The 72,089-nt window shown below is 36.6% G+C and overlaps 1 protein-coding gene across 2 annotated transcripts; it reads right to left on the bottom strand.

Annotated features, from left to right (window-relative positions):
• Window positions 1–32,864: 32,864 nt before the first annotated feature.
• On the bottom strand, window positions 32,865–67,595 carry LOC132158210 (ankyrin repeat and IBR domain-containing protein 1-like). Of its 2 annotated transcripts, XM_059567535.1 has the most exons (21): window positions 67,412–67,595; window positions 60,169–60,429; window positions 58,130–58,430; window positions 55,206–55,388; window positions 54,897–55,014; window positions 52,809–53,017; window positions 51,450–51,538; window positions 51,198–51,342; window positions 49,483–49,649; window positions 48,528–48,616; window positions 48,275–48,405; window positions 47,122–47,256; window positions 46,886–46,972; window positions 46,524–46,590; window positions 46,133–46,278; window positions 45,866–46,044; window positions 42,144–42,195; window positions 41,875–41,949; window positions 38,334–38,445; window positions 35,203–35,246; window positions 32,865–35,112 (listed from the first exon to the last, which is right to left on the bottom strand). In XM_059567535.1, exons 2-21 carry the CDS (start codon window positions 60,354–60,356, stop codon window positions 34,342–34,344), a joined length of 3,288 nt encoding a protein of 1,095 aa, XP_059423518.1. In that variant the 5' UTR covers window positions 60,357–60,429; window positions 67,412–67,595; the 3' UTR covers window positions 32,865–34,341. The 2 variants fall into 2 exon arrangements, with proteins under 2 accessions (XP_059423518.1, XP_059423519.1); XM_059567536.1 differs by lacking the exon at window positions 41,875–41,949 and having other exon boundaries at window positions 67,412–67,593.
• Between the last annotated feature and the right edge of the window lie 4,494 nt (window positions 67,596–72,089).

Below are 72,089 nucleotides of genomic sequence, written 5' to 3'. Positions count from 1 at the left end.
GTCTGCCATTTATTCGTAACGGTCAGTTTCGCAATTGTTTTTTGCATTGGTCTGAACTGGAAAATAAAATAAAAATCATATGTGAAAATAATACTTTGTGTGAAAAATTTATTTTCCTGCTGAACATTTGTTTTGCTGTGAACAGACCATTAAAGTAGCCTACAGTATGTGATCTTTTGAAGCCATTTGATTGCAAAAGTCATTAACCACTTAAAATCTTCTATTCATTTACTGCTCTCAAATAAACATAGCACTTTTTATGTGGACATTTAAGGAACTGTTGGAAAAGAACTGTGTGATAATCCTTTTGTGTGACAATCTCCTTTTGTACTGCATAGATAAAGTTACAATACATGGGGTTGGGACAACATGATGACAGATTTGTTATTTTTCTATAAAGTATTTTGAAAAACTGGAAAACAATGGATGTGTAAGAGAATAGCTTGAGCAATGCACAAGTGTAAAAAATATAAGAGAAAGGGAGAGTAACAAAGAAGTAGAAACAAAGTCACAGAGGGTTGGGTTAATGAGAGCCGCAGCGCAGACTGGCTCTGAGTCAGAGAGACCCATCAGAGCTGCCAGGAGAGCTGAGCTCATATGAGCACAGAAACACTGGAGGAGGACACACAGAAATCTGCACTCTGCATGCTGGACTGCTTGTGACAGTCTATGCAATGTCGGTGCTCTTTTGTGGCACAAAATGGTATACATTTCTTTCGAGATATGCTTAGAGTGTGCATGTTTAAATATAGAAGCTTCAAAAAAGCAAAATAAAAGTATCATAAAAGTAGTCAATATAACTTGTGCACTGTATTTCAGTCTTCTGAATTCGAATGATAGCTTTTTATTAAAATAGATTTAAATTTAAGTCATTATTCACTGATATTCCTCTTCATTAAGTCAGTGAACTGAAATGAGAACCAGATCAGTCCAGTGTGTGAATAGATCATTCAGAGTAACTTCCCAACTGGATCAAATGATTTACTGAAAAACTTCAGCTCATTCAATGATTTATTTACATATCAGACATAGATCCTTCTCTTATGAATCCACCAACCTTTTTGAGCTCAAAAGCTTTGTAACTATTTTTACTTTATTGAAAAGAATAACAATTTTGTGTAATTGTGTACCAGTTTGGAATTAAATGATGGTGAGTAAATGATGACAGAATTTTATTTTGAATTTTGGACTGTGTACACTTTAATTTAAGTTAAATGGATAGCTGAAAATCGAAAATTAACATTCTGTTATCATTTACTGCACATCATTTATTTACATCATGCTGTACATCATTTACATTTCTGTCACCATCAAGTTGTTACCAAATTTTTATGAGTGTCTTTCTTCTGAACATACAAGAAGATATTTTGAACCACTGTTTGGTTGGTCCCTGCTGACTTCGATGGGGGGAGGGGGGAGGGGTGAATTGGAATCAATGGGGACCAGAAACTGTTCGGTTGGCCACATTCTTCAAAATATCTCCTTATGTGTTCAGCAGATTTAACAACTTTGGAACAACTTGAAGGTGGGTAATTCATGAAAATGTTCATTTTGGGGTGAACCATCCCTTTAATGCAACACATTTGTACCATATGATCCTTTCTGAGAATTTGCAGTAATTTTGAAAGCTTGTCCATGAATCTGTCATGTGGTTTGGTTCTTCATAGTTTGGTAAAACTAACATCCTGTTTCATTCACATGGGAGAATTAACCAGATTTTGGTGCATTCCATAACAGCCGATCTTTCCCAAAAAGCCACCCACCCCAGACTGTCTTTGGAGCAGAATGAAATGGCCATTGTAAACACATCTGTCTTGCCACTCAATGTTCTCCCCAGAGAATTGAAATTAACAGAGAGTTTGAGGGAACCTCCGCACAGAAGAGCTCGATGCTTGAGTAATTTAGCTGGGAAGGAGGAGTCTGCTGACCCAGGTGGCAGAAGTGTGTCTAAGCTGTGATAAACGTGTGTGTGTGTGTTGTGTCTCAAAGCAATATGGTCCTACAGTCTTTTCAAATGACAGAACTGAAATTTGAGTAATATATTAACTTGTACAATTTCATTATGTTGGATTTATAAAAACATCAAGACACTGCAAAACCTCCAATAAATTATGAACGCATTATGTGTAATGACTATGTGCTTTCAACAAATCAGGGTAAATAGCCATAATGTGTATAGGGTCAGAAAAAGACCTGCATCCCCCAATCAACAGCTGCACATGTTTATTGTTTTGGTCTAATTGCTTGTAAATGTTACATATTAATACCTACGTATAAACAGTGAGTCCAGAGCACTTTTTTATCATAGATGGATACTTCAAAATCTTGACCACCAATCACTGTCATTATAAAGCTTGCATTATATATATATATATATATATATATATATATATATATATATATATATATATTACTAAGATGAAAGTCATTTTCTGAAAAAAGAAAGTCATGTTCACCTCAGATGGATTGAGGATAAAAAAAGAAAAAAAAGGGTAATATTCCTTTTTTTAGAGAGCTATCCCTTAAACTTTGGGTTTAAATAGATGCATCCAAAACTAAAAATTCTCTCATTAATTATCCAATTACCATGTCACGCAACACTCCTATGACCTTTTGTCCCTATGGAACACTAAAGAAGTTATCACAGAAATATCAAAGATACCAAAGTTCAGCTGCAATTTATGAACATATGTTAGAGTTTGTACAGTTTTTTAATCTTATCATGTACAGTATCTCATCTAGTGAAAAAGGCCCCTTTTCACCATCAAAACAAAGCTAGATTAGTCCAATTACAATCAGCAAACATAACTCCTGATGGAGTAATCCACATTTTTAAAATGCAATTGCACAGTGGATTTCATTCCATTTGAAATATAATAATAACAAATATCACAATTTATAGCTAATAATTAGCATGTAAACTTCTGACAGTTTTAGCATTATAATATATATATACAATATAAATGAATTTAGTATATTTTGTTAAAAACACTCAAAGACTACGCAGTGTGCTGGTTTTTTGTGGACAGGTTTTGTATAGAATAGCATAAGGACTGCCAAGACTGACAAATTGGTGCCCTCTCAAAAGACAAACAGGTCGGTCCAAGACCCCCCTGAATGACTGTACCTTGTTCCTTCGTCCCTTTCTAAATATTCAGTAGTAAAGATTTTGGCTTTCCCTATGAATCTCACATGGTGCCACATAAGGTCACAATGACCTTCTCACAAACCAGCCAACTAGTACTTTACCTTCAACAACCAGCTGTTTCTACACTGTTTCTAGATGCAATTCTGATGTTGCAACATTTAACTGCATAATGAAATACAGACTTTTCTATTGCCATTTTGAGCTGTGTGCAGAGCTCAAGTTTATACTGAATTCCCCATAGTTGTGTTGGCCACACGGAATAGTGCAGGAAAATTGCAAGGTTTAAGGTTGCTTGACAATTACTTTACAACACTGACCACTTAAGTAACCATCATTTCCTCAGTGATTCAGCCCCGGCCTTTGAGCCTGAATATTAATGCACTATATTTGTGCAACAGGGATCTCTTATTCTCACAGAAAGCCCTCAGGGTCTGGATTGGACCCAGCTCACATTAAATGCCAATAAAGCCTGCTTTGACACAGTGTATGTTTGCAGTATGCTGTTGCTCCTTGGTGAGTGATTGTGCATGTTATTACATGCATAGATCACCACATTTAGCAATAGAAAAACAGGCCTACAGTGTTCTGGAGAGCACATGAAACCCTATTCTCATTCTTTGAGTGATTCTAGGGGGGTTGTATTATTAGATCAACTCTATGTGGAAAGTGTGACCCACTGATGCAGCCTAAAATTATAACTGATACTCTTGATGTTGTGTGATGGCAGCAGCAAAAAGTATGACATTTAGAAGTTTACATGCATGAACCTGATTCTTTATATGCATTTGTATATGCATAATGATATTTAAAATATTTTTTAATTTGATTTTATATATATCACTATTAAAAAATTATAAAAAATATGATTGTATTATTATAATTGATTGAATAATTGAATAATTACTTTTTTTTTTTATCTTGGTTTTTATTAGATTTAGATTTTTTTATTTTTAATTATTATATAATTTTCATTCTACTGTCTACTGTTCTAGAAACCATATTAATGTCACATAAAAATATTACTTTAGCAATTCTATCTGATGTCTTCGAAGGTTTCCCAGCTTTACAGCCAGATTATTCATCATTATCAGTCATGCTTTAATTTTGTATAAATTATATATTTCGTAGTCGTACAGTTGTGGCCAAAAGTTTTGAGAATTACATAAATATTCGTTTTCAAAAAGTTTGCTGCTAAACTGCTTTTAGATCTTTGTTTCAGTTGTTTCTGTGATGTACTGAAATATAATTACAAGCACTTCATATGTTTCAAATTACATCGTCGACAATTACATGACATTTATGCAAAGAGTGAGTATTTGCAGTGTTGGCCCTTCTTTTTCAGGACCTCTGCAATTCGACTGATAGCAACCCATTCTTTCATAATCACTTCTTGGAGTTTGTCAGAATTAGTGGGTTTTTGTTTGTCCACCCGCCTCTTGAGGATTGACCACAAGTTCTCAATGGGATTAAGATCTGGGGAATTTCAAGGCCATGGACCCAAAATTTCAACATTTTGGTCCCCGAGCCACTTAGTTATCACTTTTGCCTTATGGCACGGTGCTCCATCGTGCTGGAAAATGCATTGTTCTTCACCAAACTGTTGTTGGATTGTTGGAAGAAGTTGCTGTTGGAGGGTGTTTTGGTACCATTCTTTATTCATGGTTGTGTTTTTGGGCAGAATTGTGAGTGAGCCCACTCCCTTGGATGAGAAGCAACCCCACACATGAATGGTGTCAGGATGCTTTACTGTTGGCATGACACAGGACTGATGGTAGCGCTCACCTTTTCTTCTACGGACAAGCCTTTTTCCAGATGCCCCAAACAATCGGAAAGGGGCTTCATCGGAGAATATGACTTTGCCCCAGTCCTCAGCAGTCCATTCACTATACTTTCTGCAGAAGATCAATCTGTCCCTGATGTTTTTTTTTGGAGAGAAGTGGCTTCTTTGCTGCCCTTCTTGACACCAGGCCATCTTCCAAAAGTCTTGGCCTCACTGTGCTCGCAGATGCGCTCACACCTGCCTGCTGCCATTCCTGAGCAAGCTCTGCACTGGTGGCACTCCGATCCCGCAGCTGAATCCTCTTTAGGAGACGATCCGGTCGCTTGCTGGACTTTCTTGGATGCCTTGAAGCCTTCTTTACAAGAATTGAACCTCTTTCCTTGAAGTTCTTGATGATCCTATAAATTGTTGATTTAGGTGCAATCTTAGTAGCCACAATATCCTTGCCTGTGAAGCCATTTTCATGCAACGCAATGATGGCTGCACGCGTTTCTTTGAAGGTCACCATGGTTAACAATGGAAGAACAATGATTTCAAGCATCACCCTCCTTTTAACATGTCGAGTCTGCCATTCTAACCCAATCACCCTGACATAATGATCTCCAGCCTTGTGCTCGTCAACATTCTCACCTGAGTTAACAAGACGATTACTGAAATGATCTCAGCAGGTCCTTTAATGACAGCAATGAAGGTTTTTTGGGGATTAAGTTAATTTTCATGGCAAAGAAGGACTATGCAATTCATCTGATCACTCTTCATAACATTCTGGAGTATATGCAAATTGCTATTATAAAAACTTAAGCAGCAACTTTTCCAATTTCCAATATTTATGTAATTCTCAAAACCTTTGGCCACGACTGTACATGAAAATGATACTACAAACTTCATCTGTGTGGCTTTGTAGATTTAAAGTCACATGGGCTTCAGTCCAAGTCTATGTGCCAAAATCCAGACCTAGCTTTATAACACATGCTTCCAATGAAAAAGGTTGCTATGTTCACGCCTCTCAGGCAGTAGCAGCTTCTCATCTTTTACCAACAAAGAATGACATAAATATGTTGAAACTGAAGTTCTAGTATATACATGAACTGAAACTCCCAGGCTTTGATTCATACTTCAGAGGAGGTATGACACAAGCATATATTATTAAGAAAAGCTAAATTTTATCAGTACATGATGTGATTGTGGTAACTATATTCCTCACGGGCCTGGTGTCTGCATTTACATGACTGGTATCAATTAAAATGAGTCATTTCACTACTAGGATCAATGAACGTACACAAAAGGTGGCAGCTTTGAAGAATCCAAAACTGGTTCTCAACCAGAGGCCTCAGCAAACTTCCAAAGTTTGGGTTACACTTTATTTTAAGGTGTCCTTGTTACAGTGTAATTATACATTGAAGTACTAAGCAATATTAATGAATACATGCACTTAATATGTTTAAGGTTAGGATTAGGGTTTGGCTTAGGGTTACTTGCATTACTATATATATATATATATATATATATATATATATATATGGAAAATGTTAAAGATGAAAGAAGAATTGGAGAGAATCAAATTATGAATAATGTTCTGTTATTGTGTGAATAAAATGCAATGATGTAATGATTGGGGTGTTCAGATGACACAATTTCAACTTAAGATGGAAACATTTATATGTGCTTTTAGCACTTCAGCATTTTAGAGGCCTGAAAATGCAGACTTTTGAAAATGCATTGGAAAGTACAAGTTTTAAAAAAATCTTGCATAATGCGATAATGCGACCTATAATACAAAATTTTAACTCATCTTCATGGATCAATTTAAAATATATGGAAATCTGTTATTGCCTGTATGCAAAAACTTTACAAAAATGCACATCTCTGTCAAGTAAACATACCCTAAATATATCAGTACTCTCAGTTTATGCTTATGAAGATAGTAAAGATAGTCATATCAACAGCAGAAATGCAAGAGAAAATATCTTCATCAAAAAGCGGGCCTTTCAATATTGTGTTGAACAATTGGGAGTCAAAGGGCCCGAGAGCGACTGATCTGATATATTCTGTAAGATATATAATTAAGATTATAGATTATAATATATAGATTTGTGTACATATTTTGGTCACTACATAAATCCCACACCTCCACTTATTTCATATTCTGTTGACTTTATTGTTACTTTAAAAAGTGACTAAAAAGTGTCTAAAATGTGTATAGTGAATACTATGTGGGGAAATAATGAAAATCATCATTAGTCAGTCCCATACATATGAAATTTCCCAATCAGTACTGTAGCTGTCCGTCATATTCAGCATGTTAGCACCAGCTCGACTGACTGGAAATGAACTCAAACAACCAAAACAGCACAGCATTGGAGGAAAAGAAAGGAAAATCATGTGTGACTCTTTATTACAGTTTCTTTACGCTTGGCTGAGTTTGACAGGCTCAGAGGCAACAGTTAGAGACCTGGAGATGAATCAGACGCCCCTCCTCAAACCGGTTTGATGGATCTGACAAATCTCGCAGGCTGGGGTTAAATGCTGGCATGTACTCACTGCCCTGTTGCCCACCTTAAAGCCAATTAAACCCCAGATGATGTTTGGCGCACTATTACTGTTTACTGGAAGGAACATCCCCTGCTGTCACTCCCTTTCACACAGAGCTGGGATTGATTTTGGGTCATGTTATCCTATTAACATTACGATCTCTGAACAGCAGTCACACGGCCTGCACCGGGGGAGATGACGATCTTTGAGAGCAGACCTTGGTTGTTGAGCATTTGATTAGAGGCAAGGTTTTTTTGGGTCAATTTGTCCATAAGTCTGGATTTATTTATTTTTTTCAATGTTTGTTGTCTTGGAACTTGCGGTCAAATTAGAAGCACCACCCACAGGCAGATTGAGCTTGATCGTGGGTCTTTTTCTTGTTTACGTCTTCAAATCCTCCTGTGAGTGTGACCAGGAGTAGAACTGCTCTCCGTGAAGTCGAGGGGTCGGGTGTGTCCCTCTGGAACACATGGAGGACGTGAAGCCAGAAGAGTGCATTGTAATAGAACCGTAATTGCAATGTTGACTTTATTTCTAAGTTACACTCTGCACCCTTTCGCTCTTGGCCCGGGATTTAAAGATCTTGCTCAGGGCTGGACTTCCTTGTCACTTAATGAGATCTGCCACAAATCAATCAATGTAATTTGTTCAATTTTGCTCTGCTTGCTTCCTTCTTCTCCCTAAAGAGGGAGATACATGGAGAGGGGAGAGTTATTTTAACATCATTACCACTAAGTGTTGGATTTGTGGTACACTGATTGTTATTTTGAAGTAAAGCAACCACACACAGCTGACTGAAGAGAGCATTAATCTTGCTAACACAAAGCCTACAACATAGAGATAAAGGAATAGTATGAAGGTCTTTATTACGTGGAAATTAGTATCTTACAAAAATTAGGAATTCGTGCAATAATCAAGATGCACACTTGTCGATTCATTTTAGTTACTTGAAATGATTAACATGTTTAAAAACTGCTTTGTTGTTTTTGTTGTTTTATTGTTTGTTTGTTTGTTTTTTGTCTTGCTTTGTTGTTGTTTTTTATTTGTTTGTGTTTGTTTTTTCTTCTATTTTTGTTAGATTGTCTTTTTTGTTTTGTATTGTTTTCTTTTATCTTGATCATTCCTTTTTGTTTGTTTTGTGATCTTATTTATTGTTTCATTTTCTTTTATCTTGCTTTTTATTTGTCTTGTAAAAAATTTATTATCCTTATTTTTTACATTTATCTTACATTTTTTTGTTTAGTTTTTTGTTATTTATTTATTTTTATTTTTTATTTTTGCTCAAATTAAGCTTTCATTTAACACAAGAGCCAGCACTACAGCTATTCTTGTTTTCTTTGATCTTCCGCTGTTATGCTTTATTTTTTCTCAGTTTAGGCTTTAGGTTAGCCCAAGAGCTACCCGGCAGCTGTTCTTGTATTTCCTTATTATCTCTACATCCCAGAGGACAGCACACATTAACCATTTTCTGTGCATCCGTAGCTCTGTCAAGCTCATGATTATGCTTACCCTGTGTTGTATGACCTTTACGCATTTTATTTGAACCTGATTGTTTGTGAGTACAGCTGTGTAAATCCTACTGAAGTAGTTTACATGACTGTATACTGTAATAAAATGAAGATACATTTTGGGGATGTGATATTATATGGGACAATCTTCTGTAGTCATACATTTTATACAGTGTGGACATGGTTTAAAAACATTTGTTTTTATCTTGCATGACAATTATTAGAATGATGATGCAACCAAATAATTGATATTCTTTCCACATGTGAGCTGGAGATCCAACCCTCTTGAGAATGCATATATTAGAAAGATGTAGAAGATATCCTGATTTGCCATATGAAACTAAGATTCTTAGAAAAGTTTTGTGGTGTCTTTCACATAAAAATCCTCTCGGGCTCCACCAAACTATTGAAAAACAACATCATCCCCTCATAAATGCAAATGAACTGAAAGATTTTTGTTATTTAACTTGGTGTTCCCTTGTCCCTATTTTGCAATATCTATCAGAAAAGCACCAGAGGAAAGTGCCAATACCAACGGTCAATGTTTTTATTGGCTCTAAAAGGGGTCCAAAATAACTTCAGTGTTATGTTTTGGAATTTTCATGGTTCCTGATGACTTTCACTTTGCTTTACATAGCTAATATTTGTACAAGTATTTGTATTTGTACAAGTGGGTAGTTGAGATTAGATACTTCTGGGCTGTGACATGCTATACTCACAGTACTATGTAAAAATACTAATCATGACTACATAGAAAATGTATAATTAAAAGATTTGGTCACACTTATTTTTAAGGTCCAACTCTCACCATTAACAAACCACGAACTAAGACTTTCGCTTAAAAAAACTCCTAATTTGCTGCTTATTAATAGTTATTAAGGTAAGTTTAGTTATTGATTAGGTATGTAGAATATGGTCTTGCAGAATATGAGCTTTATATGCACTTATAAACTGGCTATATGTTAATAATAGGCATGCTAATGCATTTATTGATAGGCAGCAGCAGAAATACTGATAATTTGTCTCTACAATAAAGTGTTACCAAGATTCAATTGTCACACTTCAGACTATTAAAATGAGTGTAGGCAAAATGTAATATATATCACTTTTAACCTAAAATCTTGAAAAAGATGTTTATTGAGTTTATCGGCAAAACATGACAAAAATGCCTAACATCTCCCATTATGCTGAGGTTCCGTTATATATTAATGTACCAAACATTTGCATCTGTTTGGCGAAGGCTTTGTCCACTTTTTTTTTTACTTCTTAAAAGAATTTGCTTAGTCGATTTGTATATGCTTGGTCTCTAAGGTTTTATACTTGTTCTAATATGATGGGAGCCTTTGCCTTCACTGTTGCCTTGTCATGTAGTATTTCAACTGGATCCTGGTCCCTTTATTAGTCCAGACTGTTATCACTGTGCAAAGTTAAACCTGAACACTTTCCAGGGCCACCATGTCATTTTACAAGACCAAGTTCATGAGTCCCGCTAACCCAAGTTCTGTGAATTGGGTTGGATTTCTCTGTAGTGGCAGGCGGGGTTGCCGTACTGGGACTACAACTGGGGCTCTCATATGTAGCTGGGATGCTGAGAAAACTACAAGACTGATGCCTCAATTTTATGTTCACTGGAGGAAAAAGAACTGTGTTGGATCTGTATTGGATTTACAATCCACTGTTTTTAAAGAGATCAAATAATAAAAGACCTTGATGTACTATGAAAACACTCCCTTTCCAGTGCAAAAAAATGACTTGTTCTGAACTTTTGTAATTCATAGCAGTGCAAAAAACAGTTATTTTGACATGTATATTTATAACAGTTTCAAAATAGCATAATATATATGAATGTCCCTCAAAAAATCAGCTTAGAGTTGGTCATCAATTCAATTCAATCACTTTTCTTTGAAAATTTATTTTCTTCCTGTTTGGATTTGAACATTCTATTAGATCAAAACATTTGATGCTTTTTAATGCAGTGAAGTGTGAGGATCAGTGTAACAGTGGAGAGCAGTGGCAGGGCTGTGTTCCATTAAATTGCTCCCCGCCGCGCTTCCTTACAGCGGGACACAGCTCTGCTGACGATAGTGCTGCTGAAATAATTCAAGTGACAAATTAAGCTGTATCGGCTGAATAATTGGATTGGAACGCAACATGATCCAAGTGGATGAACAAATTGTTGAAGAAAGCATATAAGCCACATTTAGCCGACAGAAAGTACATGTGCATATGCTATGATTCAGAATCTGACATTTCAGTTCCCATATGAATACAGACACACGCCTCCCCAGTCGTCCGTTACATATTAACTTTTAAAATATAGATCAGCAAGAGGATTAATTTACTAGATATACCACTAGCCAGTATGTTGCTTATGCAGAATCTGTTCATTACATCATAACATATAGCATTAACCATAAGCAAAACTGGTAACACTTTAGAATAGGAAACACTTATTCACTATTACGACTTTTCCCTCAATAAATTCCTAATTTGCTGCTTATTAATAGTTAATAAGATAGTTAGGTATTAGGATTAGGGATGTAGAATAAGGTCATGAAGAATAAGGCATTAATATGTGCTTAATTAGTACTAATAAATGGCTAATATTCTAGTAATATGCATTCTAATAAGCAACTAGTTAAGAACCCATGCACTCTCATTCTGATGGCACCCATTCACTGCATAGGATCCATGTGAGCAAGTGATGTAAAAATGTAAGTAAAATTAAAAAAACAAAAAAACTAACTCAGCTACATCCTGGATGGCCTAAAGATGAGTGAATCCTCTTTCTCGTGAGTTTTTATTACGTTGATGTGTTCTTTCTAACTCAGCCAAGAGGTCTTTATGCAACCTCTATTACTCATATCTTTATGCAATGCAAATTAACAATCAAAACATACAAAGTTGATCTTTGGTATACAAAGGAAGTCAAAATATCTTTGAGCCTGTGTTTATCCCACATCTGCATGCATCTGAATGAAAATGAACAGACAGCATACTCTTGGGTAAAGGGTTGCATAAGTATGGCTGGATTCCTGATTCTATGCACCTGTTAGTAATGGGTACAGCTGAAATATCCAAACTTGTTAATTAGAAGAAGGCTGTATTTGGCTGTAAAAATCAATGGTTAAAGAAATAAGTCTAAGTGCTACATTGCTCAGAAATGTTCATTCCAAATCCTATCAAACTTAATTAAATATGTCATATTTATTTTCTCCTCTTTTGGAGTTCATGGTGTACATTACCTTTCCACAGCTGCAGTTTTTGTTTTGAACCCCTCAGTCTTCCTTCCTCTCTGGGGAATAACCAGAGAGATGTTATAATTAAATGTTTACAACACCTCTCATTCCATCATAGTCACTTTATATAAATGGTAAATGTTCTCGTATTTGTCAGTTTGTTGAAGCTGGAAATAATCCAGCGGTTATTTTGCTCTATATCATGCATTAGGTTTCTTCTGTTGTATTGTATACAGATGTTCCTCCATATGGAAAAACCACAAAGTGGCTTCTGGGAATTAATTGGAATCAAACTCCATGTGTATATTTTCATTCTAAAGCAAGACTTATCGGATTACCTTTTCATTTTGAGAATCACAACGTAAAAGTATTAAGGGATTGGGTCACACATGTAGCAGTTTAAGCATGTTAAAGGTCCAATGGCTAATGTTATATTTCATTAGTGCCACTAGTTGAAACATGCTTGAGACATTTTAATTTTATGAGGCCTGCCAATTAACTCAGCAATCACAAGAAGGTGAATGAAATTAGAATATGTCTAAGTCTCACGAGTCAAAGTCTGAGGTGCACAGCCACGCTCAGCTCGTTGAGCAAGAGCAGCCACCGGTGGCTGAGAGGTGTAAGTGCAGGTGTGAAAGCCTCAGCCAGGTCATGAACACCGAGATTTTATTATTGTGTCGATGTGGCATCTGACTCACTGTGTAACTGTGGTCTTCACACTCTCCTTCTTTAAACCCTATGGGCTTCGGTTTTCCATTCCCACATTACGCTCGTGTGTTGCTTTTATGAAGCGCGGAACAGATTTTTATTGACTACCTGTGCCAGGCGTGGAGGTCTGAAGTGGGGTTCACAGCTGCTCTGACTGATGCAGTGGCTCTGGTGCTGCCCAGTGTCACACTACTGCTGTTGCTCTATTTGAGTTTTTCTTTTTTTTGACTAACAATAATACCTTTTTAATATGAATAAAACACTATTCATTTTATACTATCTATCTATCTATCTATCTATCTATCTATCTATCTATCTATATATCTATCTATCTATCTATCTATCTATCTATCATCTATCTATCTATCTATTTATCTGTCACATGTCTGCCTGTCTGCTTCTTATCAATCTGCCTGTCTATCTGTTTGTCATCTGTCTCTGTCTGTATGTCTTTCTATCTGTCTGTCTGTCTGTCAGTTTCTCATGTCTGCCTGTCTGCCTATCTATCTGTATCTTGTCTGTCAGTTTCTCGCCTGTCTACCTCTTATCTATCTGCCTGTCTATCTGTCATCTGTCTCTGTCTGTCTGTCTGTCTGTCTGTCTGTCAGTTTCTCATATGTCTGCTTGTACGTCTGCCTATCTATCTGTTTCTTGTCTGTCAGTTTCTCGCGTGTCTGTTTCTTATCAATCTGCCAGTCAATCTGTTTCTCATCGGTCTGTCTGTCTGTCTGTCCGTCTATTTGTTTCTTGTCTGTCTGCCGGCCTGTTTGTGGATTTGTTTCTTATCTGCCTGCCTGTCTGTGTTTCTATATTTTCTCTTCTTTCTGTCTGTCTGTTTCTCTTCTTTCTGTTGATCTATCTATTTCTCATCTGTCTGTCTCCTATGTTTCTTGTCTGTCTGACTGTCCACTTCTAGTCTATTTATCTGTCTGCCTGTCTGTCAGTTTCTTGTTTGTCTACCTATCTGCTTCTCATCTTTCTGCATGCCTGTCTGTCTGTCTGTCTGCTATGATTCTTGTCTGTCTAACTGTCCACTTCTTGTCTATTTATCTGTCTAACTATTTGTTTTCTCGTCTGTCTTTCTATCTGTTTCTCGTTTTTCTGTCTGTCTGTTAAGCTGATTGTCTGTTTCTTTTCTGTCTGCCCACCTGTCTGTCTGAATGTTTCTCATCTCTGTCAGTTAATGGTCTATTTATATGTCTCTCTGCCTGCCTGTGTGTCTACTTGTTTATTATCTGCCTGCTGGTCTGTCTAGTCTTTCTCTCTGTTTCTCTTCTTTCTGTCTGTCTATCTGTCTGTTTCTCTGTCTATTTATCATCAATTAGCACCTTAACAACAGCATTCGGAACACTTTAGCGACATCTAACACATTAGCCATCAACTAGCAACATTAGCAACCTCATACTGTAGCAAGGCATGCATAAAGGCCCCAGTATACTTCAAACAAAGTTTGTTTTCGTTCTTCGTTTGGGGGTCAAAAAGAAGTTTTTTTTTTATTTATTTGAAACACATGTATTTGGTACTTGCTACCTTATATCTTTACTCTTTACTTTCATTTTTTTCATGGCTTTGGAAAACTTGTCTCGGATGTTTCTCTGCATCGCTTTTTGAATAACTCCTAGTCGTCAACACCAAGCTTCGTTACAATTTCTTTCTAGGAATTAAATGCTTTCTCTGAATCTTTAAAGTCTCTCTGCAAGTGATCGTACAAGTGCCGATATATTTGTGCCAGCTCAGCTATTCGACAGTGTATTCATGCTGCTAGTGACTAGGCCGGAGACATTGTTCTCTCTTTTGCCTGACCTCCATTGAATGAGAAACGAACCGGTGAAAAAAATTGCATGTCAAAGAAGGTGGAGTTTCAGAACACACCCACTGATTGCATAACTGGCACAGACCAATAGAAACTCAAAGGTGTTTAGAAGCCAGTTTTGGCCCTTAAAGGGTTAGTTCATCGAAAAATCATAAATTATCATAATTATGTTATTAATAACTCACCCTCATGTCGTTCCAAACCAGTAAGACCTCCGTTTATCTTTGGAACACTGTTTAAGATATTTTAGATTTAGTCCGAGAGCTCTCAGTCCCTCCATTGAAACTGTGTGTACGGTCTACTGTCCATGTACAGAAAGGTAAGAAAAACATCATCAAAGTAGTCCATGTGACATCAGAGGGTCAGTTAGAATTTTTTGAAGCATCGAAAATACATTTTGGTCCAAAAAAAAACAAAAACTATGACTTTATTCAGCATTGTCTTCTCTTCCGTGTCTGTTGTGAGAGAGTTCAAAACAGCAGTTTGTGATATCCGGTTCGCGAACTAATCATTCGATGTAACTGGATCTTTTTGAACCAGTTCACCAAATCGAACTGAATTGTTTTAAACGGTTCACGTCTCCAATACGCATTAATCTACAAATGACTTAAGCTGTTAACTTTTTTAATGTGGCTGACACTCCCTCTGAGTTCTAACAAACCAATATCGCAGAGTAATTCATTTACTCAAACAGTACACTGACTGAACTGCTGTGAAGAGAGAACTGAAGATGAACACCGAGCCGAGCCAGATAACGAACAAATGTTCTGATTGGTTGTCCACAATGGTTAAAGTGGGATTTGGCAGTTTTGTGTAGGTGTAACAGGGAAAATTACTCGCCGTGGGACAACATATTGAGTATTGTGGTATAGAAAAAATTTTTGGGACAAGAGTGTCACTGTGGCACCAAGTATCACAATACTTATTTACTTGATATTTTAATGATTTTATTTTGTTTTGTTTTGTTTTGACAGACTGCCTTATTCTGTGTAATTACCATTCATGGACATTTTTGTCTCTTTCAATAGTGACAAGCTGGAGTGCAGTTAATCTTACGTTTGTCACAAGGTTATGATGGTTTTGCATTTTTAAATTAGTTTTTATTTTAATATCGTTTTCAATTTTGTTTTGAATTTCAGTTTAGTTTTAGTTGGTTTCATCAATGGTTTTGTTAGTTTTTATTTATTTGTTATTTTGCAAACACATTTCTATATATTTTGTATTTATTTTATTTAGTTTTAGTTTCAGTTTTAGTAATTATATTATTTTATTAGTAATTATAGTTTAGCAGAGCAAACAGAACACTTCCAGTGAAGACCAAAGCAAGACATAAATGTTTTTGCACAGATTAGTTAACTCTTGTGCATACATTTTAATAATAAAATAAAATAATGGTTTGAGATTGAACAATAAATAAATAAATGTAACTTAAAAGTATACAAGTAAAAATTCAGACAAACTAATTCATATTAAAGATGAAATTGTTTGTGTCTGTCTGTGTATGTGTGTGTGTGTGTGTTGTCCTGGTATTCTCTACATTGTGGGGGGAATGTCTCTCCACATGGATTATTATATTATTAGCAATGTTTTGTAAAAAACAAAGATAATAACAGCACATTTCAGCCTGTCAACCTTCGTGAAAATATGACATCTCAAACATACAGTAGTAGTTTTTTTTTCTGTGTGTGTGCTTGACGGACTTGTTTTGCTGTTGCACCCGCGTCTCGCACAAGAAACTAAAAATGCAGCGATAAAGTTTAAAGTTCAGCTTCTGTCTCATAACCTGTGTTATGTGCTATGGCTAGAACAGCAATTGTAAACACCACGACTTGTGTTGAACCAGCGATGCCCTCAGATCAGACAGGAGGACCGTGACTGAGAACACAACATACGTCGGGAAGCGTGTTTGTGAAGGCGGGGCCAGGGGGTGATATTACTTGATGCGTAAAGACTCCTTCAGATCAGAAGCACCAGGCTGGCTGCATTTTGACAGTGCAAATGCATTTTTTTTTAAATATAGCCTACCATCGCTCTATCATTGACATTAATCTATTTATTTATTAATTTATCTGACGTGCCGGAACGCAGTACCAGACCGTTCCGGCCCACTTTAACCCCTGGTTGTACAAGTCATATGTCTTGTTTCTCATTGGTTGGTTTATGTCTTGTGACTCTTATTTTTTGCTATAAGTAATCCTCATGTAGCCAATAGGTGCTTTCAACTTCATGCAGCGCTGCACAGACTTATCAGCAGCTGACTTGAAGCAGCGCATGCCTGTCATAGGTGGAGTGTGTGTAAGGCTGGGGAAGGCTTAGCCTTAGGCCACGGGGACTTGGGGCAAAAATGCCACTAAATTGGACGAAAATGCCCCTGCACAAACAAATTAAATCTATTACATATGTTGCTAAAAATGTGAATATGAATAGACAGTGTCGGCTGCGACATTAAATTAAATTTTGGCGTTTGTTTTACAGAGTTGCATATTTTAACCAATCACACACAATTCTTTTGAGCTTAGAAATGCAATGTCCAATCAGAAGCATTCAGATGAGTCATCATTCAAACTTGTTGAGTGTGTGCACGTTTGCTGACTGGATTCCGAACTCTTGCGAATTCTCTCATCATAAACATCAAAAGTGCAGATGTATGTACAATGTAAGCAAGAGATTCATTTCACAGTGTATACAGCTTCAGTGATTATAACGATAGTTTTGTTTTTTTGAGAGTGCTTTAACTTGCGATATATCAATGTTAGTGATAATGACACTTTCTATATATAATTTAATCGCTGTTTGAATAACCATGGAAAGGAAACGTTATATAATTATCGATTTCTAACATTTTTATTAAATTGTAATCACATTAAATACAAAGTCCCATTAAACTTTTTTTTTTGCCTACATGACACCTATGTCTGGTTCCTGCCAAAAAATATGATGTTTAATACATTTGGCTGCTTTTAGCCTTACCCTAGAGTTGGTTCACCCTCCGCCTATGATGCCAGTTAGATATTTTTTCTGACTTGAACTGGCACAGACGCCTATTCAATGTCACGTGTGGCATCAAAGTACTGCAATAGTGTTTCAAGAGCATCCGGTTGATGATAACACATCTGTTTCACGATTGGCCAAACGCAACTTTTGTCTTTTGTCAAGTATTGAATGTATTAACCTCTGTTTGGTGAGTTGTTTCATGTCTGTAGTCAAGTCAAGTCAAGCCAAGTCTAGTCAAGTCAAGTCTCTGTGTTTTGTTTGGATTTTTGGATTTCACTCTGTATAATAAATCTGCACTTGGATTCATCATCTACAACTTGCCATTCAGTGGACCATCATTACAGAATACATGACCAAGACAATGAATCCAGCAGATTATCTTGTTCATCTTCGCCAAGGAAACCGGATTATGGAGGATTATGTGGAGGACTTTTGTGGACTGTCTGAAAGACATTTTTCATTATGGTTTAAGGACATATTTTGGTTAATGCCATGCAATAACCCATACTGGACTCTACAAAAATATAGACTTTGGTTTGCGGTTGAGTGGATATGCTTATACTGTGGGTGTTGCGGATGAGGGAATCCACAATCATGCAGTGGCCCCCACATCAGTGTTTCCCCACAAGAGGACTGTCATGTCAAGAACATTTTGTGCCTCCATGCCAGAGCATCTTAAGATGGCTGCCATCCCAGAGTCTGTTCATAAGATGGCTGCCATTACTGCTCACATCATTCCGGCCAAACCAATGTCTGCTCACGTCATGCCTGTCAAGCCAGAACCTGCTCATGTCATGCCTGCCAAGCCAAGGTCTGCTCATGTCATGCCTGTCAAGCCAGAACCTGATTGCGTCATGCCTGTCAAGCCAAAGCCTGCTCACGTCATGCCTGCCAAGCCAAGGTCTGCTCACGTCATGCCTGTCAAGCCAGAACCTGCTCATGTCATGTCTGTCAAGCCAGAGTCTGCTTTCATCATGTCTACCAAACCACAGCCTGCACACGTCACGTCTGCCAAGATAGAGCCTGCTCAGGTCATGCCGGTCAAGCCAGAGCCTGCTCACATCATGCTGGCCACTCAAGAACCTCATCGCAAGATGGCCGCCATGCCTGAGTCCCCAGCCAAGATGGCTACCACGCCTGAGCCTACAGTGAAGATGGCTGCCACGTTAGAGCCTTGTCATGCCATGACCTCCTTGCCAGAACCCCATCATGCCATGGATGTCATGCAAGTTTCCCCAGTGTGATGGACCCACCACTGATGTCAGTGCGAGCTGCTGGCATCTCTACATTTTCAAGCCTCACAGTCTCAACACACTCAAACCCGGCGAGCATGCCACTCTCTACTGTGCTGCCTGGGATGGCAGTAACCATTTGGAGTGTGTGGGCGGCAAACTGCACTCCTAAGGTCTCTCCTCTCCACAAGTCTGTCCCAGAGGCCTATCCTGTCCAAGAATATGCCTCAGAGGCCTTTCTTTCTCACAAATCCACTCCAGTGCCTCTAGAGGTGGCGGCTTCACTGCAGAACCTCCCAAGGTGGTGGCGCCCACTCATGAACTCAAGGTCTGTCCTATCACAGCCATGGAGGCCGTTCATAAACTCAATCTTCCTTATCACAGCCATGGATGCTGTTCACAAACTCACACACTGTCCTGTCACTGCCAAGGAGGCCATTCAAGAACTCTCTGCCTGCTCTGTCACAGTCAAGTGGTCTATCCATGTCTCTGCTCCACCATGGATTTCTGCTCTCCCGGCTTCGCCATGGCTTTATGCTCCTCTGGATCTGATCCATGGCCCAGGTCCTTTATTGATCTGGCAGAGGCCCGTCTGTGCTTCACAGGCCCACCTCTGTTCCATGATCCATGCCATGACTCAGGGTCCTGTTCGTCTTAACGGGCCTGGCCCTCCATCGCCCCCCCCCCCTGTTTCACCTCAGCTTCACTACCCTCCTGGACTTGTTGGGTTTTGTTTGGTCATCTGAAGTGGCCCTTGGGGGGGGGGGGGTGTTACGCCTGGTTTTGAGGTTTGTTTCATGTTCATGTTTTCATGTCTTTTATTTTGGAGTTTAGTCATGGGTCCTTTGACCTCTTGTATTCCTGCTATTGGTTCCTTTGTTAATTGTGTCATGTTCTGATTGATTGACCGAGTCATGTGTCTCTCGTTGGTTGGTTTAGGTCTTGTGACACTTTTTGTTCTCTAGCCCTTATGTAGCTTTTGTCTCTTGTCATGTATTGAATGTATCAACTTCTGTTTGGTGAGTTGTTTCATGTCTGTATGTCAAAACTTTGAGTTTTGTTTGGATTTTTGGACTTCACTCTGTATAATAAATCTGTACTTGAATTCATTTACAACTTGGAGTGGACTATCATTACAGGAACCAATGTCACTGCAAATTCTCTGCTTTCTCCTCATTTAGTCTGAGACCACCCAAATCTTGTCTCGGAAATAAAACACATCTGAGGTTGCACAGTTATTTGGAAATTAGGTCAACCTCCATTTTAACCTTTAGTTCAACCCTCTTACCAGTGATTCCACAATACTCAATGCACTGTCCAAACCTGAATTAGTTATGAGTTATGGGCATGAGAGATGTATGGTTGTCTCCTTCTGTTTAGCAATCAGATCGATGCATCACGAAGCATGAATCAGGTGGCTACAGTTGGTTAGGTGAATTGTGTTACTATAAAGATAAATGTGACTGAGGAGGCAAGAGACGATTGCTAATGTGCAAAACTCACTAATGCTTGGTCATGAAATACAACATTCCCACTGCCTGTTTCCTTTCAAATTTCCTGGATTTCCTCACTCCTGTCTCTGATCATCTCTCCCTGATGGAACAGAAACAAAGAGGGAGTGCTCATCCATCCCGTGAAGGAGAAGATGACAGCCAAGCTCCACAGGGGAGGTCAATTCTCAAACGCTCAAGGAAGAAATTAAAAAGAAAACAGATGCCATAAGAAAGTTACAGATGGGCAATCAAGCACTTTAAAACTCTACATGAGAGCTTACTTTTAAAGGAAAGCTTTTGTCAAGGCCCCCTTGTTCTGTCAGACACAATTCAATGTCAGTTTACCATTGCTCTCTGGACCTGCCATTAGACTACATATTAGTGAAAGTTCATAATGCTTTAAAAATACATTTTAGAGCTTTTAGTTGATTAAAAATGTGAAAAGAAGAATTATTATGTATGTCAATTTCATATGCATGTATTTCTTTAGATAAGTCCCCAAATGAAAATGATTCAAATACATTATTTTGACCATTAGGTCAAAATTTGGCTATTTAGTATGATACACTTAACAGTATTTTATTTAATTTAATTTATTATTATTTTTAATTTTTTGTGAATTATTTTTTCATTTGCATCATTGCCCAATCTCATTACGTGAATTGTGGTTTTGAACACACAAAATTTACATTGGGACAGACATTATTAACATTGTTAAATTAAAGTGTAAGTCTTTTACATATAAACAATTTAAAAGATGTAAAAATGTTTATGAATCCTTTTAGGTTTGTAAAATATTAAATTAATAGGGTTGATTTTATGGAATTTAGATAAATTAGATTAACATACTGTTTATTCACACTGTGTTGAATTGAATAATTTGACATTATAATAGTTACTTCAGTTCTGTCTGAATTCTTATTTGCATTTAACCAAAGTCCTTTTAGGCAAGTCGTGCCACTCGGCCGCCATCTTGGCAACACCTCCGGGCAGCTATTTCAGACTAACAAGACCAGGCTCCTATCTAAATGAATGGGCATAGAGTCAGAACTGCACTTTCACTGGTCACCGGGACATACAAACTGCATATATAGAAACAGTAGTAAAATATTATAAAAATGGCTGAAATTTTTTGATGACTTTGTCTCAAAATAAGGTTTAAAATGCCTTTTTCCCCCACAGGTTATACTTTTACTAAGCATGCGCAAGGGTTCCTCAACTGTGTGCATATGTCAGTTGAACCAGACGATAGGCTTAAAGGTTTCCCGGCTTGACTGTTAAAAGCAGATGATTGGCTTTCCAGCGGGAGGGGCGGGACATTTGTATACAACCGCCATCTTTGCCTTTACGGGCTTTCCTTATATAGTTGTATTGAGGATTGAGGAAGTGGCATGTCTCTTATAAATTGTCTCTGATTTAACTGATGTAGAAGGGTTCCATCAATTTGCAAAGCCTAAACCTTAAAGTGCTAAAATGAATAAAAATTCTGTCATTGTTTAATTTTTATATTCTTCTTGTAGAACAGCTGCTGCAAAAAAGAAATAAGAAAAAAAAGTGCATTAGTGCATTCTCTGCTTATCAACTATAAACATTTTGCAAAATATATTTTTGAAACCAATATGAAATGTTATTCATGCTGTATTTAGTAGTTTCAAGGAATGTGGACATAGTCTTTCATTCCAGTCTCCATCTGTTACATGTCAGCTATTACTGTTTGGTCATTTTTTCACATTTATGGTTTACTATTTGAGATCAAAGAAATTAAATATTAGACATTTAGATTATATTGTTTAGATCATATTGATTACAGTGTATGGTTATTGCTTATAAAAAATAACAATGACTAATCAATGGTTGATTTGGTTCCCATACAAACAGTGAGGTTTTGCTGAAGACATGGGAGATCAGCAGCTGACCAGTTTCATTTGTTCTTACCAAATGGTTCTCCAGATGCTTTGATCACCAGGACAAAACAAAATAATAAGAATGCATCCTGCCTGTCCTTTGTTGAACCACACATTTACAACCACACTGATTTACACTCCATTGTCATAAAATGACAAAGGCAATGACAGTGGTTACTGACACCATGGTGCTTTTGTTCACATTAGGAAGGACCTACATCAGTGTTTCTTAACTGCTGGTACTTCAGTACTTTCAGCTTTATTAAACCTATTAAACAGAAACAATGACACATTAGACCGTTATCTTTTAGCATAAATGAAATTTATGTCTAAAATACAAACTGATTTTTTTTTCTCTTTTTATTCCTGATCTTTTCTAAGCATCTTCTTTCTCACTTCCAGACATTCACTAAGGTGTCAACATTTCCACTTTAGCCACAGAGGCCCGAACATGAGAAACCTCACTAAACCTGCACACGAATACCTCAATGAATTAAAGTTACTCGCTGTGGTGTTCAACAAAGACCAGAGAACTATTTTAGTCTCAATATGAGTAAAAAGAAGTTCCCACACGCCATACTGAACAATCTGCTATCGGAAGTTCAACTTTGTCCCATCAGACACATAAATATATGATATATTCTGAAATCAACATCTGTGAACAAGTTATTGAACAAACTTCTAGCTAACCATCTTCTGGGCAAAAATGAAATCTCCAATCGATTAAAAAAAGGATGACTGTGGAATCACTCATAGTTCTGTCTGATAGGACTGTTTCCCACAACAGTTTCACAGACTTACAATGAATCACGTCAATGAATCATTACAGCACAGTGATTATTGTTGGCTCTTATGAAAAACTGCTTCAGATATTACTTTGATGGTCTTTTTAGATGAATGCATCAATTACATAATTAGGTGAGATAATAACACTATAATAATACTTTTATAACAGTCTTATAACAACACTTTGGTTAAACGCCATATAAAAAACTGAACTGAAGCAAGTTATGTCCATATCATTTTAGTCACAAAGAACAAGATTTTTGTATTCTGATGGTTTAAGTATGTCATTAGACAGTTTTTAGAAATTGAGGTGTCTTTTGTGCTAAAACTAAGACTGGAGAGATAATTTTCTCATCATTATTCTCAGCATGACCTGGCCTGGTCCGCCCATCTCATAATCCATGTGGAGTGTCTCTGAAAGCTGACAGCTGACTGAAGGTCGAAGATAGCACCGAAGAGACAATTTCAATTCATTTATTCAGCAAGTGTGTGCAGAGCTCCCTCTCTAGAGAAACTCATTGAACCGCTTAACGGAAACTGGAAGCTGCTGTTGGCCTGAATGAGATGTTCACCACGACGTCAGATGCTGCAGCTGTGAGAAAGTCCCAGAATTAGACCAGTGACTGATGAGTCCAACGAAACACATTACTTTCCTTGAAAACTCCCATCATCTTTTTTGTGTTTTTGTGCATTTCATGTGAATATCTAATCTAAAATGCTTATACACTGATCAGCTACAACTATAAAACCTATTGTCTAATATTGCCAAAACAGCTCTGATGCATCTCCTCCACAAGATCTCTGAAGGTGTTCTTTGGTATCTGGCACCAAGATATTAGCAGCAGATTCTGTTGAGCAGTTCATGGATTGTATTTGCTCAATCAGTTTGAGATCTGGGGAACTTGTACTGTAGATCAAGGAGAACTATTTGTCATGTTCCTCAAACCATTCCTTAACATTTTTGTCAGTGTGGCAGGATGCATTATCTTGCTGAGAGAGGCCACTGCCATCAGGGAACACGATGAAGAAGTGTACCACAACAATCTTTAGGTAGGTGCTATAAGTTAAAGTAACATCCACATGAACGCCAGGAACAAATGTTATCAAGCAGAAGATTGTCCATAACACTGCCTACATCAGCCTTCTTCCCATAGTGCATCTTGCCGCATCTCTTTCCCAGATTAACAACTCACAAACACACCCAGTCATCCACCATGAAAAATAATATTGCAAGATATAAATGTACTAACAATGTTTTTTGAAGAAGACAAAAAAAAAAAATATTTGAGATAATTCAATTCAAGTTTATTTGTATAGCGCTTTTTACAATACCTATCATTACATAGCAACTTTACAGAAAATTACGTTTCTACAATATTTAGTTGTAGCTTATAAGTGGTGACTCTCAGTTTATGTGCATATGACAGGAAGAAGAATTAATACAAGACGTAGTCAACCAGACGATGAACATTATTAACAGCAATTATTATATGATGCAGTCACACTTGTAGCAATATTTGTATAGTTCTGTTTGTTGTCCCAGGGTTAGCATCATCTGGGGTCCTCTGAGGGGTCAGCATCATCTCTTCAATCAGTCAATAATGTTGAGGATTTATCTGTTTGAGTTGTGTGAGCTGAAGCTGAACAGTGAATAAACACTGGTAAACTGAGGTGCTTTCCTAGCAAGGAACTCACTCAAACAACCCTATGCATTTGGGGATAAAGATAATTTAAGGGGGAAGTTAATTAATAATATTAATAATAATAAATAAGTAAAATCACTTTCCATTTGTAATTATAAGGTAAAGTTGTTTCACAAAGTAATAATCATTTAAATACATTTTTACTTATTATACTTAATAATAAAAAATAAAAAAATTATAATCAAAATATTTCACCTTTAATCTATCCTGCTGTCACAGAGCAGTCTGGTGACATGACAAAGAAAGCCGATCCTGATTGGTCCTTTTGTCTGCATTCGAAAGTGCTGATTGGCTCCCAAATAGAACACAAGTTACATTTCGACAAAGTAGGTAGAACTTTTTTGTTTTCTAAATAAACAGCCACAAAACTTCATATAATATAAATAACTTGTCACAAAATTTGGGAATAACTTAATTTTGACAAAAATGTCAGCTAGAACCATAATTTCAAGGTGACAAAATTAGCAAGCCAATTTAACCTAAATTGCATACAATATAAAATAAATAACATCTGCTCTTTTATTTTTAAAATGTTTATATATGTCTCAATAAATAATTAACTATTTGAATTTTGGTTAAATGTGTGATTCTCTTTCTACAGAAACAAAAGATATTATGGACCACATTAACTTTCACATTAACCATCTTTAACTTTCAATTATGCAAAAATCGGAGTAATTTTATTTAACAACAACTACATAGGGTAGGGGTTAAGATTAGAGTTTGATTTGTTATTTTGTAAGAATAATTACAAAAGCGGTCATTGAGCACTAACCAGTAATTCTCCAGTGACAACATTTGTACCTTTTATTCTGAGAGTGAAGGACACTGTAAAATAAAGTGTCATGCATATGTTTTTTTCAAAATATCATTCAAAAGAAAGGAAGTCATACAGGCTTTGAATGATATGAGGGTGAGTAAATGATAACTGAATTTTCATTTATCCCATTAAAACCTGGAGCCAGACTGGAGCATCAATGTGGTAAATGTGTACTACACTTTGAAAGGGAAAGCAGAAACCTTAAGTAGTTCCAACAAATTTTAAACATCTGTCAATTAAGTTCTCCTCCATCAAATTAACAAACTTTCAGTGATGGACCCCCATGATCAGATCAACAGCACTTCCACCAAGAAACTAAATTCTCAGTGAGTCACAGAAGCATGGGGCCTCAACTTAATACATGGAGATCTCCTTCATATTACTACAAACATGTGTGTTGATTTTTCAGTCCTCTCTGCATGTGGTCGCTGTGAGATTGGGCTGGTTTTGCCCATGTAACAGTCCTGCACTGTGGTAACCGCTCAGAGAACGCATGGAGCAGGACTAACACTGTGTCCCTATCAAAACCACATGTGGTTGCCATTTCCCCATATGGCTGGTGTTAGAGAGCAGATGGTATGACCCAGGTAGTTTACATACAGGATTTAGTTTTTCCCTGCAGAGAATGATCTCCTGGTACCTTCACAGGAGTCCAGGAGACATAAATCAGTCATTACACATTGCCCTTTGAAAAACATTATAGTCTATCAGCTATAGACGCTATAAACATCAGTCATTTCAGATGTCTTTACAGTGATATTTCTTTAAAAGGTCAAAGCTCTCCAAACAACTATTCATCTGGCACATATATTAATTAAACGCATATACTGTCATTCATTCTCTCTTGATTCAGTCAGTGATTTTTAAACTTGTTGATGACAAGGATAATGATAGTCCCTTCCTAAATCTTCTTTCACTTCCTAAAATAAAATGTATTAAATTGGTACTTTTATTCAACAAGGATGTATTATATGTATAAAAAAATCATATAAATAAATAAAAATAATAAAAAAGACACTAAAACCATTTAAAATGTTACAAAAGTTTCCTATTAGAAATAAATTCTGTCATGGTGTACACAACTATTTTAAGCAGCACAACTGTTCTTAATAATAATAATAATAATAATAATAATAATAGTTTCTTGAGCACCAGATCAGCATATTTAAAAATTTAAAAAATATTTATTTGCATTAAATATTATTGTTTTTACAGCATTTTTGTTCAAATAAAAGAGTCTTCTTTAAAAATCTGTTAAAATCTGCCTAAATTTTCCGGCAGCAGTGTACACAGTATATTCTATTGTAAAAAAAAAAAAAAAAAAAATTATATGAATAATAATAATAATGATAAAAACGTGGAGGGAGGTTGTTATTGTAAAATGTTACATTAAAAAGACAACAAAATTAACTGTTCCTGTCTTTATACTGCCCTTGTAAGAAATTTGTAAAAATATTAGCCTATTTGGAAAAATTTTTACTTTCAAATTCTTTGCTAAAACAAGTGCTTTCAATAGAAATATTATCTATCTATATATATAACCTTTTTCCTCAGCTTATTAACACACACACATAATAATATATATATATATTAATAAGCTGAGGAAAAAGTCATGGTTAATAGTTAGTTAATAGTCAGAGATGAACCTTAAAATAAAGTGTCATCATAATAATATATATATATATATATATATAATTATTATGACATTTTATTTTAAGGTTCAACTCTTAATATTAACTAATATTAACATTTTCCTCAGCTTATTAATAGCTAGTAAAGTAGTTGTTTAGGTATGGGCTAGCATTAAGCATCTAAAATATGCTCATGCAGAATAAGGTATTTATGGGTGCTTTATAAGTACTAATAAACAACCAATATGTTAGTAATATCCACGCTAGTTAAAAGTGAGAATTGGTCCTTAAAATAAAGTGTTACTGTTATTAGACATTTCTTTTCAATGTGCAATTACATAACATGCAGAAATAGATCCACTAACTATACTGTTAAAGAAGCATGCATGTTTATCCCAGAGTTTTACTTTAGTTGGGTTCTATTTTCCTCGGTGGATGAATCCGGCTCATATGAATTTGTGTGTGCTTCGCTGCAGGTTTCTCAATGTAACAAAGCCTGGCAGGTATTAGATATTGAGTTTCTTTGCCCAGGCACATTCATTGTGTGGTAATAGTGTTGTCACTATGACCAGTAATCCAACACTAACCATGATTCTGGACAACGTCTTGAGCCCCATCTCCAGGGGCTTGGCATTGCCTCTGGGCCTCTCAGTTGGTGTCTGAAACACTTTAGCTTTTTCTTCCCACCAACTGTGCCACTTATTTTGGGTACCCTGTAAAAATTTAAGAATCAGGTAACCAAAATGGCATTCAAAGAGTGTCCATAAATCATCCATTCTGCGCTAGAAAACAACTGGGTGTAATGATGGCAGAAGTCTGACCACTTTTTCATATAACTTGGTGATTGCGATAGAAGTGGAGCATGAATTATGTTCCTCATTATGTCTCTCATTAACAAATCTGTATTACATAAATCATTTTATTTATGATAACAACACAAGTCTTGTTCTCAAGACTGGGATTAATTATACAAACATTTAGTCACTGGCCTTAATGGCGTCGGTACTGTCTTTGAAGAAACAAACAAGTCTCTGGATCTCAATGGACTTTTGAAAGAAATGTCCAATGAATTTATCACAATGTTTCAGCCTAGATTTGTCCTTCTTGTCACTTTTTACTACAACTCCAAAAGAGCAGTTACTGAGACCTTATACCTGCGATGTAGACCACCTGTTCCCAGGCAGCTGTTGAGGCTGATTTCACTGACATTCTGAACCCTGTCTCTGTGGATATTTCTATCCTCTATGGAGAGTGAATTTTACCAGAGGCTGGTAGTGATAGTCATGGCTCCATTTGCAAAATCTATGGAAATGATTGCCTAAAGGGACACGCAATAAAAACCCATTATATATTTTCACAAGTTGTTTTCGGTTTCTAATCCATTACGTCTGGATCATTACGTTCACCTATGAATTTACTTGGAAAAAAATAAAACCTGAGATTTTAAGGTAATAAGTTATAATACAATTTGTAAGTAGTGTATTCAGCTCTGCTATCAGATTCAGAAGGCCTAGTCACACGGACCATATTTATAGTGTTTTTGAATGCTTTTCAAAGCTTCAGATTTAATTATATGGAAGCCTGCTTCAGCCACTGAATAAAAAAAAATAAAGAAAAATAAAATAACTGACTTTTTTCTCAGAATTGTGAGATATAAACGCACAATTGCAAGTTATAAAGTTCTGCAGCCCAGTTCTAGAATCAAAGTTTGGACTTTTTTCTCAGAATTATGTGATAAAATTTTGCAGTTGCGAGTTATAAAGTCAGTATTGTGTGTTATAAACTTGCAAAAAAAAACTCTGGTTTAATCTTCATAATTGTGACTTTTGTTCTCAGAACTGCGAGATGTAAACTCACAATTCTCACAATGAGAGTCTTTTTCATTCTCAGAATTGGACTTTATAACTCACAATTGCTAGTTTATATACGACAATTCTGAAAAAAAAGTCAAAATTGCAATACACAAACATATATTTGCAAGAAAAAAAATTATCAGAACTGCAAGTCATCATCTCAAGATTCTGACTTTATTTCTGAGTTTTTTTTTTCTACTGAGTTTAAATCATCAGAGACAATTTATAAGAAACATGCCACTTCCTCAATCCTCAATGCAACTATATAAGGAAAACCCGTAACGGCAAACATGGCGGTTCTATGCCCATGTCCCGCCCCTCCCGCTGGAAAGCCAATCACCTGCTTTTAACAGTCAAGCCGGGAAACATTTAAGCCTATCGACTGGTTCCACTGACGTATGCACACAGTTGAGGAAACCTTGCGCATGCGTAGTAAAAGTATAACCTGTGGGGAAAAAGGTGTTTTAAACCTTATTTTGGGGCAAAGTCATCAACATTTTTCAGCGATTTTTATTATATTTTACTGCTGTTTCTATACATGTAGTTTTTATGTCCCGGCGACCAGTGAAAGTGCAGTTCTGACTCTATGCCCATTCATTTAGATAGGAGCCTGGTCTTGTTAGTCTGAAATAGCTGCCCGGAGGTGTTGCCAAGATGGCGGCCGAGTGGAACGACTTGCCTAAAAGGACTGATATCATTTAATTCTGAGAAAAAAAGTCAAAATAGCGTAATAAAAATTAATATTAGCATAAAAAAAGTCCCAATTGTGGGTTCTCACAACTCTATTTTTTTTCTCGCAATTGCGAGTTTATATCACTCAATTCTGAGAAAAAAGTCGCAATTGCAAGGAAAAAAGAATTGTGAGATATAAGCTGCAATGACCTTTTTTTTTTTTTTTTTTGAGTGACGGAAACGGGCTTCCATACCATGAAAGAGATCATGGAAAAACATGGAAAAACTGAAATACAGAAGTATGCTAGTTACAGCCTTAAGTTGTCAATGGTATCACACAAAACAAAATAAAACAAAACCAACAATAATCCAAAAACAAATGGCAAATAAATACATACATTGTAACCAAAACTAAATGGAACACTAAATTTGCCAACAATTTTATCTATCCTTAAATACATGGAATATTGACTCAATATTAGTCTCAAAGGATGTGTAATCATTAACCAGACGAGCTCTTTGGGATTTCCTTAATTCACTCAGACAAGTATTCATTCTTATTCATCCTTTATTCATTTATCTGGCTGCTTTTCTGTTGTTCTATTACCGAACGATGCCTCACAGCCAGTAATGTTTGGATAATCCTTATGATAACATCCTCCAGCGAGATGCCTTGTCAGAGCTATCGGTTTAAACTTCATGAGGAGGACTCAGACATATCTCTCATATTACAGTAACCATTCAGACAGTCTGGAAACCTTCATTCCCGATATGAATGGATCACTTAGTAAGGGTCATATATAGAGTCTCAAAATGAAGTAATACTAGAAAGTGAACAAATATGTGATTCCAAACCATTTAATGAAAAAATAGATGGATGAGTGTTGCATGAATGACAACACTTCAGCCCAGTTCTAGATTTTCATGTGAGAATGATTGTTTCTAGAATTCCATAAGTGACCAAAATGCTTCCTTTGGTATCAATTCCAACTGAGCCAGTGAAAAGTCTTTGTGCTACACCAGAGAACAAAACAAACGACTGTCAAACTTTTTTGTAATCAGTTATAAATAGCCCCATGCAAACATGAGAGATGCATCTCCATAAATACAGAAATACAATAGCAGCAATTTCATGTGCCTTTCAAAACGACATGATTTACCTTGAATTCGTTTTGACTGTGGGAATCTAATGCAGGATGTTCTGCTGACATGTTTTAATGGCCTCTTGAGGAACCTTAGAGTTCCTCCTCCTCCTCTAAATGATGTCTTGAATTGCTTCCCTGAGTCTGGGACGGAGAGTGCCAACAATGCTTGCCAGTAACACAGACGCCCTCGTGCCAGAGCAATTCAAAGAAATGTGGCGAAACCTTCCCTCATTCTCTGGGAACTTACTACTCTCTACTGGACCACTGGTGCATGACAGCTTTTATAGTGTGCATGCTTTTCTTTCTTTCTTATTTAAAAAAATAAATAAAAAAAAATAAAAAATGCTTGGTTTATTACTGCATTATATAAAATATATTTGGTAACAATTATATTAATGTATGTTTAAATGTAGCTTACAGATCCAAATACTGTAGTATTGCCAGTGAATAATGGAAAGTAAATTCTTCTTGGTCCAAAAATTGGACATTTAGATCACAAGATGATAAAACCTCCCTCACAAATAGCAGTTTGCAAATATAGAAAATTTCCTCCCATCTGACATTTTATTCAACAAAGTCACTGTGCTTGTGACCTCATGGTATTCCCCTAACTTTAGACCCCTAGGCATCAGACCAAGTCAATAAATAGACACATAATTTATGCATTTTCTTTTGGCCACAATCATTCTGCATGTGCCTGATAGAAAAGTAAAGCATAAACTGACCCCAAATATTATATTAATATTATACAATTTCTTTACATAAAACTGCTGTTTTAGTAGGTTCACTTTATGAGAATCTACAGTCAAATAAAGCAGGGATTAAACTTTTTTTTTTTTTTTGCCTGAAAGTGTCATTCTGTTTGCATGCACCAGAGGAGCTAATGCGCAAGACAAGATGACACTGTAATACATTTCCACTTGAACTTAATCTCAATTAGAAGGATTAGAAAATCATATTTGTAGCCTCACCTTGCCTTTAAATATAGGCCTAGTTATTATTGAACATGTCATTATTATTATTATTATCATTGCACCTGGGCTTTCACTGTGTTATGCTCAAAGAATACTACCACTTTTACAACTGAATTTGTCTTAGCAACTTTATTAAGATTCACACTCAAATCGGTCCAATTCATTGGCCAAACATCACACATTTGTATTTTCCATATAAACTGGGAATGTATCAAGTAAATATTATGAAAGTGCAAATACCATTTCAATGATTAGGTGCTTAATAATATAAAATCTGTAATGGGTTACAAAATGTGCCCCCACCCCAACAAACAATAGCCACCCAATCCCCCAAACAATAGCCTTGACACTTAAACGGTCTTTTGTCAAGAAAACATGATCTATTTTTATTATAATTACTCAATGCACAGCATACTGTCACATACAGGAGAACTTCTGTCATTCGCTTTTTTTTTTTTTTTTTTTTTTTCATGTTTGGACAGATCTATCATATGTTTCATTTAAACAGACATTAGCCCCACCTCTATCTTAGGCGACATACATTAGTCTGAAGAAATACTGCGATTTAGTGAGCTTAACCCATTTCGATCACACATACAAACTGTTAAGTACAGAAAAAAAATTAATGTGTGCACTCCCCCAAACTTTAACGAATGGAATGATACCAAAATATCCTTTAACGGACAGGTTTGCCTTCATTTTCAGTTTATGCAGTGCAATACTACTTTCGGACATTAGGTCAGAATCAACACACATATGACATCAAGCCCACAGGAAAACATCAGGCGTGCTCACTCAAAACGCTAATGTAACGGCAAACCTATGAGCTAAAACCTGTAATTCCATAGCTGAAAAACATTAGCTAATTTTGTGCAAATTTTCTGAAGTGCTTAAAACTTAGTGCTGCTGTGATTTAGCGGTTTCATCAGATGAAGTTGGGCAGGTGTTCGCAATGAAAATTTAAACAAATCAAAAACATTCGGTTAATTTGTTTAAAAGGCTTTGAACAAATTATCCTGCAGACACGTTTTAAGTAATAAGCAAATATTGAAAAGTGGCACGGTGTTATTACAGTTTGATATATACATAAAAATATATATATATATTGGCATTCATTAATTTTTTTTTTTGTTTACACCAACTATACCTTCATCTTCATTCATTTTTAAGGACATTCAATTTTAAATAGATCGAAATTTTATTTCCATAATTTTTTGTAGAGAAATACCACAGTTAAATTATTGTATAAAAAAAAAAAAAACTTAATTGTGGGTGAGTTTCACCATATGTAAATCTGAAGCTAAAACAGCTTCTGGCTGTTCTTAGATATTCTAGGAGAAAAAAAAAAAAATCAAACATTTCTATAAGAGATGCACCAGGAAATCATCAGATTTTTACATGTTTAAATTTGAGAATTACATTTTTAAATGTGGCCATGTGGAAATCACATCTTAACACACAATGAATAGCATCTTATTAAATATAGATCGATTTAATTCGTAAATGTGTCCAAGTTCATTTAGACAACTGCTTTAAAAACAACCCGGGAGAAGAGGCCAGAGGCATGCTAAAGGACAACCGAACGTGTATAAAAATGTATTTTAAAAACAACATTGAGCTCAGTTTGCTTAACCGCCACTTGAAAGTACAAGTAAGATGTGTATTGAAACTTCCCACACTCTGGGCTTCGAGCACAAGAGAGCGGCTATAAATAAAGAGAAGTTTCACAGAAAAGGCACTGTGATAAGTTGCAAAGACTAAACGTTTTCCAGATCCAGCGCGGCACTCCTGAACCGAGTTTAAACTGGCTGGTACTTTCCGTTCCAATTAGCCGGTGACGGATTACAGTGATTATGTTTGACCAGAAAAAGAAAAGTCGACTGCAACTAGAATTACTCTTCTTTTAGTTACTGTGATTATCAGCCCAGCTCTTCTGAGCATGTGCTATTGTGCACTTCTCGAATATTACAGGTCTAGTTTAAAGGAAGGATAGTGTACTTAATAGGGCGGCTAGGCCCTCAGCAGCAGGCACAATCAGCACACTGTCCACTCGGCGTGTGCTAGCCAGTGTTTTTTGGCACCTACAGTATCTTTTACATCAGTCGAACTCGCGCTGAATAACATCCTATACTAAATAGTAGATTTTTCAGACTATCTCACTTCCTGTCGCACCTTCATAGCGCTTTCTGGTTCAGTTGCTGACTCTTTAAAAAGTGTTAAACACTCCAGGATCGGAACGAGTTTTTAGTGAGCAAACAACACATGCCTCATAAGCACAAAGGCCTGAGCGAATACTCAAAAACTATATATCTGACAATGCAAAGCTTCTCGTCATGATTAATCTTGTTCCTCGGTTTCAGCTACTTGATCAAAAAAGTGCCTTAGCTAGTAAGTGAAGTCAGTATTTCATACAAGATGTACTTGACCCTCCCATTCAGAGGAGCTACTGCTAGGCTGGTCAGGGTCCGAGTCACATTTTGGGGTGTCGGAGTAACACGGATTCAAACCGCTTGGAGTTTCGCCCAACTCGACAGACGACGCAGGAGGCACCGGACACATATGGAGACCTACCAGGTCTAACTGTGTGGGCCTGACGGGCTCACGCTCGATAACGGAGTCAAACTCGTGCTCCGCCTCTCTATCGCCCCCTGGTGTCCACTGTGGAATGGCGCACTCGGTCGGCTCTGTTGTCATTCTCACTGACTGAATGCCAAAATCACTATCCGAAGGAACCAAACTGATATTCTGCGGATTCATGTCATGAAACCAAGCCATGATGTTTCCTAGAAGGTTGGCATTGTCTGAACTGAAATCAGAGGTTTCCGTATGTCCTGAAGGAACTTGAAAGGGGCCCTCAGTTGCCTCACAGGAAGGATTGTTGAGATTGTCATAACGCGGAGGGACATTCTGGCCACTGATATTACCGAGCTTCTTTAGGCTGTCACCCACCTCTAACAGCTCAGAGCTGCTCAGGGCAGCACGGGGCACGTCTATCTCACACAGCACCGGGTCAAGCCTTGTGGGCAGGGATGTTCCGATGGCCCCAAGAGATGCTTCGTTTGTGAGGATCTCTTGAGCATCAATGCCAGCACCGCCTGCAGTCAGCCCAGAGTCCTGCAGAGAAAGCTGGATCGCCAACAGGATATTGGGATCATCCTCATCTAGAGAATCGTGAAGCTGAAGGGAATAAGATAAGACTCAGTTACTCCAAGCTGAGGATTTGTGACGTTCCACCATAGAACTTCTGTTAAAAGGTTCTCAACTCACCATGGGCAAACCCGATCTCTGACCACCACCAATTTCTTGTGCGTCTGTAAGAGAAGAGAAATAGAAAATCTTTTGCTTCGTTTGATTACTAAAGCAGTATTGCTTTTTTAAAAGCTTTTTTTATATACTCAGTGTAAAATCATTGATATCTATAATGATAGTGCGAAAACTGCAAGGATTTGAAACCCACTGCAAGCCATGATTTCTTAGTTACCACACATTTCCTTCAGCCATAAATTTTACATCGGCAGTGTGACCTTGAGTATCTTTATAGGTGTTTTTGTGTAGTCGAGCTCGGTAACACTTTACAATAAGGTATCATTTGATAACATTTGTTAAATACATCAGTTAAATTGAACTAACAATGAACAGCATTTATTAATTTTACGTTAATCTCAACATCTAAAACATTTTAAAATCAAACAGTAATGCATGGGAACTAACATGAATATGAACATTTTCACCAAGTAACATTAACAAAGGTTAATAAATCCTGTAGAAATATATTGCTCATTGCTATTTCGTGTTAATTAATGCAATTACTAATATTCACAAATTAGACCTTACTGTAAAGAGCTCAAGTCGGCATCTGTCTATCCAAATATACATGGCAAATATTTGATGCAAAACATCACAAAAATCAGGGATACAATTTTGGATGTGATTAATCGTTTGACAGCACTAAATCAAACTGGTCAATCAAACAAGTAAATGTACTTAATCTGAACTATCTTTTATGAAAAATGTGCATTTACCTGTATTGAATGCACAATTAATAGTACACTTCAAAGTTTAAAAGTATATTTCAAAAACTGAACCGCAGATACTATAATATTAATTAATTAAACAATTAAAAAACTCTTTAAATGTACTTGCTCGTTCATGACCGTTTCTTAACACACTTGCACTTTGTAATTATGTCAAATGAAATGTTTTATATTTGAAATCATTATATAATTTTAAACAGCATTATATTACATTTAAAGTTAATATATCCAAAATCTACTAAATGGCAACTTCATCAGTACAAATGTGTAAGTACAGTTCTCCTTAAATGTATAGGTGCTGGTCATATAATTAGAATATCATCAAAAAGTTGATTTATTTCACTAATTCCATTCAAAAAGTGAAACTTGTATATTATATTCATTCATTACACACAGACTGATATATTTCAAATGTTTATTCCTTTTAATTTTGATGATTATAACTGACAACTAAGGAAAATCACAAATTCAGTATCTCAGAAAATTAGAATAAAACTTAAGGCTAATACAAAGAAAGGATTTTTAGAAATATTGGCCAACAAAAAAGTATGAAAATGAAAAGTATGAGCATGTACAGCACTCAATACTTAGTTGGGGCTTCTTTTGCCTGAATTACTGCAGCAATGCGGCGTGGCATGGAGTCAATCAGTCTGTGGCACTGCTCAGGTGTTAGGAGAGCCCAGGTTGCTCTGATAGTGGCCTTCAGCTCTTCTCCAGTCTTGGGTCTGGCATATCACATCTTCCTCTTCACAATACCCCATAGATTTTTTATGGGGTTAAGGTCAGGTGAGTTTGCTGGCCGATTAAGAACAGGGATACCATGGTCCTTAAACCAGGTACTGGTAGCTTTGGCACTTTGTGCAGGTGCCAAGTCCTGTTGGAAAATGAAATCTGCATCTCCATAAAGTTGGTCAGCAGCAGGAAGCATGAAGTGCTCTAAAACTTCCTGGTATATGGCTGTGTTGACCTTGGACCTCAGAAAACACAGTGGACCAACACCAGAGGATGAAATGGCACCCCAAACCATCACTGATTGTGGAAACATTACACTGGACCTCAAGCAACATGGATTGTGTGCCTCTCCTCTCTTCCTCCAGACTCTAGGACCCTGATATCCAAAGGAAATGCAAAATTTACTTTCATCAGAGAACATAACTGTGGACCACTCAGCAGCAGTCCAGTCCTTTTTGAAGCAAGACGCTTCTGACGCTGTCTGTTGTTCAAGAGTGGCTTGACACAGGGAATGCAACAGCTGAAACCCATGTCTTGCATACGTCTGTGCGTAGTGGTTCTTGAAGCACTGACTCCAGTTGCAGTCCACTCTGTGAATCTCCCCCACATTTTTGAATGGGTTTTGTTTCACAATCCTCTCCAGGGTGCGGTTATCCCTATTGCTTGTACACTTTTTTCTTCCACATCTTTTCCTTTCCTTCGCCTCTCTATTAATGTGCTTGGATACAGAGCTCTGTGAACAGCCAGCCTCTTTTGCAATTAACTTTTGTGTCTTGCCCTCCTTGAGCAAGGTGTCAATGGTCGTCTTTTGGACAACTGTAAAGTCAGCAGTCTTCCCCATGATTGTGTAGCCTACAGAACTTGACTGAGAGACCATTAAAAGGCTTTGCAGGTGTTTTGAGTTAATGAGCTGATTAGAGTGTGGCACCAGGTGTCTTCAATATTGTACCTTTTCACAATATTCACATTTTCTGAGATACTGAATTTGGGATTTTCCTTAGTTGTCAATTATAAACATCAAAATTAAAAGAATTAAACATTTGATATATATTAGACTGTGTGTAATGAAAGAATATAATATACAAGTTTCACTTTTTGAATGGAATTTGTGAAATAAATCAACTTTTTGATGATAATTAATTAATTAATTAATTATATGATCAGCACCTGTATATTTATATCACTCGTTTCAGTAGAAATGGCATTAAGTATGAAGTACATTTTAGTTTTCATAAATGCTTGTCAGTACATTTGGCAGTACACTTCAGCCTTATTTCAAAGACAAAAGAAGTGTTTTGGATTTGGATTCAGTCAGATTTACAGACTTACAAAGTGTTGTTAGTGTGCCATATCATCAAATGCAGAACATCAGGCTTAACAGACATCTTTTCTCAAACAATGAGAAAGAAATTCACCCCATTCATATAGGTTTCTCAAAAAAAAGTCCATACTGCAAAAGAAAGTGGTGACAAATGGGTTTATGGTGAAATTTCTGCTTACTCCAGTGTGCAGAGGACAGCAAAAAAATTCTGAAACTTTACTTGCAGCTGCTTTAACTATGGAGCACCACTATTCTTATATGTATATGTACCAGCAAATATGGGCACCAAAATGAAAACACATAAGATATACCTAAAGTGCTGTGGTCTGGGTCATCAGGGTCGGGTGTGTTGCTGCGGAGGCTGGCCATGTCTCCTCTTCTGTGCTGCCTGTGTCTGCGTCTGTACTGGAACTCAGCATACGCCTACAACACAAAAACACACACAACACCATTTCAAAGCTGCTTCAGAAGGAGTACCTATATTCCCACTGGACCCTGTGAATAAAATTCAGAATCTCTGAGGAACCCTACATGTCTCAACAGGAAATCTGCTGTGCAGCAGCATCAAAGTTCAGGGCTGTTGGCATCCTCATGTCAGATTAACAGACAGACGCTTTGAGTAAAGTCAAAAGGCCTTTTAAAGGAATAATTCAAAACTAAAATGAAAATTATGGCATTATTACTCACTTTGTCATTCAAAACCCTTAAGGATAACTTTTAATAATGTAAAAAAAAAAAAAAAAATCTCACAAACCTATAATATGGCATCAGAAGACATAATATAATATAACATAATATAACATAATATAATATAATATATGAGTCTCTTCTGCTCACCAAGCCTGCATTTATTTGATCCAAAGTACAGCAAAAACAGTACAATTCTGAAATATTTTTTACTATTTAAAATAACTGTTTTCTATTTGAATATATTTTAAAATGTAATTTATTCCTGGAATTTCAAAAGAGCTGAACTTTCAGGATCATTACTCCGGTCACATGATCCTTCAGAAATCATTCAAATATTCTGATTTGCTGCTCAGAAAACATTTATTATTCTTATTAAATTGGAAAAAAACTGAGTAGAATTTTTTCAGGTTTCTAAGATGAATAGAAAGTTCAGAAGAAGAGCATTTATCTGACATAGAAATCTTTTGTAACATTATAGAGATCTTTATCATCACTTTTGGTCAATATAAAGCATCCTTGCTAAATAAAAGTATTATATAATATAATAAAAGTATAATTTATAATAATAATAATAATAGTTTCTTTTCATAATTTCTCTCTATTCACCAAAGAATCCTGAAAAAGTATGTACTCAACTGTTTTAAATATTGATAATAATACAAAATGTTTCTTGAACAGCTAATCAGCTTATTAGAATGATTTCTGAAGGATCATGTGACACTGAAGATTGGAGTAATGATGCTGCAAATTTAGCTTTGATCACAGGATAAGTTAGTTTCATTATTTTAAATATAAAAGTATTTCACAATATCATTGCTTTTGCTGTATTTTGGATCAAATAAATGCAGGCTTGATGAGCCAAAGAGAATTCTTTAAAAACATTAAAAATCTTACGGTTCAAAAACTTTTGACTGGTAGTGCAACAGCATCGAAAATAGTGACCAGCATTATTAAAGGGGAAATCTGATGGCAATTTTCCACAAGTTGGTATGATTCTTTAGGATCTTCATGAAATGTCTGCAAAACACTTTGGTTAAAAATTCAATGATCATGTAAAAAACATTATTTTTACCTTGTCAAAAACAGCTCTGATTATAGCAAACCAAAACAGTACAACTGGCTGAAGACGGAAATATGCTTACCGTATTTTCCGGACTATAAGTCGCACTTTTTTTCACTTATTTATCAAAATTAATTTGACATGAACCAAGAGAAATAACTAAGAGAAATGAACCAAGAGAAAACATTACCGTCTACAGCCAAAAGAGGGCGCACTATGCTGCTCAGTGCTCCTGTAGCCTACCACTGAGCAGCATAGAGCGCCCTCTCGCGGCTGTAGACAGTAATGTTTTCTCTTGGTTCTTGGTTCTAAATAAATGCGACTTATAGTCCGGTGCGACTTATATATGTTTTATTCCTCATCATGATGTATTTTTGGACTGATGCGACTTATACTCAGGTGCGACTTATAGTCCGAAAAATACGGTATACAGAAATCACTGTCAGCAGCCATGGGTGGGGCCTGAGCAGTATGATGTCATACTGCTCCAAAAAACCAAAACGTCTTGATAATTGAGACTGTTCAGGTTTTAGGTTAAAAAAAAATAAAAAAAATAAAAATAAAAATAAAAACCTTTTTTTTTTCATTGTAGGGTGGTTGTGTCCACACATTTATATGCAAACCCCATGTAAAAGTGAATTTTGCATCCGATGTCCCCTTTAAAAGGTTCTCATTTTAAATTCCATGAAAATAAAGAGACAAACATTAAAAAGAGGGTGAGTAGGAGAAGCCAGAATTTTCCATTTTTGGAGAATTAATCCTTTAAGCTCTACATATCCAAACAGTCTGACACTCTGTAATGAAATTTACTACAAAACCAATATGAAATAGCATTTCAGTGTATATGTCAGTATAATCTATTTAAAATTGAATTACCAATCTTATTCTATACTGCACTTCTTCCAAATTTATTTTCACCAGGGGTCGACAAACTCCCAAAAATAAAAACTAAAAGTCTTAAATTTTACCAAACTGAAGCTGCATGCATTAAGCATGCAATAACCACAGCATACTCAAATAAAACGTACATTTAGGAAAAACATTCCTGAGAAGCACCACTCAAGCATCAATAATAAAAAAGTGCATCACTATAATTCCTCTTTCTACAAGCCATAAATCCAGAGCAAAATTAAACTGTGCCATAGCCTGCATACATGATTTCAAAAGAAGAGCAGCGACTGAAGTGGTAGACTGGTTCACCTTGGAACGTCTGCAAAAAAACATATTTCATGACCTTTCATGGAACAGTCAAAGCAGGAAACTTCCTTTTGAAGTTACAGCACCAAAGGCATCTTTTAGAAGACCATGTCAGGATACATTAACAGAAAAGAAAAAGATCTCGCTTTCCAGATGAACGGCATCAGAATTCATAATCTGGAATGCACAGCAATCATTTGGAATATATGAATAGCTGCAATAGAGCAGAGTTATTCAAATCTTGCCCTGGAGGGCCAATGCGGTGCAGAGTTTGGTTCCAACCCTGATCAAAGTCACCTGCCTGTGATTTTCTAATGATCCCAAAAACACTGATTACCATGCTCAGGTGCGTTTGACTAGGGTAAAAGCTAAACTCTGCAGGAAAGTGGATCTCGTGGTCCAGATTTGAGGATGCCTGATATAAATGTTTCATTCTCCTTCCTTGTATAAAGCTCTTACTATCAAACAAAGTCATTTGCATGACTTCTCATTCAGTTAAGTACATTTGTATATTAATTACATGTAACTCATCTTACTGGTTAATCATTGAATCATTTGGTGCATCTAGATCCGGGATCCTCAAATCTGGACCACAAGATCCACTTTCCTGCAGAGTTTAGCTCTAACCCTAGTCAAATGCACCTGAGCATGTTAATCAATGTTTTTGGGATCATTAGAAAATCACCGGCAGGTGACTTTGATCAGGGTTGGAGCCAAACTCTGCACTGCATTGGCCCTCCTGGGCAAGATTTGAATAACCCTGCAAAGATTATGAACAGAAAAAATAAAACATGCGACCAAAAAAAGTGGAAAATGATATAAGTGATGGAGTGTACATGATAGGCGCCATTCCACTGTTTGATTAGCCGTTCCTGAGATGGGCTCTAATGAGGATTCTTTAATACCTGCGGATGGCTTCCTGTATACTGATAGTGCTCTCTCGGATCAATTCCCCCGAGAAAGGCATGACTCCTCTGGATCTTTAGATTAGAACAAAATAGCGGTACACTGTTTAACATTACGGGTCTTCACAAATTCACAACTGCTGCAATAGGACTACATCTTGTTCTATAGGCTGATATGCACTGCCAAAACTTCAGGTACCAGCTAAGCAGATTTAACGTAGACACAAGCTATTCCCAAAGTCTCAAAACAAACCAAACAAAAGAGTTACCTCAGGAGAAGCGAAACCCAAGTACTCCCAGTCCCATGTCCCACCGGCAAAACTGCAAACGCAAACAAAAAAGTAGGTTCCATGTGATCCTATACACTGTTAGACTGCAGGTACAGTTGTGTTACAAATAAAGTAACTTAAGAAATACAATACTACTGTTAAACTAAAATACAGTAGTAAAATAAACCCTATTAACCCTATTTACCTTAAAGGGATAGTTCACCCAAAAATTTAAATTCTGTCAATTACTCACCCCCATGTTGTTCCAAACCCAGATGATCTTCGTTCATCTTCGGAACCACTGATCTATATAAAAAACTGGATCGCTCATCGCGTTCTAAACTGCAAACAGACATTGGAGCCACCGGAAGTGTTCGATCCGCCATCTTACTAATCTCTACCAGCAGAGAGCACCATTGAGTTACATTCAAACCGCTGTCCTAAAATAACTCTATTTGAAGCAAATCAGTCAAATGGAATTCGTTTTTATGTTATGTGTATTAGTGTTGTCAAAAGACCCGGTACTTCAGTACCAAGTCGGTACTAAATTTTTTTGAAATGTGACGGTACCAGGTTTCTTTAAGTAACGGTAGTACCGAGGTCCCGTTCAAACCCGGTTCAGCGCTATGATTTCCGCGAAGCAGAAAACAAGGACGGAATCTTAAAATCCAGTCATGAAAATGAAACTTACATTTTAATATGGACCGTCATGGAATTTGTCAAAGTTAGCATAAATTAATCAAATCAAATCTACATATGGACCAGTATCTGTAAATCTTAAGCCGCAAAAGTTGTTTGAAATATGAATCCGTGTTCTGCGCGTCTCTGTGTGAATTAATGAATGGCAGAGACGTGCGGGTTTGTTTACAACATAGACCGAAGCGCATGATGCTTGCATTAATTTCAGCATCTGAGCTTCAGAGTTCTCTCTCCATCAAGCGATCTGAACTTTTCAGTTCATCTCAATGGATGCACATGGCACCTGTATTTGATGCTCTTTAAACTCTTTGTGAAGGCGCACGACTCACCGTCGCTTTACTGATAGTGCTGTTTCTCACACATGCAAAGAGAGAGAGAGCGAGAGTCTTACCGCGCTGAATCGACACGCTATATGTAAACTATTCTTTGTTGTCTTCCTGTCAAAATAATGGAGTTCATTTAGAATTATTCATATTCATTTTCGAACAAGCAGAAGACATACCGGTTTCTCCGGTAGTGGGCAAAGCTAATGCGCAAATGGCAAGTTCATTGGCTGGCGCTGATCTAGTTCCGTCCCTGTTTTGATTTCAGCAAATCAGTTTGACCGAACGCAGACAACGTGATTAACATTCATGAACCCAGCAGCTCATCAATTCATAGTGCATTGTATATACATTAGTAAGATAGTAGAATTAGTAGTAGTATTATCTTTTAATAATAATTAATATGATCTATTACTATTTTTTTTACAGAAACCCTCATTGACCAAAAATATCTTAAGCATCACAACCAGTCTTAAGTTCAGTTAAAATGACAAATATGCATTCATTAGGCCTAAAAGTTAATTTTTACATAAAGGCATTGTGCTAGAAATATAACTATTATTTAGTAAAATGTATGTGATACTTCTACTACTGTTGAAAATTTATAAAACTTTATTTTTTAAAGAAATAAATCACAATATTTCTTCCATGTTTTAATTTTAATAGCAAATCCCCTTTATTTACCAAAAATAAAATGTGTTTACATTTCATAAATTAAAAGACAAATTAAATTTGGGTGAAACTTGTTTACTGTTTTTCATAATTATATAACTTGTAGAAATACTTTAAACACAATTGTAAATAAGTATAAAGAATGGCATTGGTTTTATTTTTAGTGCTAAAAAGTTTTTTTTTTTTTAATTAGCATATTTTTGTGTTTTGCTTTGGTACCGATATTGGTACCGAGAACCGTGGATTTTCACTGGTATCGGTACCGAATACTGAAATTCTGGTACCGTGACAACACTAATGTGTATGTATAATCATCTTTACTTCAGATGTTATCTGCAGTGTTTACGGTCTTTTGGGGCAGTATAAGCGATATATTCAAATCATTTAGGTGGGTGTGTCTGCTGCACACTGACGACACAGGTAACTGATCCAACACAAAATATAGCCTATTTCTTTATGAACATATTTTTTCAGGAATTGTTAAACATGAACGTATTAGTATCGGAATATATCTGAATATATTACAGTGGATAATACAATTATCTTGTTAATATTGCTCTATAAATGAAAAGCTTAACTTACTTCGTTACCTGGGAAATAAAGCTTTATGTCTTTAAATCCGTATTGTATGTAGTCAGTTATTTCTCTGAATAAATTCAGATTTCAGAATGAGCACTTTGTCGTTTGTTTTATATGTTGAGGTCATGTCTGTCTGATGTGATGATGTTTATCATGTTCACGATACAGATATGTGTGGGAAGTCGTGGCCTAACGGTTAGTGACTAGGACTCGCAATCGAAAGGTACGATACAGAAAACTAACGTTACATCAGTATATCATCATAAACGCAGCCGTTTTTGTCTTACGTGAACATAAACAGATGAGAAAGAAAACACACATGTGCAGTATTTTTGCTTAAAGAGACAACAGCCTAATAAACGCGCTGCCTGTCATTAGTGTTAATCAAAGAACAAAAGAAAATCATTCACTGATCTTGACTGAATATATTTAATAACTTTACTTGATTAATCTTTATTTTATTTATAAAAAGAAAACTATGCAGTGTTTTTAAAGTTTTAATTACAGTTTCTGTACCTGAAATTTAGTTTAGTTGTATTTATTTATGATATTGCTAACTGATTTGTTTGTTCCTTTCTTATTACTGACATATCTTATTACTTGTCTCTAACACTTTTTATATAAATTTAGTTGTTTTTGCTATGGTATTTTTTTTTTAAATCACAGGCAAAATTCCTCTTGCAGTGTTTTGTAGGCTGCTTATTTTTGCTCATGTTTCAGCTGCAACAGAATGCTTTGTAAAAATGTTAGACATCTAAATGTTTGACTTAATTTGTTTTATATTGGATTTTTTATCTTTTTGGAATCGAAACTAGGAATCGATAAGAATCGGAATCGATAAAATTTTAACGATACCCAACCCAAGTAAGAAATGTTACGAACATAGATAAAATAACTGCTGATAGTCAATCATATTTACAGTACAAACCTTGTCAGTGAACTATGAGGGCAAAAAAAAATAAAACGAAAACAAAATAATCGTTCAATAATCGTAATCGAGGCAAAATGTTCAATTAATTGAGGTTTTGATTTTAGGCCATAATCGTCCAGCCCTACATCAAAGGTAGGACAATGCATCCTACCTTTCTGGGCTTTGAACATCTCGGTTGCATTTCTGTCTATAGAAGATCAAAAAGCTCTCGGATTTAAAAAATATCATAATCTGTGTTCTGAAGATGAACGAAGGTCTTGCGGGTTTGGAATGACACCCGGGTGAGTAATTGACAAAATTTTAATTTTTCTGTGAAATATCCCTTTTACTTCATAGAAATTTGTGTTCTATTTCTTTTTAAAAAAAAATTTAGTATGACCATTAAAACACATCATTATTTTTTTATTTTTTTAAATATATTTTTTTAATTGTATTTTCAAGGTTTCTATTTTGCTTTTTTATTATAATTTTTTTTGTACTATTTTTAAATAGTCTGTAATTCAGGAAAAGGCTCTTACCTGCGTCGAGGGGCTTCGGGCGAATCATTTGGTGCCACACCTCTTGCCACGGAGGCCAAAAACTCATGCCTTTTTTGCTGCACCAGGCAGGCCGCGCGGATTATCTTATGACGAGGTGTGCGGAGGTAAGGCCGGTTGACTTTCTGTGCAAGATCTTCTGTCACCATTTCCAAGTCAGTCTAACAAGAGGAATAAGAGTATTAAGTTGTCGCTAACTTAGAACATCCAAGGTAAGCATTTCCCATAACTACCATGTGTGTTACTAACCTGCATAAGTTCAAATATTTCCTTTTTTGTGCTTTTGGGCTCCAAAAAGAACCCATATGGGTAAGAGCACTTGAGAATACGACGAGTCTTAAGTAGTTCATGCACTGCATCTTCAATGAAAGTAGTATCTGGAGGTCCGCCTTCTCCTGCAACAACACAGTAACACAATATAGGAGTTAAAATCTAATTTAAAAAAGTCTACAACACCAAGTATTAAACTTGATGTACTGCTAAATGTAGAAGGAATCACTGTGTGAATGGAAAAGCAAGTTTAATTTTCTATAGATTACTTTCACTCATTTTACCAACTGAAACAAGGTTGACCATGCATTAACATAGCTTAGAAATAATTTATAAACATTGATTATATGCTTGAGGTTTTGCATCTTACTTCCACTCAGAACTTTGCTAAGCTGTTCCATCTTGTCTTTGGCCGTTTTAAGAAGGCGTTCTTCCAGCTGTTGGAAAAGATAATACAGATAAAGACCATCTGAGTCATCATGTCACAACTAATGTCAGTCCACAGACTGTCTGCCAAATGTCTGTTTACTGACCATATGATGCATAAACGGCAGGTAAAAAAAAAAAAATGGTGGCTGGTTATTTGGTTTAAATTATATCCAGATGATTTCTTCCGGTTTTTGGCCATTCACCATTGCAAACCAGACTTCATGGCATTTAGTCAATTACTTTTTGAGACTATGTCAAATCAGGCAGATTTATGTAGACTCCTTTTTATATTTTACTTTTTACCTGGCAGCTGTGCTCATGATTCTTAAACCGGGTGTAATAGTGCATGAAGCGATCCAATTCCTGGAAGTTCTTGTGTTTCTTCTCAGCCTGCAAAATACAAACCAAACAACAACAACAAAAAAGGTGTGTAAATGTGCAGGATCAGCCATACACAGTTTTGAGATCTTTTTTTTTTCTTCATTATTACAAATTCTAGAATAACACTTACAGACAAAACAGCATGAGCATATATGTACCTCAACAGTCATCTCTTTAGACTGCTCCTCCACTTGCTGGATGACCTCGTAGCGTGTGCAGCGGTAGTAACCTCCTGTAGAGGAGCTGTGTTTTTTCCACTCTTCCAGACAGATCCAGCAGAAATCATACTTGCACTGTACACACATACATTCTTGATTAACAACACCTATATTAAAACAAACCATTGGACTACTTTTATTATGTCACTAGCAAATGCATATAGCAGTCTAGCAGGCAGCACACTGGGAGTTGTGGGATTCTGAGAGCAAGGATTAAGTGTGTTGCTAGGAAACCATCTCTCACTTTTTATTTTTGGAGGGCTAGTATTTGCAATGTTTCCCTGTTTAGTAACCTTGTTGCAGGATTATCAAGATTGAATTAACAGTAATGCATTTCTGTCTAAGTCACACACATATTTCTTAAACATTTCTTGATCTTTAATTAAAAAGATTTAACAAGATTTCCTAGTTTAGTTTTTTTTTTAATGATTTAACATCAATCCACCGTTACAGAGGCAGAACTTTAGAAACTAATCTTAATCTTAAAGGGTTAGTTCACACAAAAATGAAAATAAGGCCATACATTACTCAAGGCATCCTAGGTGTATATGACTTTCTTCTTTTAGACGAATCCAGTCAGAGTTATATAAAAATTGTCTTTGATCTTTTTAAGCTTTCAAGTTTAAAGGCACTCAGCTGGTGTTGCAGTGCTTCAGTCCATAAGTGAAATAAAAAGCACTCATCCATTTAAAAAAAGTGTCTCACATTGCTCAGGGGTGGGTGGACAAAGGCCTCCTGTAGTGAACTGATGCATTTTTGTAAGAAAAATATCCATATTCAAAATGTAATTTACACTTAGGACGCCTTGAGGGTAATTTATTGCCTAATTTTCTTTTTTGGGTGAACAAACCTTTTAATAATTATGATTGTCCTAAAAGTGGGCCGAAACTCAGATTTGTGTATTGATTTTAAAGTTTTTGTCAATCCCTTTCAAACTTCCTTGGTATCATATTTGACCCTTTGTTCACTTTCAAAGTTCACACCAACTCTCTTGTCAACCCTGCATTCTACACCTTTGATATGGAAAAACTCCATGACTCCGCCCATTCTTAACCTGGTATATACATAAATCTATTATTATAACACAAATAACCTTGGCACATTGCATGTGGTTACAGCCCTCATTCTTCTGAATGGGAGATTTGCAGTTAGCACAGGGTTTGGCGTTGCTGAGTAACCACAGGCAGTTGGCAGCATCTTCATACGCCTCACTTACACCTGCCACTGAAATGGAAAAAGACAGAAATAAAGTTGCTTGAAGTCCAAAACCATTTTTGGACAGGTAGGAACATTACTTTAGGATATTTATCTTAGTAGTCACTTAAAGTACAGCAAAACAGACTCACATTCTTCTGGTTTCATATCAGTGACTTTCTGGAGCCACATCTTCCAAGTTTGGCAGTCACACGGTTCATGGGCCTCTCCTTGGCACTCCCTGTGGGGAGAAACACCAGTGTGATGTCAGGCCTAATCTTGAAGGAAATTCCATTCCTAGTGAATATTTTATTTCTATTCCATGCATTTTAGTTGTTGATAGTGGAATGGCTTGTGGGGATAAATATGTGTGTCAAACATGAGTGAAAGATTAACTTATTTTAAAGTAATGTACTTTATCAAGTTCAATCTGTTCCTTGTAGACGCAAGGTTCAGGAGTTTGAGATGTTCTTTTTTAACATTTACCATGGTTTTTCCCTGATATCTACTACCCAATTAGGATGGTGACCTACCAGCTGAGAACCACTGAAATAAAAGCTGGCAGACTGTTGACCACAGACGCCTTTTAAACGGCAGCTACTTGCATATTAGATGAAGTCCATATTCACTCAGATAGATTAAATATGTGAGAGAGGGGAGGGTGTTCTGACTCAAATGCAATGCTCAGACCTGGCACAGGCAGTGAGGAGATACGAGCCCACTGTGTGGGTGTGTGTATATGTCTGTGTTTGTGTGTTGGGGACATAAGGACCAGAGCTGTGGGAAAGAGAAACTCAGCCAGCTGCATCGCCAGAGACCACTGTGAGCAGAACATACATACAAACACACATTCTTCCTTCATTTATATATATGTATGTAATACGTGTGACCTTTTGACAATGTCTCTTGAACAGAATTTGCATTACTAAAATAATTAAGTGCAGAATATGAGTCTTTTAGAAATACGATTAATATTATTTCAATACTATTAATATCTTTCCTTTAAATCATGTTAAATTATGTAGTGAACTGGAGGTTTCATTCAGAATTACAAATGGTATAATGGTATAATGACTTGAGAGATTTGTATCAGTGACTGGCACTAACCAGCAGAAAAGATGGCCCTTGCCACAGTCCACCGCAGGGGCCTGGAGGCGAGGAAAACTGAGAGGGTCAGAGGTGCTGGCACCTGGCCCCTGTCCGGCCAATCGCACTGCTCTATCACAGCCAGCCCGCGGGCACCACCGGATAGCAGGATTATTCTCCACAAATGCCTGAAGAAGAACAAGAAAAACAGTAAAGAGGAGCATGGAGAAATAATAAAGGAGAAAACAAGTGAGGGGGGCATTTAATATGCAAAACACTGCCTTATCTTTTAATATTTGGCTCTCTGCAATTCTCTGATTCTGATGTAAAATAACTGAACTGCATATTTGACCATTTTAAACAGCATATGCAACATTTATCTCAAGTCCTCTTTTTTCTTATCAACAAAAATTTGAATAGCATAGCGAATTCTTTACTTAATGGTTTCTGGATCTAGTAAAAAAGCAAGAAAACAGTATCACTGGTTTTAAGAACAACAAACCAGCAACAGATACAAAAAGCTAGATGTGGTAACTTAAAATTCTCTTTAAAAATATACAAACTTATATTGTTATATTATACTACTCTACTCTTCAATAGTTTGGGGGTCAAACATTTTTTTGTGTGTGTGTTTTTTAAATACGACTCTTGTACCCACCAAGACTGACCACTTTATTTGATCCAAAATTCAGTAAAACAGCAATATTGGGAAATTAGTACAATTTAAATTAACTGGTTTATATTTTAATTTATAACATGTAGTTTATTCTTGTTATGGCAAAGCTGAATTTTCATCAGCCATTACATCATCAGTCTTGTTTCACATGATCCTTCAAAAATTATTCTAATATGCTGATTTTTTAAGGAAACATGTCTTATTATGCTGCTTAATATTTCTGTGGAAACAAGATACATTTTTAAATCAGGATTCTTTGATGAATATAAAGTTAAAAATAACAGCATTTACCTGAAAAAAAAAATTGCAATTAACTTTTAAATTACTTCTGATCAACCAAATTCATTCTTATTCATAATTTATTATTATTATTATTATTAATTGACCCCAAAATTCTGATTTGTGGTGTGTATACATTAAAAATGTAACTTGTAAAATTCCCACATGTGTATATCTATTTATTTGGCAACTATATGTAAATAATAGGTAGGATAAAGTATAGTCCAGGTATCTCTCAGGATTTATTCTACAATAAAATAATCAGCTGAGTGTAACCATTCGCTTCATCTAATTAGCTGGGTCTTGTTATGATGCTGGGATCGGAGTTAATTTTTACCAACAACTCCAGAAGTCCGTTAGTACACTCTGACCCTAAAAATGGCAACAACAGAGCTCAGACGCCCCTGAGGAAGATTCAACATCACCATGGCAACATAATGAAAGCCTTGGGACACAACAGCGTGAGAAGTGTCATTCTCAGACATTCTCAGATGAGAGCTGTCATTGTTACAGTTACTTCAACCCTCTCAGCTCCCATTTCAATGCTCCAACGTTCTGGACTGACTTCACAAAAACACTAAACACATAAACTTCACTGACTGGAAAACCAGCTATGAACTCAGAATCACAGGTTTTGAATCAAAACTGGGGCCTAATATATTGACTGCTGAATTGCTTAATCTATCTTTCTGTTTAACTCACCACATCACTGAACAATACAATTACAACAGTATCCATGAACATAATTAAGACTAATGTGCATTTAATCTTGTAATTATACCTTGATGTCAAACTGCAGATAACGTTTGTCCATCTCTCTGGACACAATGCTCTCAATAACCTCAACAGGAACCAGCTGGAAGCAGTCATAGGCTGGGCAGAAGATATTGTGGGCCTCCCCCTCCTGAATCTTCATATTCAGGAAACTGCCAAGGGCAAAGTACAAATGATCATTAAAGCAGTAGTGAGAACTGACAGTGATTGTAATGGGACTAAAGCACTGAATCAAAGCCTCCACAGAAAACACCCTCACCTTTCCCAGCATCCTCTGCAGAACTCATGACCACATGGAATATCAACAGGCTCCTCAAACATGGAGGCTGCACACATACAAATGCCACACTGACAGCGGAGAACAAAGAAAAACATTCATGAGAAAATATCTACATAATATACATACCTTTCGAATACATTCTATACATGAAGCAGCATAAAATGGGGCAGAATAATAAACATTTGATAAAATGAAGTTCCAAGAGATTTTGTCTAACTCCTCGTGCCCATTTAACAATTATCAAGTTTGTTTCTAGCATAGACTGCGGCTTTATTGCGAAAGTGGTGATCATGCACCTATTTTTAGGCTACAGGGTCAGGCTTTTTATTGATACATGAAAGAACTGATTGTGCTACGACATACTGAGTCTGATCACTCATGAACCAGATCAAGTCAATATTGTGTGATATGTTGGTAAGTTTGTGTCCAAATCAACTTACTTTTGAACTAATCTGTCATTTTAACACTCAAGGTTTATACACATTTTTACCAATGAATTTCCATGACTTTTGAGACAATATTAATGACCAAATAATTAATTTTCCTATTGCTCAGTGGAAGAGCATTGCATTAGCAGCGCAAAAGGTTGTGGGTTCAATTCCCAGGGAACACACATACTGGTAAAAAAAAAAAAAAAAAAAAAAAAAAAAAAAAAATTATGAATGCACTGTAAGTCATTTTGGATAAAAAAGGATCTGCTAAATGCATAAATGTAAATGTTAACCAATTATTTTAAAATTAATGATGTCAGACAACGTGGTGACAGTTTACAGTCGGTACCTAATGTTGCATTATTTTACAATAAGAATAAAAATGCATTCAAATGTATGATTGCATATGTGAACTAAAATGCCTATTAATGGTACTTGTTTGCTTTCTATTTGGTTTTAATAAGAAGTACAGGCTACAACTGCACCAGACGTTACTCCAAGCAGAAAAAATATCACCACATCACTGAATATTGTATATTGTCAGTTAAACCCAGGACCTGAAAACTGTTCTGGTCTGGTCTGACAGCAGCGACAGTATTTAGGTACAAAAATTGAATAAACCGTAAATTAAAAACAGATTAAAGTTACAAAAGTTATTCAGTCAAGAGCAGCGAGTGATTTTCTGTCTTTTGTTGCTTGATTAACATTAATGACAATAGTGACAATAGCACAGCTTTGGACGCAATGCACGGTTCAAATCCAGATACTCGTGCATTTACTTTCACAAACGTTTAAATTAACTTAAGACAAAACTTAAAATTAATTAAATTAAGACTAACTATTGTACATCATTCTCCACAGAAGAGGTTGTAACATCACTAATAGAGGAACAAATCTGATCCCTCACCAAGGAGCGATCATCATCAGCAGGGGTCAGGCTGATTTCGTCAGGGGAGGTGATGGATGAGCGAGTGGTGCGAGGCGTACGGGGTGAGGGCAGGGTGTCCCAGGTGTTATAGCCTCTGGGCGGTGGAGTTGGCATCTGAACACCTGAGCGCTGACAGCAGTTTTCAGCATTAGACATCCAAGCTTCCAGGAGTTTCTCTCTGTCCCAGTCTAAATTTCAAAGGGAATTTTGGGTAAGTATGCATGGCAAAAAAAAAATGAAGAACCACACGATTGTAAAAATACACATTAATTCACCTATCAAATGCCTTTTTCAGTGGAATTTGTAACTGATTCGAGAGATTAAACAAAGCTGTTCTTCCGGGTGGAAAAACCTACCCAGATGTTCAGAAGGTTGTTTTCCCACATGATATGAGAGCAGTTATTTGTCTTGATATGAAACCTGCCAGTCGTGGCTGGTATACACCCACATGGGAGGAAAAAAAGGAAGTATGCTTTTAGCAATAATGAGTAACCATTAAAAATGCATGTTAAGACATTCATTACTTAAAAGGTGCAAAGACATTCACTTATTTTTTAGGCTCCAGTTTCCTCTTCCTCTAGTTCAAGAGATGGTGGCGACATTTAAAAAGGACATATGCTTTGATATCTTTGAATGAACTTATCGGTCAACATCAATGAAGTGTGATGGGGGAGGAAAAGATAAGAAATGACACTTCCCAAAGGAAATCCTGGAGACAGATTCCAGACGCAGAAGGCAAGATAACAGTCTAAAGTCTAAAGTCCAAGGCAAAACACAAACAAATACTACCAAATACTACTCAAACTTGCTTGCAAAGAAAAATGCGAGATTTGCCGAAATAAAATCCTCAAAGTGCATTACACCAGTTGTTTGAGCTCTAACGTTATAGTTTTAGGAGTCAACAGTGTGAATGTGGGTTTAAGATTAAAAGAAGGTGAAACTGCATATCTGAGCCTCGCCTGGCGGTCTCCAGAGAAGCCGTGGCAATAATAGCAGCGCACATGAATCAGAGCTCTGCCCTTTTCTCCCATGGGCTCTAGTCATCTGGAACAAGGCCTGCTAGACAGGCTGCTGGAGATTAAAAAAAAAGAAAGCACTGATCCAATTATGAGTCTTTTGCCAGATAGTTTAGCAGCTCTAAACATGAGTGCTCTTGTAAAATTAAGGAGAAGGAAACATCTAGGTCTGCTTTGTGACCATGGATGCTTTTAGATCTCTCCAAGGACAATGCCATACCGGTTTCCAACAGCTGTAAATTGACATGAAGATATATTCTTCATGAGTTAGGAACTGGAAGGATTGCGTCAGAATGAACCTAATAAGTAGGCCTGCACAGAATATGTGCTCACAGATGTACACAGAATTCAACGGCCATGACCCCACACAACGTTTTATAAATTTCCTGCCCCTTGCATATTTGTTTGCTAAATAATAGCCAGAAGCATGATTTCCATAATAGTCAGAACAAGCACTGTATCCGTTCAAACCAAATTACAAGCCTTATCAGGTTTTAAAGTGGAGTAAAGTGGATGTCAATATGCTAGTAATATGTATGATGATAAGCAACTTGTTAATAATAAATAGTGTTCCCTATTATAAAGTCTAACCAAAATGTCACAGCTGCTCTTTTCCATTAAATACAAATTCATGATGGTCACTGGCTGTCCAAAAAAAAAAAAAAAAAGGCACAAAAATAAACCAAACCAAGCAAACCGGTAACACTTCATTTTAAGGTCAAATTCTCTCTATTAACAAACCAAAAAACTACTATTTGCTGCTTATTAATATTTTGTAAGGTAGTTGTTAAATTTAGGTATGGGGTAGGATTAGGGATGTAGAATATGGTCATGCAGAATATGTGCTTTATAACTACTAATAAACAGCCAATATGTTAATAATAGGAACGCTAAAAAACAACTAGTTAATTAAAATTGGTCCCTATACTAAAGTGTTACCAGCAAACCAAACCAAGTTTTCAGTTTCAAACTCTCAACAAATTTGACCAAAATTCAATTTGGGCCAGCCAACAGCACTGAATATATCTTTGAGTGTTTGACACAATCGTACCATGTGCACGAAGAAGAGCCTCTGCGGTGAAGAGAGGAACTTGCAACATATCTGCCGTCTCCACTATCAGCATGTCCTTCAGTCTCCTGAGGTCCTGCACTCGCAAACCTTCATAAAACTGAAACAGTAACACGGTTACGTGTTAAACATTGAATCATAGTGAAATCAGTATTCAGACATCTGCATCAAACTCTTCTATTTTTATTGTTCTTAAAACAAAGCAGATTAAATGTTGACACATCTGGACACCAGGGCTTGAGGCAAATGTTAATGTCACAAGAAATTCTAGAGTTTATTTGGAGAGCTCACCTCCCTGCGGTCTAAAGCTGCATACTCTGCCTCAATATCCTCTGCATGGGGGTCAGTGGAGAAGACCATCTGAGACTCCAGACTGAGTGCAAGCTCCTTATGGTGCTGCCTTTCTGCACAGTCACATGGGGTCTCCTTGTTTTCATTTTCTGCAAACAGGTCTGCACAACGTTTCGCCAGAAGCTGCAGAAAGAGGGAAATATGGTTAATATACAGAGAAAAGATCAATAGATTAACAAGGTCATGACATGAGGAACCAGAAAAGGTTTAACTGACCCAAGATAGCATACAGTACCTTTTGGAATATACGCTATTATACACAAATAGCAATATTTGCCACATTTTCTTGTTAAATATAGATGTGGAAGAATTGTCAAGACAGAGTTTTTTGTGTGTTTCAGAACATAAATCAGTAATATTTTACAATATGGAAAAGTACTTGCCTTTTCTATTCTATAAAAAAAAAAAAAAAACAGTTATGTGTACTGCGCAAGACTAAATGAGACTTGTCATTAGTGGTCAACCGATATATCGCCTAGGCTGATATATCAGCCGATATTTGGCATTTTTCAAATCTCAGCATCGGCCGATAAGTTATTCTGCTTGGCTGATGAGTTTGAGGCAGGACTTTTATGAGAGTAGAAGCACCGGAGCGCACACAGTGCTCACACTCTCTCTCTTGTTCGTCATCGTCGTTAACAGTTCTGTCTAATACGGATAGAAGTCGGTCTAATAATCAGATAGAATGGTTAAACAAAGGAATTAATGTATACAGAAAATATTATAACGCTTGCTTTTTATTAGGCTTATTAGTAATAGAAAGGCAAACGTTATAATACTTTCTCATTTGCCATCAGCATTAAGCAAATACGCATTTATGTAATTTAAACAAATCTTTGAGTGAACATTTAATTTCACAAACCTTGCAAACTAAGTCGAATCCAGCTGTGAGATCTTGTGAAGTATGCATTTTTATCCAGCATGATCGTGTGTTACCCTTGCTTTATTTGAAAAATATTATTCCCAATGCACACAAACTTCCCAAAATACTGTGTGTCCTGTTTGTTACAGTGTTTACTTCCTTTTTAATTTTATTTTTATTAAATATTTATTCATTTGTGAAAAATACTTTGTCATCGAAAGTATTTTACACATTTATTTTACATATTTATTTCTTAAATATTAATATTAATTAAAAATATATTATAATCGGCTTTATATCGGCCCTCTGTTTTCCAAGATATCGGCATCGGTTGTCAAAAAACATATCGGTTGACCACTACTTGTCATGGCACTTGTATTCTGTTGTTTTTCTCTCGTTGGTCTGATTGCTTCTGTTGTTCTCATTTGTAAGTCACTTTGAAAAAAAGCGTCTTCTAAATGATTAAATGTAAATGTACTTTTTCGCCAGCACTTGACCAACAGTAAAGTTCTATGGGCCCCATTTTAATGATCTAAACGCAAAGTGTAAAGCACCCGGCGCAGGTGCACTCAGGCCGTGTCCAAATCCCCTTTTGCTATTTTAACAATGGAAAAATGGTTGGCGCGCCAGGGCGCATGGTCTAAACGGGTTGTCCCTATTCTCTAAATGAGTAATGGGTGTTTTTTGGGCACAACATGCAATAAACCAATCAGAGTCTCATCTTCCATTCCCTTTAAGAGCCAGTTGCGCTCCTGCCATAACGGATTTGCTATTTACACGGAGGAATTTGGCAAGCGCGAAGACAGAATGTGTCTCCGAGATGAAACAGAGCTGCTAGATAGCCTAATTCTGATACATGCGATGACTATCCATTATGACATGTAGGCATTTATATATATATATATATATATATATATATATATAAAATCAGCCTACAACAAAATATTATGCATTGCAATCCTTTAATTTTTTATATTTGGCATGTTTGTATGTTTGCGTCCATGCATTGTGGTCCCGCCTATACTAACATGCTCTTTAAATAACAAAGAAAAAACATTGTGTCAGACTTTAGACCAGGTTTGAGTTGGTCTATGGCGCAGTCTATTTTCAGCTCCTTAAAATAGCCTTGCGCCAGAACACACCTCTGTTTTAGACCAGCACGCCCATGGGCGCACAAATGCATTTGCTAATTAAACAACGTGGCGCTGGACAGGAAAATGCAAACGGCGCCGGACTGAAACAAGCAAACACACTTGCGCTGAGCCATGCATCGCATTGCGCAGGGTGTATTATAGGGCCCTATATGTTATCATCAGTTAATGCAACAATCAACATGAAACAATTAATAAAAACATTACAGCATTTATTAATAAAATTTAAATATAAATTGCCTTTTTTATTTGTACATACCTGAATACATTTTAACCTTTCAAGATGTATAAATTAGTTGAAATTAGTTCATCTGTTATGAACATGAACTAAAAATTAACAATAGTATATTTATTATTTAACATTACCTATAGAATAATTAAAGGAAAAGCATGCTGTTCACTGCATTTATGTATAATGTATCAACTAATGTTAACCTTACTGAACTTTATTATAAAGTGTTGCCCAATAAACACTTTTTAGAATAAAAACTGTTGAATAATTTCTACTGTCAGAACAAAGATTCCCAAATGTTCCAGATCAGGGATCTCAATTTCAAATCCCCATTTGCCAACTAGCCAGGTGGTCAAAAAATACATAACCAATTGACTGGAGATAAGGGTGTGCAATACGATATTAACATGAACAGTTAAAATGTCTCCACAGTTTTGCCATTACAGAGAGATTGCTAATGCTGCACCTATTCTGGGTTAGTCAGAAGCTGTGTCCAAAAATTGTTCCCTGTTCACTATATAGAGTTTACTATATGGAAAGAGTGATTCAGTATGGTTTTGGACCCAACAAATGTGTCCGTGAATGTATCGACAGTGTTTGATAATTGTGCTATATGTACCTCCACACATGTCTTCATCCCTGAGGCAGCAGCGTAGTGTAGTGGAGTGTTTTTCTTGTTATCGGTGGCACTGATGTCAGCACTCTCATATTCACCACGGTCCAGTTTGGCGCCGGTCCACTTTAGGATCATCTGGAGGCACTCGGCACGTCTGCGTTCATCTTCATAGGGACGGGCTAGACGCGGCTGCAGAGCCCCTTCGGATAGCAAGATATTTGGCCCCATGCATAACACATGCAGTGTGGTCTCATTGTGCATGTTACGTTTGTTGGGGTTCCCGTCCTTGCTGAACAGGAAGGACCTATGAAATTATGGCATGGTGGATGACAAATGAAAAAAAGGAGCAGTCATTGGTTCACAATTGGTTTTGATTAATGAAACCAGATTCTAGGGATGTATTTATAATGAAATTCTAACAATAACAATTTGAGGCCAAAGAGTTTCACACTGGGCAGGAAAAAAAGCAGAATGTGATGATTTGTGTATGTGATCTGAGTATTTCTAACAGTTTGAAAGCCTTTAAGAACCAAGGAATTGTTGTATAGTTTATAAAATACTGCTTGGAGCCAGACATATAGGCCTAAGTGTGTTTCAGATGTTTTGCGGGTCATTGACATATAAGAGTGCCTGCAATAAAGAAATTGAATAATTTTGCTTAAAACCAAATTCTTCAAAATCTTCTCTCTGTATTCCTGTTGGTTTAATATGGCATGGAAAATATATATACCATTTCCAAAAATGGTTATAGCTTAATGACACTAAAAATGTAATGAGGTTTTAAAGGGATAGTTTACTCAAAATGCAAATTCTGTCATTAATTACTCATAATTACCAAACCTGTAAAACCTTTATTCATCTTTGAAACACAAATAAGATTTCTGATGAAATCCGAGAGCTTTCTGACCCGGCATAGACATCAATGCAACTGAAATGTTCCCAAGCCCAGAAACAGGTAAAGCAGTTCATGTGACATCAGTGATTCAATCGTAGTTTTACAAATTTACGAGAAAACTTTTTGTGCACAAAGAAACTATTTATTTATTTATTTTTATTACAAAAATATTTTCCTCCTCATCTGCTGCCATTTTGGAGAGTACCATGAACCATGCGTGTGCTTTACACTGTATGTAAACAACATGTCATGGTTCTAAAATTGCGGTCTATGCGAGGTAAGAAAGCTACCGTATTTCATCAAAAATATTTATATTTGTGTTCCAAAGGATGGAACAACAACTTAAGACAGAATTTTCATTTTTGGGTGAACTATCCCTTTATCCATCAAGAAAAAAATATTTAATTTCATAATCATTATGTAAATTATTTTTAAATATATTTATTCTAGGGGGAAAAAAGTATGAATTCTTAATTCATAAATATCTTCAGGTAGCTGTACCACATCACATTTAACTAAAATTGTCTTGTCATGAAAATGTATTTTAAGATATTTTAAAACTCTTATTGACAGAGTCATAATGGTCTTCAGACCCTCTTTATTGAATCCTTTCTTGTTTAATATATTCTTTAGCATGTTTTCATGTTGGTTAGTACCTAAATGTTTTTAACAATTCTTAAATTTATATTAATATTTTAATAAGCAGTGAAGCAGAATATTTTTATAAGAAATAATATTAAAAGCCTATGCCAGACTACCTAATATGGTTTGTAGTCTATACCCAAACAATATCAAAAATGAATTGTAATTCAGAAATTGAAAATATGCATATCATAGGTTTATTCAAGCCGTTGTATGTAAATTGGATTTTTAATGTATTTCAATAAATTAATGGATGATGATAAAACAGTGCTATTAACACATTAATCACAGCTACAGATAAATAAAAACTATGAAATACAAAAAACTGTGAAAATCTCAGAATATCTTTTTTTATGTTTCACAGAAGAAATAAAAATCATACAGTTTTGAAACTACATGAGATCATTAAACATCTGGAAGTCAGAAAGCCATTCGGTAATGATAGCATAAATAAAAAATAAGCAAAATGCCAAAATACTTAATATTACTGAAAGCTACGTCTTACCTGAGTATGCGCGTCATTGCATGTCTGGCAGCATAATGGAGCGGGGTGTTGTGTTGGTATGGTTCCCCATATGAGGTGTTGGGGTCCAGAGACTCTTTGAACTGTGGGTTGCCCTCGTAGAGCTGATAGGCCAGAACCTCATCTCCACTGATCAGTGCTTTGCGGAACTTGGTGGCCGTGTTCCCCATCTCTCACTTCCCAGCTCTCCTGAACGATCAGACCTCTTCAGCCTCTGGGTCCACAGATAGCTGACATTGTGCGCTTACTGGAAACAAGAATAAAGCAAAGAATGTGTCCACTGTGCTTCATCAGATAGGAGTCAGCTACACCATACAGTAAACATCGGAAAAATCTCCAACTCCACCACAAGGCATGTTAATAAGCAAAACACGAGCCAAAGGAAAATAAATCCTATTTGAAGTTGTGATAAATGTATAACCTTTAATACCACGTCACGTGCAGTAAAAATCTGCAGGAACAGGCCTGAAGTGCTTATTAGAAGCAAACTGACTCTCCATCATATCCAAGCAGCACTTACAAAACTAAATCACGTGTTTAACCAAATGAGAGAGGCCTGACAGAAGCAGATGCTTAACATGTCCCACTTTACATATGTGCCCTTTAGAAGACCTGCAAGAGCACAGCCGCTTCTAAGAGCTGATATAAAACCAGCACATCTATGCCAATCCTTGTCAACCTTCCAGAGAGAAAAATGAAAACAGGTCTTGGATCAGAAGCAGACGGCTAATTGTCTCAACACCCTGACTCATTCTCCACAGGAGCTTGTAAGGAACGAAACAGACTTCCTCCAGGAACACTAGGGGCTTCCGGCTCCCATCGCCAACTGCTGTCGACCTACTGCGAGCAGGTTCTGTCGAGGGGCAGGATTCAGCAGGGCAAAAGTTATGCCCCCACAAATACCATCTGTCAACGTGGACACCGGAGGTGTCAGCTGTATTCATATTTACACCAACTTTATGAATATAGTATCCCAACAGCAGAAATAATAAACAGGGCCATTTACAAAAACTGACTCAATTTCATCACAGACAGGCAACCTCAAGGGGTAAAACAACTCGTCTGGCCTAGTTTCATGGTTAACCTCTTTTGGTTGGTCTTGAATTGGCTTATATAGAACGATAAGTGTGAACTATAAACATTAAAGGGATGGTGCAGGCAAAAATGACAATTATGTCACTATTTGCTCATCTTGACATTGTTCCAAACCTGTTTGACTTACTTTCTTCTGTGAAATATAAAATGTTGGTAACCAAAGAGTTACCAAAAAATAACAACCAAATATTACAACTTTCATCTAAGATTTGGAGCCAGATTACAGGGGGTTAATAATGACGATATAATAAAGATGGCAGCATCATTATATTATTGTTACGCAGAGATCAGTAGGCCAGTGAGTAAAATCTGTTGACTTTAGCAATCTATGTTGCATTATATGCCACTAGTTAGTGGTTACTGTTAAAAGAAAAACATCTCCATTTAAGGCTCTATATGATTTCACTCCAGTGATAATGGAATTGGATATTGGATATTGATAAATATAATTTTTCCAAAGCTGTGTGCATGTAACTCAAGAAGAATGAAAGTTATCTTAATGTCCTTTAAGATTATGGTTCCTGATAAACTTTTCTTTTTGAATCTTTATTTTCAAGGCCCTATGTAGTTCACTCGCAGAGATATGTGCATCTCAATTTGGCTCCATGTCCAAATTGTTGATTATTACCCATTTCAGTGATCAAAATCCAAATTTTGGTCACTTTTTATACTTAACGTATTTAAAGGGGAATGTCTGAAGAAGAAATAATGTTGAAACTAGAATCATAGCTTGTTTTCCTCTATCAAAATAATTACACTAAAAAATACCTGTGTGAGTTCCATAAATATAATTTTTCCAAAGTTTGTGAGTGTCTGTAAAACAGGAAGTATTAAAAATCTCTCTTAATAAACTTCTTAGTAGGTCTGTCACGATACTTAAATAACTGTCTAATCGCGATTATTTCATCTAACCGTGGTTTCAGAAAACCGCGATTACTGTGCTTTTTATACAGCACAAGGGGGAGTCATACACCAAAAGAACCAGTTTGGTTTTCATGCACTGTATAGCCTATATCATCTGAAGCCACTCTATAGCTTAATGTGAAGGACAGAATTATATTTGCATTGTTCAATTTAAGTTTACAGAAATTGATCTTCCTTCTGCTTTAGCTGTCAGTTCTTTTCCGCTCAGCATTCAAACAGCATGTCACATTTAGGTATGACAGTCAGTACGGTAAAACTCTCTCTCCAAGATGATATATTCCCATTATAATACTTGATGCATAGATAAAGGTATGGGGATTCACATAAAATGACATCTTGATGGAGTTCATTGCTCTCATTTCTCTTCTCTTTGTTTGTACCGTGTGGAGTGTAGCGCTTAGCGTAGTTGCTTCAAACACATCATTCTGCACCCTAGATGCGCATAAGCACTGCGACTCCATCTTGCTCAAAGTGCAGCAGTCTGCACCCTGGATGTGCATAAGAGCTTTGTGCCGCTCTGTTTCAAGCATTTCAAATGATCAAAGATTTGCACACAGAAAGATTTTAAGAAGGTTTTATTTTTCTCATTATTTTCATGAATGTATTTTGTAAGAATACAAAAAGTTAAGTGAATAAACACGTTTAAATTGTATAATGTGCGCCAAAGATTTTTTATTCAAGATACTGTTTTTGCTGATTATACAGTCAGCAAGTTTAATTTCATAACAATATTTATTCAAAAGCAGTTTTTCACTGTAATGAGGAAGTAAGTATTTAGTGGATTATTTTTAACAAAGGGTTTTAAAAAAGAGTGACCATTAGTTCCACAAAAACAATATTGATATTTTGTAGTGGTGTAGAAAAAAAAGCTCTAAAACAGACAATTAATCACATGAACCTTGACTACTTTTAGACAATTAATCGTCGGCCAAATTTCATAATCGTGACAGCCCTACTTCTTAGTAAAGGTCTTAATAAACGTTTATTTTATAATCTCCATTTTTAAGGCCCTGTATGGGCCAATCCCAGAGACAGAGCCCAATGTGACTCAATGTTCAATTTGTGGAATTTTACCCATTTTTGATGCTGAAAACCAAATGTGGTCACTTTGCATATGGCTGATACACACTGAAAAGCATGCTAACATACAGCCCCATTGTGCTTTGGGTGGCCCGAGTTCGAGTCCCAGCTCACTGTCTTTTCCCAAACCTGCCCCCCATCTCTCTCCAACCTCATTTCCTGTCACAGGGTTCCCACTCTTTTTCAGAGATCATTTTCCAGGACATTTCAAATTTCATGATAATGGGAATAAAATATAAGGATCACATATTCACAGCCTAAAGTAATATATTCCTCTCTCCTCTCTTAAAAAAAAGCATACAATTTATGGCTATAACCCAACTATAAAATCAGAAATGCACCAAATACACACACACAAACAAACACACACACGTCTGGTTCACTATCCTGCTAGAGAATCTCCTTAGACATAATGGTTTTTATACTGTACAAACTGTATATTCTATCCCCCTACACTATCACAGAAAACTTTTGACATTTTTACATTTTCAAAAAAACATTTAGTATGTTTATTGATCCATTTCCCCCATGGGGACTGCTGCCTGGTCCCCAAAATGTAGATGATCTCAGGTTATACTATCCTTGTGGGGACCATTTGGTCACTCACACGCACACCACACACGCACACACACACACACACACACACACAGCTTCCGAAGGTAAACTCTACACTTTAGTTTAATGAACACATTATAACGACTGCCTAGGCCCTTCTTGTTAAGCTTCCCCTTCCCTCTTCCCCCAACTGCAGTCTCCAAAGAAATAAAAGGCTTTATAAAAAAATAGTTTGCAAAAAGCATCTGTCCCAAACAGACTAAACAACAAATAAATGTCTGTCCAAAATATTTACTGCATTAAGCTCCACAGTATCGTTGTGTTTTTTTTACTGTTTGAGTTGGCTCAAACTCTTTTGCAACTTTTCCAAGATTTGTTTTAGAGCTGTTAACTCCTCACTTTTGTCTGCGACACTTTTTCGATAGGCATTTGATTTTGTCAGTAAGGTGAAGTCATGCTTTCTCTCTGCCCTGACGGCCATTTCATCTGCCTGGTTTCAATGCTTGGTTTCGAAACTTGTCCAGCCTGGAAGTGTAAGCAAAATTTGGGAATTCTGCTTTATGGTGTGTGTAGACGTGTATTAAAAACATTTTGTACTGTGCAAGAACCTCAACACAGTGAGGTGCAGTGTACCAACCAGCATTGAGCAAAACTTGCAAGAGTTTTTGAAACATTGCTCTTGAATTATCTCTGTTTGCAACCATGATCACAGGGTCAAGGGAGCTCAAGTGCCACACAGCTGGGTACATTAGGGGACTTCTCTCCATTATTTTCTTGCAAGTCATGGAAAGGAAGGAGACACATTCTTTTTTTAAACAGCTGAATTTTTACAGGATGTTCCTTGTGTTAATGTTCCTTATTTAATAAAAAAAAACACTAGTAATAATCTATTGTTTTAATAAAATAGCAACGAACAGTATCTCACAATTGTATAAATAACGCAACAAATTTAATGTTTTAAAATAAATACAATTTAGAATAGAAAGAGGAAAGGTAAGATGCTTTAAAAATTAAACTATTAACACCAGCAGATGGCAGCAAATAACAGTCTTAATGAGTGAATCATTGGAGTCACTCTATCAAACGATTCATTCAAAACGCTTATTTGGAAATGAAGAAAATGACGGTCTTCATGAATGGGTCATGAATCGTTTCTCAAAGATTCAGTCGGCAAAGAAACGTCACTGTACTTTTTGTTGCTAAGAGAAACGTCTGTTTGGAACTACTAGGTTGGTGAAACAGAGCAAACAGACAATAGTACAATAGCAAACGTGCTTTATATATACGTTTATATAAGTACTATTATATACTACCGGCCTCCGCCTCATGTTCACAAGTCTGTGCTACACTATGAACAAGCAATTATCGCTGTGCATCACGTCAGCATTTCATTTTCACTTCCTATATCGTTCATAAAACAGGTTTGGGAAATTTGGGTCTGATTTGTCATGGGGATGCAAGACGTTCCAACGATTCTAAATAAAATAGACTTAACAAATCGATAACCTTTTCTCAGGCAAATGCCGTCACTCATGCTGTAATTCAACGTGCAGACCCCTTGCACATGCGTATCAAAATAATTACTTTACAATAATATTAACATGTAATTAAATATTACCTGCATACCAGTGAACATTTGCTGCAAACATTCGAGCACTTAATTTCTAGCACCTGAAAACCGGCAACACGAGACAGCGTCATACGTCACAGGGAGCTTTAACAGCGTGAGCTCACATGTCAAAACTCAGCATCCCTGAACAGAGCGCTTTCTGTTACGTTAATTGTTTCAACCAGTTGTCGGCCATTTCTTTAATGATCAAGAACATTTAAAAATAATAATTTTCCAGGACAACAAGATTTTTTCCAGGACAATCTATGTTTTCTCTCATTTTCCATGTGTTTTCCAGAACTGGAAAATTGGTCACTAATATTCCAGGATTTCCAGGTTTTCCAGGACGCGTGGGAACCCTGCTGTCAATATATACTGTCCTATTCTAATAAAAAAAGTGACAAAATAAATCTTAAAGCATAAGTTAAAGAATATTTACCAATACATCTACTTTTATGTTCCACAGAGGAAAGAAAGTCATGCCATTTTGTAATGATATGAGGGTGTGTAAATGATGGAAGTATTTTCATTTTTGAATATTCTCTTCAAGCTTTTCATTGGCGAATTTTACAAAAATATGTTTAATTCAATCATTAAACATTTATAAACCTGACAGCCAGTTAGTTATGATAGATTAAAACACACAAATCATTCTTTTCTTTTTATATGCCCCAGATCTGTAGGGCATTGTAATACACTTGTCATGTCTAACCATACAAAAATATATTGCCATGGTTAGCATAGTTCCCACTATAAAATGAGAGCTGTGTTATGAGTTTGAGAGTTAGTATGACATAAAACCACAATAATTTCAAAATCCCCCACAAAAGAGATGTACTTACAGCTGTACTTGTTGAATGCGTGTAGAACAAGTCTTGTTACTTTTACTCCATTTCACATCTCATACTACACGCATTCATTAAAGTACATTTTTGGATTCAATATATATATATTTTTTTTATTGTGTGCAAAACAAGCTTTTAATGATTATTGCCATCTCTGTCAATTGCATGAAGTAAGTCACGTGACGTAAGCATGGCAGCACCCACAAGTGGGCGACCCTCTTCATGAAGAATAAAACAGCTTTTTCTAGAAGCCCAAGTTACGTTGGGCTTTCTTCTTATGTGGATAATTTCAATAAAAATTCTCAAAAGTGTTTCTATGGGTGTAATTTTTTATTAGCATAAAAAGCGCAAAAGAGAGATCACAAAACATTTTGTCTCAGTTCAAATCTATTATACCTCTACGGAAGCAACAATACATGTAGCAAATGTTACATTTTGGCGCGGAAACTACAGTTACCATGGTAACTTCTGCAAGGGTATTGTGATACGTTAACGTTTAATTTCTCCAGCTGGAGAGTGAGATGCTCAGCATGCAGGAAGTCAGCTGTTGTGTGTGTGCTGTTCCAGATTCTTTGCGCTGTTTTTAGATAACCGTCGATTTCCTAGAAGGGGCTGGGCGACGTGTTTACAGCGTCCGCTTCTTACATACCCATTACCTGGATTACACACTCGAATCACGAGAAAATAGCCACTGGACTGTGCTGTCACGTGCTCCAAAACATTATTATTTACGTTGACAAAAATAGTCACCGAGGCGTGTTTTCAGCGAGTAGCTGGCCACTGTTTCTAATAGGTGCATGGTTTTATTTTCCATGCATTCCTTATGGCGCATCTGTTACTTGTAATTATAAAATCAATACAGGAGCTGTCCGCTTTTTTAGCTCGTTAACTGAGTTAGCTTGGAAACTTGACAATATCCAGATGTTACATCAGATAAAGATATACAGAGTGTTTATATATAACGTATAACTATAACAAAGAAATTCAATTTCATCGCTGTCAACCAGTCGATTTGTTGTTGTGACATATAACGTTAAGCGTATTAATAATACTGCATTTCGTTCCAAACAAGTCTTTTCTCCGATGAAGCCCAACAAAATGTACATATCCTACTTACCAAATTAGCACGACGACATTGGTCGTTTTTCCTCTTTCTGACCCTGAATAATTTATCGCTTATCTGATGAAACTGTGTTGACTCTAAACAAAAATCTGCCTCTCGCCTTTGTTGTGAACGGTCCTCGGCCGCCGTGAAGCCTTCCTCAATCACGCCGTTGCCTTCGTTAGAATTCAGTATTTCAAAATAAAAGCCCCACCAGTTGCGCTCCTGTTAGAAAAATACAGAGCTCTGAGAAACATACGTAAAGGAAAGGTGGTCTTCTTATTATATATATATATAATATTATGACATCAGTTGCTAAAATAATATTTTACAATTCATGATATATGCTAAGTTAAAGTTAGTAAGTTAGTTTTAATGCAAAGACAATAACTTTCACGACTACACTATTTTGGTGGAAATGGTTACCCTATTTCTAAAAGAAAATAATCTTTAAGTAGGCTACACACTTTGCTTTTGTTTTGCATATTAAAAAAGTAATTCAATGGTAAAGTAGATAAATGAATATCAGTTAATGACTTCCACTGGAGTTACTTAACGTTTGGCCAGCTGCCCTATGTTATTTTATTGAATTAATTAATAATGATGGAACAGTTGAAGTTCGTGTATTAATTAATTATTATTTAATGTAATTCCGTTTATGCGTTTGGCTATCAACGTGCAATATGCTGGTAATTAAAAACAAACTCATCAAACTTTGGATTTACATACTAGGCTGTTTTTTTTATTACACACACACACACACACACAAACACACACACACACACACATTATATATTTATATATTTGTAGTCTCATCTTCACCCCAGATGTAAAATAGAGTACAGCATCACCAGAATGCTCTTGCCCTCAAGACCAAAATTATGACGCAATTCAATAGAGATGAAACATTAAGATTAAACACTACATAGAATAATCGTTCTGTTCGAAATTAAAGACTGTGTTTAACTGTGTGCGTAACTCTACATAATTTGCGTAACTAAATAAAATTTTAAGAAAGCAAAAGAGATTAGATTGAGAATATGATATTGCTGCAATTATACACCAGATGGCAGTGTTGTAAGAAAAAACCCTCATACAGCACCACGTTGTAAATAAGTTGAAAATTCATCAAATGCATTAAATATTGTTTTATTTTGAGAACTCACGGCTTACATTATAACTTCTCAAATAAAATTCAGTTTTTTTGTTTTTAACCCAAACCCTGGGTTCAGCTTGTTTTATTATATTGTCATTTTATATAGCCCTACTAGCTCAAATGTAGTCTGGTTTCTATTATTTATTTTCATTTTAAATTAAATGTTTGTAACTTTTAATTTTAGATTGTAATGTTTTAATGTTCTACTAATAACCATAAAAGGCCCAGCTGTCATAAAATCAGAGAGAACGGCTGCATAGTTAACTGCTGATCAACTGAATGTGCAAGTAGCAACTGTGTACAAACATTTTCATATTGTGACATTGGACCACAAAACCAGTCTTCGAAATTGAGATTTCTACATGATCTGAAAGTGGAATAAATAAGCTTTCCATTGATGTATGTGTCATGATCTGGTCACTGAACTTCCGTTAATTCACCACCAGAGATCATCATTCACCACACAGACTTTCACACTACACAGTACACCGTGGACTACATTTCCCATGATCCATTGAACCAATCACACGTTCACCCGATAACAATCACACCATGCACCTGAGAACAATCAAACACACACACACAGCAAAATCATCAGACATGCTTTATAAGCATTGGACTTATTCTAAGAGGGCTTTTACACTGGGCTTGTTTGCTGTGGTCTGAGTCCAAGCTTTTAGGAGTGTGTGGAATCAACCTCGGCTCTCTCTTGTGTTGAGGAAACAATTATATCGACAGTGTTACCACAGTAACTGCGCCACAGTTCGGGAGCAACCGAACTCAGACCACCTTCTCCAGGTAGTCTCGGGTTCGCTACCCGTTTACAGAATCCCGTTTTCAGCCCCATTACAGAATACTCTGCCACACGAAGATCCAGCAGCTTTTCTGAGGAACATTAGCCAGATATGGACATGGCAAGAATTTTGTTAGCCCTTAGGCAAGGCCCACAATCGCTGGAGAACTATGTTCATGAAAATTTAGCCATAGCACACTATTCGGACCTGGACGTCTCGGCTGACTTTCCAGAATCCCGTCATGTCACTGCTGCCAATCCTGAATCCAGTCAAGGCACAGTTGATCTTCCAGAGTCTCGTCACGTCTCAGATGAACTTCCAGAGTCTCGTCACTTCTCAGATGAACTTCCAGAGTCTCGTCACGTCTCAGCTGAACTTCCAGAGTCTCATCACATCTCGGCTGACTTTCCAGAATCCCATCATGTCACTGCTGCCAATCCTGAATCCAGTCAAGGCACAGTTGACCTACCAGAGTCTCGTCACATCTCAGCTGAACTTCCAGAATCCTGTCATGTCACTGCTGCCAATCCTGAATCCAGTCAAGGCACATTTGATCTTCCAGAGTCTCGTCACGTCTCAGCTGAACTTCCAGAGTCTCGTCACGTCTCAGCTGAACTTCCAGAGTCTCGTCACGTCTCACCTGAACTTCCAGAGTCTCATCACGTCTCATGCTTCCAATGATGCACACCCCCCACCCACAATTCCTGCCAGCCCGGGACTCGAACTCACAACCTTTCGATTGGGAGTCCGACTCTCTAACCATTAGGCCACGACTTCCCCTTGTGGTGGCACATGCTGCCGAACCTTCCGAAGCGGCAGTGCTTGCTTCAGGTCCTTATATGGTGGTGGCACCCAGCAATTGTCTCTCAGCCTGATGTGTTGCTGTCAAGGTGACTGTTACTGCTGTGGAACCTCCAGAGTTGGTGGCATCTGCTGCAGAACCTTCGGAGGTGTGAGTAGTATCCACTCATAAATCCTCATCCTGTCCTGTCACGACTATGGAGGCCATTTATGAACTCTCTATGTTCCCTGCCTCGGTCCCTGAGACTAGGAATGCATTGCCTGTGTTGTCTGTCTCTGCTTTCTGTAGGCCCCAGTCTCTGCCATGGGTCCCAGCCCCATCTGCTCTGCCCTGGTGGGCTTCTGTCCCATTTGCTCGGCTGTGATGGTCCTCTGCTCAGCTCTGGTGGGCTCCAGTTCTGTCTGCTCCACCCTGGACATACATCAAGGTCTTTTTCATGCTTTTCCGTGTTTGACCCTTTTGCTCTGGATACTGGATTACCCCTCTTGCTTAGCCCTCTGGATATTGTTCGTTCATCGAAGACCCACGCTTGCCCTAGGAATATTCTTCGTCTTGCCCTCTTTATACTTGTTTGCCAGTGTTTGACCCATGACTGTTACGACCACGTCTCTGTTTAAAAAAAGCTCACACATGAATGGCTTGTTAGGATAGAACAATATTTGGCCGAGATACATCTATTTGAAAATCTGGAATCTGAGGGTAAAATACTGATAAAATCGCCTTTTAAAGTTGTCTAAACGAAGTTCTTAGCAATGAATAATACTAATCAAAAATTAAGTTTTGATATATTTACGGTAGGAAATTTACAAAATATCTTCATGGAGCATATTTTTTTATTCAATATACTAATTATTTTTAGCATAAAAGAAAAATCTATAATTTTGACCCATACAATGTTTTTTGGCTATTGCTAAAAATATACCCCAGCGGTTTTGAGGTCCAGGGTCACATTTTTTTTTAAATAGCAATTTGGCCACAATACATTAAATACAGTTGGTTGTAACCTATATTTTTATTTATTTGATAAGTTGCATTTTCTGCAGACTTTTATTTTTGGACTAAAAGACAACTGTAAGTGATAGAGTCAGATATTGATGCGTTCTTATTGATCAGTATTAGAGGAGCTCAGCTTGCATCAGTGACTGAGCTTGAGCTGTGGTAATTTTGCTTTCAGAAACCAAATCAAGTGACAATAAGTCAGAATAACTTAAATAAGCCTAATAGTTTTAAACTAGTTTTATGAAACACCACCCATAATAACCCAGCATGTGTTCTGTCCAATATTTACCCAGCGCTGGGTGGCCAAATAAACCAAGTTGGTTTGTTTTTGACACAGCATTTTTTAGAGTGTATGTATCATTTTTGTTTTATTATTCTTTTCTTATTCTTTCTTATTTCTTATTATTTATTATTACCTTAAGAGACTCCATGCCTCACGTTGAAGGAGCAAAACAACAATTTGTCCTATTTAATTAAGGTGAATGAAGAAATTTTGAACTTTCTTTTCACTGTGAAATTCTGAAATTCAGTGTACACATCAGATACACATTACCTAGTGTCAAAGATTTACACATTCAGTGCAGTAAAATAGCAAAAATTTGCTTCTGCTTGGTTTTATATCCCATGAGCCCTGTTTCACTTTTAAGAAGTTTGAATTATTGTTTTACTGGGAAACTGTTAACATCTATTCCAGCTGAAAAATAATGCATTGAATTAACAGTACTTGCATTTTAATGCCTTGAATTTCCAGGGCTTGCATTGTTAGGTCCTGAAATTTTATATAGTTGTTCATTTAAGCTGTGAATATTTCAATTGAAAATATTTCACACACCTTTTCATAATTAAAAAATCAATAATTCATATTCACGTTCCAGAATTCACTTCCAAAATATTAAATCGGTTAAAAAATACGATGTATAATATACGACGGTATATATAATA

Source organism: Carassius carassius, chromosome 15 (assembly GCF_963082965.1).
Source record: "Carassius carassius chromosome 15, fCarCar2.1, whole genome shotgun sequence".
NCBI lineage: Eukaryota > Metazoa > Chordata > Actinopteri > Cypriniformes > Cyprinidae > Carassius > Carassius carassius.
The sequence above is the reverse complement of the archived record's forward strand: the minus strand, read 5'-3'. Positions and strand labels throughout refer to the sequence as shown.

Bases quoted from the DNA above. Each gene is read 5' to 3' on its own strand.
- LOC132158210 (XM_059567535.1), bottom strand. From the start codon at position 60,356: ATGGGGAACACGGCCACCAAGTTCCGCAAAGCACTGATCAGTGGAGAT. The intron at 55,015-55,205 runs GTGAGCTCTCCA...TTACTGTTTCAG, and splicing joins CAGCTTTAGACCGCAGGGAG to TTTTATGAAGGTTTGCGAGT. The intron at 46,973-47,121 runs GTACATATATGC...TGTATTTTGCAG, and splicing joins CTAAAGAGATGACTGTTGAG to GCTGAGAAGAAACACAAGAA.